Here is a 70,133-nt window from a genome sequence, read left to right on the forward strand (position 1 = left end):
CCCCTCTCCTCGTCCACCCCCCCTCTCCTCCTCCACCCCCCCTCTCCTCCTCCCCCCTCTCCTTTCCACCCCTCTCACCCTTCCCCCCCCCCCGCCCCCACTCACCCTCTGCCCCTCTCTCCCCCCCAGCGGGTGCTGCGTCAGATCCTGGCCACCTACAACCTGCCGAGCTGGGGCCGTGCGGAGATTGCGCTGAGCCTGATGCAGGAGGGCAACCAGCACTACCAGCTCCACGATGTGGTGGAGGCAGTGCGGGAGTCCCAGGACCGCGAGTTCATCAAGCGCTCTCTCTCCCTTAACTGCCTCATCTGCTTCTCGCTTTACCCTCGCAGCAAGGTGGGTCTGGTGCCGCAGCATGGGGAATGGGGACACACCCCGGCGGGGTGGGGGGGGGGACAGAAGGGGAGTGGACACACACCCTGGGGGGATGGGAAAGGGGAGCGGACACACCCCTAGGGGACGGGTAAGGGGAGTGGACACACACCCTGGGGGGACGAGGAAGGGGGCAGACACACCCCGGGGAGGGGGGTGGGGGAACGGGAAAGAGGAGCAGACACAGACACACCCCGGGGGGGGGGGGGGGGCAGGAAAGGGGAGCGGACACACTCTGGGGGACATGGAAGGGAGGCAGACACACCCCGGGAGGAATGGGGCACAGACACACGGAGATAGACACCCCCACACACGCCCCCCCCCCCACACACGCCCCCCCCCACACACGCCCCCCCCCCACACACGCCCCCCCCCACACACGCCCCCCCCACACGCCCCCCCCACACGCCCCCCCCACACGCCCCCCCCACACCCCCCCCCCCACACACCCCCCCCCACACACCCCCCCCACCCCCACCCACACCCCCCCCACACACCCCCCACACACACCCCCCACACACCCCCCCCACACACACCCCACACACACCCCCCACACACCCCCACCCACACCCCCCCACACACCCCCCCCACACACCCCCCCACACACACCCCCACACACACACCCCCCCCACCCCCCCACACACCTCCCCCACACAGCTCCCCCACACACCTCCCCCACACACCTCCCCCACACACACCCCCCCACACCCACACACACCCCCACACACACCGCCACACACCCCCACACCCACACACCCCCACACCCACACACCCCCACACCCACACACACACCCCCCACACACACACACCCCCCACACCCACACACACCCCCCCCACACCCCCCCCACACACCTCCCCCACGCACCCCCCCACGCACCCCCCCACGCACCCCCCCCACGCACCCCCCCACACACCCCCCCCCACACACCCCCCCACACATCCCCCCCCCACACACCCCCCCCACACACCCCCCCACACACCCCCCCACACCTCCCCCCCCCACATCCCCCCCCCCCACACACCCCCCACACACAGCGCCTGAGGTCAGGATCGAAACCGGGTCTCTGGAGCTGTGAGGTAGCAGCTCCATCCGCCGGGCCGCCGGTGCCCTGGCGACGCTGTCGCTGTGATCGGAGGGACCCACTGCCGTTCTCGCTCGCCTCCCAGACGCAGACGCTGACCTCCTGCGAGTGCACCATCTGCCAGGGCTGCTTCAAGGACTACTTCACCTTCACGGTGCGGGAGAAGCACATCAAGGACCTGGTGTGTCCCGGCTGCTCCAAGCCCGACATCGACGATGAAGCCCAGAGGCTCAGTTACTTCTCCACCCTGGACGTGCAGGTGAGGACCTCCCATGTCCCGGTTCCCAGCCCACTGCTCCTCCCTCCCTCCCTCATGGGGGGGTGTCCATTGCTCAACGTGTTTAAAACATGGAATGTTTGGTTTTGCGGGAATGAAGGGATGTGACTGGTGCAAGAGAACGGTACTGAGGTCAGATCTGAGTGGGCATGAGGGGCTTCAGTGGCCTTTTGTTGTGTTCTGTTGACCCTCGAGGGGCTCAACACCGTCCAGGACAGATCCCCCGGCTTGGTGCCCGTACCCGCCCCCTCCACCCACCCGCCCCCGTCCCCAAATCCTCACCCCCTTCACCACCGGTCCACCGTGACCGCGGCGTGCAGCGTCTACCAGACCTGCTGTGGTTACTGGGCCAGGGTGGTCCGACACCACCTCCGGAACCCCCCACCTCTCCCGCCCGTGGAGGACGAGGGGGAAAGGGGGACACCACCACTCACAGATTCCCCCTCTGCCGACCCATCTGGGAAACACCTACCAACATCCTCAAGGGACGGTCAGGCATGGGTGATAAATCCTGAAGTTGCCAGCAAGCAGCGGGGCCATTTGTCGTCTTCCCAGAACGAATTGGCAGCATGTCAAAGTGGCTGCCATCTTCCCCTCACCGAGGTGGCCGCCGCCCTCCCCCCTCACCGAGGTGGCCGCCGCCCTCCCCCCTCACCGAGGTGGCCGCCGCCCTCCCCCCTCGTCGAGGTGGCCGCCGCCCTCCCCCCTCGTCGAGATGGCCGCCGCCCTCCCCCCTCGTCGAGATGGCTGCCGTCTCCCCTCATTGGGGAGGGGGGTGAGGGGTTGGGATATTGGGGTAGGAGTTTCCCAGTATTGCGATTTGCGGCGGGACAGGGTCTGGTCCCAAACACGGGGGCGGGGAGCGTGGGTCTGTATTTGAGGCTGAATCCTTTAGTTTCTCCCTCTCCTCCCCCAGCTGCGAGACTGCCTGGACACGGACGTCTACAACCTCTTCCACAAGAAGCTGACCGAGAGAACGCTGATGACCGACCCCAAGTTCAAGTGGTGCACACACGTGAGACCACCTCCCACCGGCAGGGCGAGGGGAAGGGGCCTGGGGTCTGGGTGACGGGTGTTGGGGGTTGTCCGGGCAACGATCGGGGTCACGGTCACAGAGTAATGCAGCGCGGATACAGGCCCTTCGGCCCAACCAGTCCTTGCCGACCACCGTGCCCACCCAGCTAGTTCCAATTTCCTGCGTTCGGCCCATATCCCTCTAAGCCCTGTCCCTATCCAAGTGCTTCTCAAATGATGCTGTTGTACCTGCCTCACCCACTTCCTCTGGCAGCTCGTTCTACACACTCACCACCCCCCGCGTGAATAAGTTGCCCCTCAGACCCCTTTTAACTCCTTTCCCCTCTCACCATAAACCAAAGCCCCCCTAGTTTGGACTCCCCTACCCTGGGGGAAAGACTTACCGTCCACCTTAACTGCGCCTCTTATCATTTTAAACCTTTCTATAAGGTCGCCCCTCATTCTCCTACGTTCCAAGGAATAAAGACCTAGCCTGGCCAGCCCCTCCCTGTAACTCAGGCCCTCTAGTCCTGGCAACATCCTCATGAATCTTCTCTGTGCTTTGCAGTTTAACCAGCTTTCCTAGAACAGGGTGACCAGAACTGTACACAGTGCTCCAAGTGTGGCCTCACCAACGACTTGTACAACTGCAATGTAATGTCCCAGCTCCTGTACTCAGTGCCCTGACTGATGAAGGCCAGCGCGCTAAATGCCTTTTTCACCGCCCTGTCTACCTGTGATGCCGCTTTCAATGAACTATGCACTTGCACTCCTAGGTCCCTCTGTTCCATTGTACTCCCCGGTGCCCGACCATTCACGGTACAAGTCCTACGCCGGTTTGACTTTCCAAAATGCATCACCTCGCACTTCTCTGGATTGAACTCCATTTGCCGCTCCTGGGCCCACTTCCCCGACTGATCAAGATCCCCCTGTAATCTACGATAACCTTCACTATCAACACCTCCTAATTTTGTGTCATCCGCAAACTTACTGATCAAGCCTTGTGCATTTGCATCCAAATCATTTATAGAAATAACCAATAACAAGTGTCCCAACACCGACCCCTGCGGCACACCACTGGTCACCGGCCTCCACTCCGAGAAATGACCTTCAACCACCTCCCTCTGCTTCCCACCTCCGAGCAAATTTTGAATCCACCTGACTAGCTCTCCCCAGATTCCATGGGACCTCACCTTCCAGACCAGCCTTCCATGCAGGACCTTGTCGACGGCCTTGCTGAAGTCTAAATAGACAACATCCACTGCCCTCCCCTCATCTACCCTTTTGGTTATCTCTTCATAAAACTGCAAGATTTGCCAAGCACGACTCTCCACACACAAAGCCACGTTGACTCCTCCTAATCAGATTCGGTCTGTCCAAATGCTGGTAGATCCTGTCCCTCAGAATTCCCTCCAGTAACTTCCCCACCACTGATGTCAGGCTGACCGGCCTGTAGATCCCTGGCTTGTCCTTCCTGTTTAAAAAAACAGAACAACACTATCCACCTTCCAGTCTTCGGGAACTTCCCCAGTGGCTAACGATGAAGAAAATATCACCGCAATTTCTCCAGCCTCCCACAAAGTCCGAGGAGGCACTCGGTCAGGCCCTGGGGATTTATCTACCTTAACGTGCTGTAAGGCTGCAAATACCTCCTCCCTGGTCATACGAATGTTCTCCGAAACATCTCCACTTGTTTCGCTTATCTCTTGAGCAACCATGATTTTCTCCTTGATAAATACCGAGTAGAAATACTAGTAGAAAATCCCACCCATCTCCTGCGGCTCGAGACATCAGCGGCCCTGCTGATCTTTAAGAGGAACTACTCTCTCCTGAGCCACCCTCTTAATATAGCTATCGAACCTCTTGGGGTTTTCCTTCGCCTTACCTGACAGATCCATCTTATACCTCCTCTTTGCCCTCCAGATTTCCCTCTTGTGTATTAATCAAGGGATTCACTCATCCCCCGACCTCCTTAACCCAATGTGTGCTTCCTTCTTTTTACTGAGCCTCAACATCTCTCATCAGCCTGGGTTCCCCAAACTTGCCAGGTTAACTCTTCACCCTAACAGGAACATGCTGCCCCTGGACCCTCAATGTCACGCTCTTTAAAGCTTCCCATTCGCCACTCGTTCCTTTCCCCCTCAAACAGGCTCCACCCAATCGACCTCTGCTAGATCCGGCCTAATTCCCCCCAAAACTAGCCCTGCTCCAGTTTAGTTCCCTAACCTGTCGACCTGTTCCATAACTTTCTTAAAACTAATAGAATTTTGGTCACTGGACCCAAAGTGCTCGCCGGCAGACTCTTGGTATTGGTGTTGGTTTATTATTGTCACTTGTATCGAGGTACGGGGAAAAACTTGTCTTACAAACCGATCGTACAGATCAATTCATTACACAGTGCAGTTACATTGGGTTAGTACAGAGTGCATTGATGTAGTACAGGTAAAAACAATAACAGTACAGAGTAAAGTGTCACAGCTACAGAGAAAGTGCAGTGCAATAAGGTGCAAGGTCACAACAAGGTAGATCGTGAGGTCAGAGTCCATCTCATCGTATAGGGGAACCATTCAATAGTCTTATCACCGTGGGGTAGAGGCTGCCCTTGAGCCTGGTGGTACGTGCCCTCAGGCTCCTGTATCTTCTACCCGATGGGAGAGGAGAGAAGGGAGAATGTCCCGGGTGGGTGGGGGTCTTTGATTATGCCGGCTGCTTCACCAAGACAACAAGAAGTAAAGACAAAGTCTGCGGAGGGGAGGCTGGTGTCCGTGACGCGCTGGGCTGTGTCCACAACTCTCTGCGGTTTCTCGCGGTCCTGGGCAGAGCAGTTGCCGTTCCAAGCCGTGATACATCCAGATAGGATGCTTTCTATGGTGCATGGGTAAAAGTTGGTGAGAGTCAAGGGGACAAACCGAATTTCTTTAGCCTCCTGAGGAAGTAGAGGCGCTGGTGAGCTTCTGCCACTTGACCTGCCTCTCTCCCCAGGAGAAGGTCCAGTGTTCACACCCTTGATATATTGACTCAGGAAACATTCCCGGACAACTTTCACCCTGTCCAAGCCCTCGACACTCTGGCTGGCCCAGTCAATACCGGGTAAATTAAAATCTCCCACTAATACAACCCTATTACAACTATGAGCAATTTCTCCACACATCAGCTCCTCAAGTTCCTGTTGATCATTTGGGGGTGGTGGGGGGGGGGGGGGGGGGTTGGTCTATAATACAGCCCCACTAAAGTGACCCTCCCCTTCTTGTTTCTAAGTTCTACCCGTACGGCCTCACTGGATGATTTCCCCCAAGAACGTCATCTCCAGGTACTGCTGTTATCTCCTCCCTTGTCAAAAAGGCAACACCGCTCCCCTTTGCTTACCTGTACCCCTGCCACGCCTGCAGCATCTGAACCCCGGAACACTGAGCTGTCGGTCCTCAGAGCCAATCCACGCTTTGACAGCTTTACCTGTTAAAGCTCGTGCATGCAGTTTAACTGGGTCTTCCTTTCCCTCCTTCGCTGTGCCCCTGACTGTCCTGATCACCAAACGTGCTCTGGCTGGCTGCCACTTTATCCCGTGACCTGCTCCTGCTCAGAGTCCCGCCCCACTGCCAATCCAGTTTAAATCCTCCCGTGCAGCACAAAGCAAGTTTCCCTGCAAGGATATTGGTCCCTTCTGTTGTGCAGGTGCAACATGTCCCCCTTCGTACAGGTCGCCTCTGCCCCAGAAGAGATCCCAAGTTGTCCAAGAAACCGGAATCCCTAACTCCTCAGCCACGCATTCATCTGGCCTCTGCTATTTCTGGCGCCGGGAGCAATCCGGAGATCACTACCCTCGAGGTCCTGCTTCTGACCTCTCTCCCCTACACTCATTCTGCAGGTCCTCATACCTGGTTCTATCCACGTCGTCGGTCCAACGTGTACAGCGACCTCTGGCTGTTCGCCCTCCCCCCTCAGAGACCTCCTTGACCCTGGCACCAGGGAGGCAACACACCGTCCTGGTGCCTCTTCTGCGGCTACAGGGTCTCCTGTCTGGCCCCCCTCACTGCCGAGTCTCCCGTCACTGCCCTGTCTGACTGCACCTTTCCCTCAGAGCCGGTCACAGTGCTGGAGAGCTGACTGCTGCCCTGAGCAGCTGGAAGATCATCCTCCCTCCACCCTGCTCCCCCGCTCCCCGACAGGATCCAGAGACGCTGGTCCCCTTTGACTCTCACCAACTTTAACCGATGCACCACAGAAAGCATCCCATTTGGATGCATCACGGCTTGGTACACCAGCTGCTCTGCCCAGGACCGCAAGAAACTGCAGAGAGTTGTGGACGCAGCCCAGCGCATCACGGACACCAGCCTCCCCTCCTTGGACTCTCGCTGCCTTGGTGAAGCAGCCGGCATAATCAAAGACCCCACCCATCCGGGTCATTCTCTCTTCTCTCCTCTTCCATTGGGTAGAAGATACAGGAGCCTGAGGGCACGTACCATCAGGCTCAAGGACAGCTTCTACCCCACTGTGATAAGACTATTGAACGGTTCCCTCATATGATGAGACGGACTCTGACCTCACGATCTACCTTGTTGTGACCTTGCACCTTATTGCACTGCACTTTCTCTGTAGCTGTGACACTTTACTCTGTACTGTTATTGTTTTTACCTGTACTACCTCAATGCACTCTGTACTAACTCAATATAACTGCACTGTGTAATGAATTGACCTGTACTATCGGTCTGCAAGACAAGTTTTTCACTGTACCTCGGTACAAGTGACAATAATATACCAATACCAGTAGTGGGGTGTGTGGGTGACGGTCAGGGTGGGGGGGGGGGGGAGCTTTTTGGGTGAGGGTCGATCTGTCGTCCTCCCTCTGACAGACTGCACTCTCTCCCCACCCCTCTCAGTGCTCCAATGGGTTTATCTACGACGGGAACCAGAGCCGGGTGACTTGCCCTCAGTGTCAGGGCAGCTTCTGTGTGGAGTGCAGGAGGCCGGTGAGTAATGGAGACCCGGCATGGGGGCCGTCTGCTCCGCGCACACTCCGCGCCATCCTCCCCTCCCCCCTCACCCACCTCGCCGTCCTCCCCTCCCCCCTCACCCACCTCGCCGTCCTCCCCTCCCCCCTCACCCACCTCGCCGTCCTCCCCTCCCCTCCCCCCACCTCGCCGTCCTCCCCTCCCCCCCTCGCCGTCCTCCCCTCCCCCCCTCGCCGTCCTCCCCTCCCCCCCTCGCCATCCTCGCCTCCCCCCACCTCGCCGTCCTCGCCTCCCCCCACCTCGCCGTCCTCCCCTCCCCCCCTCCCCGTCCTCCCCTCCCCCCCACCCACCTCGCCGTCCTCCCCTCCCCCCCACCTCGCCGTCCTCGCCTCCCCCCCACCTCGCCGTCCTCGCCTCCCCCCACCTCGCCGTCCTCGCCTCCCCCCACCTCGCCGTCCTCGCCTCCCCCCACCTCGCCGTCCTCGCCTCCCCCCACCTCGCCGTCCTCGCCTCCCCCCACCTCGCCGTCCTCGCCTCCCCCCACCTCGCCGTCCTCGCCTCCCCCCACCTCGCCGTCCTCGCCTCCCCCCACCTCGCCGTCCTCGCCTCCCCCCACCTCGCCGTCCTCGCCTCCCCCCACCTCGCCGTCCTCGCCTCCCCCCACCTCGCCGTCCTCGCCTCCCCCCACCTCGCCGTCCTCGCCTCCCCCCACCTCGCCGTCCTTCCCCCTTCCCCCCTCGCCGTCCTTCCCCCTTCCCTCCCTCGCCGTCCTCCCCTCCCCCCCTCGCCGTCCTCCCCTCCCCCCTCGCCGTCCTCCCTTCCCCCCTCGCCGTCCTTCCCCCTTCCCCCCCTCGCCGCCCTCCCCTCCCCCCTCGCCGCCCTCCCCTCCCCTCCCGCTGTCCTCTCCTCTCGCCGTCCTCTCCCCTCCCGCCGTCCTCTCCCCCTCGACGTCCTGCCCCTCGCCATGCTGGCCCCCCCTCGCCGTCCATCCTCCCCTCCCGCCGTCCTCCCCTCCCGCCGTCCTCTCCCCCTCGGCATGCCGTCCCCCCCCTCCCCCCTCGCCGTCCTCTCCCCCTCGCCGTCCTCTCCCCCTCGCCGTCCTCTCCCCCTCGCCGTCCTCTCCCCCTCGCCGTCCTCTCCCCCTCGCCGTCCTCTCCCCCTCGCCGTCCTCTCCCCCTCGCCGTCCTCTCCCCCTCGCCGTCCTCTCCCCCTCGCCGTCCTCTCCCCCTCGCCATGCCGTCCCCCCTCCCGCCCTTGCCGTCCCCCCTCCCGCCCTTGCCGTCCCCCCCCCCACCCGTCTCTGCCCCCCCCACCCGTCTCTGCCCCCCCCACCCGTCTCTGCCCCCCCCCCCCCCCATTGAGATGGCTGCCGTCTTTTCTCCTTTCCCTCTATATTTATCTCCCTCCTCTGGCTCTCTCCCTCCCTCATTCCCCCCCCTCCCTCATTCCCCCTCTCCCTCTCCCCCTCTCCCTCTCCTTCCCTCCCTCTCTCCCCCTCTCTCTGTCCCCGTTCCCAGTGGGAAGCCCAGCACCAGGGAATCAGCTGCGAGGATTTCCAGAACTGGAAGCGGGAGAATGACCCGGAGTACCAGGCGCAGGGGCTGGCCGCCTACCTGAAGGAGAACGGGATCGGTGAGTGTGGAGCAGTGTCGTGGGGAGAGGGCGGGGTGACACGGGGAGGGGTCAAGGTGCCGCAGGGAGAACTCGGGGTGTCCCAGGGTGTGGGGGACACTCTGCGCTGCGGTGTCCCGGGATGGTGTGCCTGGGACCGTGGTCCAGGGGTTCGGGCTCTCGTCTGCTTATCGCCAAGATGATGAATTAATTTCATTACTTCTCCCTCCCCCCCCACCTGCCTGCCCCCCGCTCTCCCCCCCTCCTCTCTCCCCCTTCCCTCTCTCCCCCTTCCCTCTCTCCCCCTTCCCTCTCTCCCCCCTTCCCTCTCTCCCCCCTTCCCTCTCTCCCCCCTTCCCTCTCTCCCCCTTCCCTCTCTCCCCCGTCCCTCTCTCCCCCCCTCCTCTCTCCCCCGTCCATCTCTCCCCCTTCCCTCTCTCGCCCTTCCCTCTCTCCCCCCTTCCCTCTCTCCCCCCCTCCCTCTCTCCCCCTTCCCTCTCCCCCCCGTCCCTCTCGCCCCCCTACCCTCCCTCCCCTCCCTCCCTCCCCTCCCTCTCTCCCCTTTCCTCTCCCCCCTTCCCTCTCTCCCCCTTCCCTCTCTCCCCCTTCCCTCTCTCCCCCCTTCCCTCTCTCCCCCCTTCCCTCTCTCCCCCTCTTCCCTCTCTCCCCCTCTTCCCTCTCTCCCCCTCTTCCCTCTCTCCCCCTCTTCCCTCTCTCCCCCCACTCCATCTGCGGAAAGACTGTCCGAAGTGCAAATTCCGCTACGCACTGGCTCGAGGCGGCTGCATGCACTTCACCTGCTCCCAGTGTCAGCATGAGTTCTGCAGTGGATGTTACAACACCTTCCTGGGCAAGAAGGTCAGTCACTCGACTCCCTCCCAACCTCGTTATCGCTGGTACACAGGCAGCCCAGGCTCCCTCACACCGTACCTCAGTGACCCCTCTCCCCCAGCGCCCCGTGTCAGTGTCCCCACTGATGTTAACCGAGCTCCCTCACACCGTCCCTCAGTGACCCCTCTCCTCCAGCGCCCCGTGTCACTGACTGTGTCCCCACTGACGGTAACCCAGCTCCCTCACACCGTCCCTCAGTGACCCCTCTCCCCCAGCGCCCCGTGTTACTGACTGTGTCCCCGCTGACGGTAACCCAGCTCCCTCACACCGTCCCTGTGACCCCTCTCCCCCAGTGCCCCGTGTCACTGACTGTGTCCCCACTGACGGTAACCCAGCTCCCTCACACCGTCCCTCAGTGACCCCTCTCCCCCAGTGCCCCGTGTTACTAACTGTGTCCCCTCTGACGGTAACCCAGCTCCCTCACACCGTCCCTCAGTGACCCCTTTCCCCCAGCGCCCTGTTGTTTCTTTTTATTGTGGTTTACGGAATGACGGTGGTCACTATTATTTAGAAAATTGGGAGTGAATGTTTTAAGAATTCAACAGTAATTCTGATCGCCTTAAATCAACGATCAGACTTTGCAATTAAATGATCAACAATAGTCTAAGAAATGAACTAGCAGAGTGTGTAAAGGTGTTACGTTAGATCAGTACTATGAGTAACCAATGGGAGAACAGGCTATTTTGGATCCAGTTTTAATTGACTCCAGGTATTAATTTGCTCCGGTCGGTCGGGAAGTGGCGCAGGGGTTAGAGTGGCTGCCTCAGTGTCCCAGAGACCCGGGTTTGATTCCGATCTCTGACGCTCTGTGTGTGTGTGTGTCTTTGGAGTTTGCACGCTCTCCCTCTGACACATAGCTTTCCCCCGGGTGCTCCGGTTTCCTCCCACACCTGGTGGGGGGTTGCTGAATTATCCACTCTGTTAGCGTTACGCTATTACAGCGCCAGCGACCCGGGTTCAAATCCCGCCGCTGCCTGCAAGGAGTTTGTAAGTACTCTCCCCGCATGTCTGCGCGGGTTTCCTCCGGGTGCTCCGGTTTCCTCCCACATTCCAAAGACGTACGGGTTGGGAAATTGTGGGCGTGCTACGTTGGCGCCGGAAGCGTGACGACACTTGCGGGCTGCCCCCAGAACACTCTACACAAAAGGTGCATTTCACTGTGTGTTTCGATGTACGTGTGACTAATAAAGAGATCTAAGATCTAAATTGTTGGAGGGAGGGTGTGAGAGGGTTACTTGGGAATGGGGGGAGGATAAATTAGTATCAGTGTGATGACCGTCATGGTGAGCTGAGGTCAGGATCGAACCCAGGTCTCTGGAGCTGTGAGGCAGCAGCTCGAAGCAGTGTGCCTCTCTGTTTCCCGTTGCACATAAGATCCCATTGAAAATCCTCCCTGGACTCGGGGGGGGGGGTGGTAGGGACGGTGTTTCCCCCCTGACCGGGGTGTCCAGGAGGGGGTCGACGTCTCAGAATAAGGTGTCAAAGTCAAGTTTTTTTGTCATCTGCACAATTCCGTGAAAAGTTTACTTGAAGCAGCATCACAGGCACACAGCATCAGAGACCACGGTAGTGTAGAGGTTAGCGTAACGCTATTACAGCGCCAGTGACCCGGGTTCAATTCTGGCCGCTGTCTGCAAAGAGTTTGTACGTTGTCCCCGTGTCTGCGTGGGTTTCCTCCGGGTGCAACATTCACAAGTAAAACGTAAATTAAACGTTAATTATGCACAAGTTTTACAAGAGAGAACACAATTAGACCAGATAATTGTGTTTCAGTGCAGAGCAATCAAAGTCATCACAGTGTTGCTGTACTAAGGTAGTGATTAGGGTTGTGCCGGTTGGTCCAAGAACCGAATGGTTGAAGGGAAGTAGCTGTTCCTGAACCCCGGTGGAGGTGGAGCGTCCTAAGAATCTCAGGAGGCTCGTCCTCGTCAGGGGAGTCCAGAACCAGAGGGCCCAGTCAGTTTGAGATGGAAAAGCTGAAGAATTTCTTCTCTCGGACGGTTGTGAGTCTTCGCAACTCTTCGCCACGGAGTCCTGGTGCGTCCTTAAGGCCGGGATAGTCAATCGAGTTGACTGTCGTCTGCACAAGTCATGTGTGCACGGGGGCAGTGAGGAGCTTACTTGCAGCAGCGTCACAGGCACAGAGCGTCAGACACACAACGTTCACAAGAAAAACATAAATTAAACATGATATGCATCCTTACAAGAAAGAATACAGTCAGAACAACAGGAAAAAGTCGATTGTAGTGCAAATGGTCCCAGTGTTGCTGTACTGAGGTAGTGATTAGGGTTGTGCCGGTTGGTTCAAGAACCAAATGGTATTGGTTTATTATTGTCACTTGTACTGAGGTACAGTGAAAAAACTTGTCTTGTAAACTGATTGTACAGGTCAATTCAATCCACAGTGCAGTTACATTGAGTCAGTACAGAGTGCATTGAGGTAGTACAGGTAAAAACAATAACAGTACAGAGTAAAGTGTCACAGCTACAGAGAAAGTGCAGTGCAATAAGGTCACAACAAGGTAGGTCGTGAGGTCAAGAGCCCATCTCATCGTATAAGGGAACCGTCCAATAGTCTTATCACAGTGGGGTAGAAGCTGTCCTCAAGTCTGGTGGTACGTGCCCTCTGGTTGAAGGGAAGTCGCTGTTCCTTAACCTGGTGGTGTGGGGACTTCAGGCTTCTGTACCTCCAGCCTGATGGTAGCTGTGAGAAGGCGGCACGGCCCAGATGGTGGGGATCTTTGACGGTGGGCGTTGCCTTCTTGAGGCAGCTCCTCCTGTGGATACCACCGATGGTGGGGAAGGATGTGCCCGTGATACGTTGGGCTGAATCGACGACTCTGCAGCTTCTTACGTTCCTGCGCACTCCAATTGACGCCAAGAAAGCTCACCAGTGCCTCTACTTCCTCAGGAGGCTAACGAAATTTGCTTTGACCCCTTTGACTCTCACCAACTTCTATTGATGCACCATCTTATCTGGATGCATCATGGCTTGGTACGGCAACTGCTCTGCCCAGGACCACAAGAAACCGCAGAGAGCAGTGGACACAGCCCAGCGCATTACAGACACCAGCCTCCCCTCCTTGGACTCTGTCTTTACCTCTCGCTGCCTTGGTGAAGGAGCCGGCATAATCAAAGACCCCACCCACCCAGGACATTCTCCCTTCTCTCCTCTCCCATTGTGCAGAAGATACAGGAGCCTGAGGGCACGTACCACCAGGCTCAAGGACAGCTTCTATCCCACTGTGATGAGACTATTGAACGGTTCCCTTATACCATGAGATGGACTCTGACCTCACGATCTACCTTGTTGTGACCTTGCACCTTATTGCACTGCACTTTCTCTGTAGCTGTGACACTTTACTCTGTTCTGTTATTGTTTTTACCTGTACTACATCAATGCACTCTGTACTAACCCAATGTAACTGCACTGTGTAATGAATTGATCTGTACGATCGGTTTGTAAGACAAGTTTTTCCCCGTACCTCGATACAAGTGACAATAATAAACCAATACCAATACCAGACCCTGATGCATGTTGGCTGTTGAGGACAGAGATGGGAAGAAATCTCCAGTCACTGAGTTTTGGATGTGAAGGGAACGGGAGGGTTGGGGGGTGGGGGTGAGGATGGGGAGGGAGACGGGGTTAGTGCAGGGGAGTGGGGCTGAGGCCTTGCTAAGTGGGAGAGGCAGGAAATGGGGAGCGGATCCCCCTCGCCGTTCCCTTCCCGCTTCCCAGCCCCCCACCCCGACCCCTCTGGGTGACCCCGTGGTCTTTGCTGCCCCTCAGAAGTGCAACGATCCCTCCTGCCGCTTGAAGGACAGCCTACACGCGCACCACCCACGGGACTGTCTGTCCTACCTCCGGGACTGGCCCGTCCCAAGGCTGCAGGAGTTGTTACAGGTAAACAGGAGGGGGGAGGGGAGGGAGATAGAGGGGAGGGGGCGGAGTGTCGTGTGGGGTGGGGTTGCGGAGAGTTTGGGACACGGGGAGGCAGTTGGAGGGTACCTGGGAGGCTGCCGTCACCGGAGAGTGAGGGCTCACCGAGTCGAGCAGCCCCGTTGTTGGGAGAGGGGGGTGGGGGAATGGAGGGGAAGGCTTGGAGGGGGTGGCGGGAGGTGACTGGGTAGGGGAGGGAGGGAGGGATGGAGGTGAGGAGGGGTGGGGGTGAGATTGGGCGGTGGTGATTGGAAGTGGCAAAGTACCGGAGGTGGGGGGAGGAGATGAGAACGTGGGGGGGGGGGGGGGTGGGGGAGAGGCAAGGGTGGACGACGAGGGGGGGAAGAGTTGGAGAAAGGAGGGGGAGAGGTGGTGGGGGAGGGAGGAGAGGGCAGGCGAGAGCAAGATGGGGAGGGCAAGGGTGGGTGGGGGAGAGAAGGGGGAGGTGGGGAGTGAGAACGATTGGGTGCAGAGGGAGAGGTAACCGGGGCAACATTGGGTGGGGGGGGGTAGCCACGATGGCGTTGGATACCCCAGGGTGTGGACCCCTCCCCCGGGGGTCAGTGATTTACCCTGATGCCTCTCCTTCTCCCCCCTCCTCTGCAGAAATACGGGGTGAACTTCGACACGGAGCCCCCAGTGGGGGCCGAGGCGACTCCCGGAGGTGAGAGTTCGGTCCGAGGACGTGTCGGCACCGTGCGCGGCACCCCCCCCCCCACCCCCAACGCCCTCCTGCCCTCCTCCCGGGAACTCCCCCTCACCGCCCCCCTCCTCCCTCCTCCCGGGAACTCCCCCTCGCCGCCCCCCTCCGCCCTCCTCCTGGGAACTCCCCCTCACCCGCCCCCCCCCCCACCCTCCTCCCGGGAACTCCCCTCACCGCCACCCACCCCCCACCTCCTCCCGGGAACTCCCCCTGCACCGCCCCCCCCCCCACCCTCCTCCCGGGAACTCCCCTCACCGCCCCCCCCGCCCTCCTCCCGGGAACTCCCCCTCACCGCCCCCCCCCCACCCTCCTCCCGGGAACTCCCCCTCACCGCCCCCCCCGCCCTCCTCCCGGGAACTCCCCCTCACCGCCCCCCCCCCCCCCCCCTCCTCCCGGGAACTCCCCCTCACCGCCCCCCCCCCACCCTCCTCCCGGGAACTCCCCCTCACCGCCACCCCCCCCACCCTCCTCCCGGGAACTCCCCCTCACCGCCCGCTGCCCTCCTCCCAGGAACCTGCACCTCGTCACGCCCTCCTCCCTCCATCAGCACCCTCCCCTTCCCCCCCACTCCCTTCCCCCCCCACTCCCTCCCTCCCTCCCCCACTCCCACCAACTCTCCCCCTCCTCCCTTCTCCCCCTCCCCCTCCTCCCCTCTCCCCCTCCCCCTCCTCCCCTCTCCCCCTCCCCCTCCTCCCCATCCCCTCCCCCCGCCTCTACCACCTCCTCTGGCAGCTGGTTCCACACCCCCACCGCCCTCTGTGTGGGAAAAGTTGCCCCTTTTAAACCTTTCCCCCTCTCACCGTAAACCCGCGCCCTCTAGTTTTAGAATCCCCCTACCCTGGGGGGAAACAGACGGTGACCGTCCCGCCTTATCGACGCCCCTTGTGGTTTTATAAACCTCCCTCAGTTCACCCCTCAGCCTCCTCCGCTCCGGGGAAAACAGTCCCAGCCCTGTCCGGCCTCTCCTTATAACTCAAGCCCTCCGGTCCCGGCGACGTCCCCGTGAACCTTTCCCGCACCCTCTCCGGCTGAATCCCACCCTCCCTACAGCCGGGCGACCAGAACTGCGCCCAATACCCCAGGTGGGGGTCTCACCGACGACGTGTACAGCTGTAACGGGACGTCCCACCTCCTGTACTCGGTGCCCCGACCGATGAAGGCCAGCGTGCCCAACGCCTTCTTCACCGCCCCGTCTACCTGTGTCGCTACCTTCAGGGAACTGTGTCCCTGTACCCCTGGGTCTCTCTGTTCTACGACACTCCCCAGGGTCCCCGTCAGTCACCGTGTGAGTCCCATGTGATAGCACACGTGCTGGATTTTGCCCACTCGCTTAACCCATCCTGTGTCCTGTTCACAACGTGCTCCCCGACCCGTCTCCGTCAGCGGTACAGTTATTGCCAGAGTCACCAGTACACACAGAGACACGCAGAGACACACACAGACACGCAGGGACACACACACACACACACACACACACACACACACACACACACACACACACACACACACACACACACACGGCAGCGCTGGAAGGGGAGAGCAAAGAGCTGGCACCTGGTGGTGGGGCCGAATGGCCTATAACCATGCCGTACTGAGCAGGGCCGGGGGCTGGAAGGTGGAACTGGGCTGGGCCTTGCACCAGTGAGATGGGCCGGAAGGCCTTGAGGGTTGTCAGTGAGGCCCCCGTGGTGCCGGAAGTGGAGGTGGGGGGGGTGGGGGGGAGGCGGGTGAGTGTCCTGTTCACTAACTGTCCCCCCCCCCACCAACCACAGGTCGGTGCCGGGTGATGCAGCAACGTGAGGAACAGGGCAAACTGACGGACGAGGCCTGTGGCACCGAGGCCCAGCGGGGGCACGCGGGGCTGTGCGAGTGAGTGCGGGGAGTGGGGGGGCTCCTCACTGGGGGCAGGGGGATCCCTCTCCCCCCTCACCCTCTCCCCCCTCACCCTCTCCCCCCTCACCCTCTCCCCCCTCACCCTCTCCCCTCCCCTCCCCCTCTCCCCCTCCCCCTCACACCCCCTCCCCTCCCCCCTTGTCCCCCCCTCTCCACCCCTCTCCACCCCTCTCCCCCCCTCCCCCTCCCCCCTCTCCCCCTCTCCCCCTCTCCCCCTCTCCCCCTCTCCCACTCTCCCCACCTCTCTCACTCTCCCCACCTCTCCCCACCTCCCACCCTCCCCTACCCCTCCCCACCCACTTTCCCCCTCCCCCCTCTCCCTCCCCCCTCCCTCCCCCCTCCCTCCCCCCTCCCTCCCCCCTCTCCCTCCCCCCTCTCCCTCCCCCCTCTCCCTCCCCCCTCTCCCTCACCCCTCTCCCCTCCCCCCATCCCTCTTCCCCATCCCTCCCTCCCCCCCTCCCTCTTTCCCCATCCCTCCCCTCCCCCCCCTCTCCCCCCCCCCCTCCTTATTCTCGTTACTTCTAAGTCCTGAGTCCAATCGCTCCTTCCTGGGAATTCCCGGGAAGCTGGCTCCGAGGAGTGTGAATCCTGCCGGGGAGGGGGGGGGGGGGGGGGGGGGGGGGGGGGGGGGGGGGGGGGGGGGGGGGGGGGGGGGGGGGGGGGGGGGAGGTGGGGTTGGGGTCGGGCTGACCCTGGTGGCACAGCCGTGGGAGACGCTGCCCCCGCCGCCGTGTGTGCGGAGTCCGCACACTCTCCCTGTGACCCTGCAAGTCCCCCCCATCCTGGGGGGGGGGGGGGAGGGGGCTCCAGTCCCTGAGATGTCCGGCTCGGTGGGTTCATCGGCCGCTGTGGTGCACGGGTTGGGGGAGGATCAGTGACGAGACGGATCGGTTGTGGGAGGGGGGTTGGGGTCGAGGGTGATGGGGACCCTGGGGGGGGGGGGGAGGGAGGAGGGAGGAGGGTGGACGGAGGGACCGACAGCTGCTCCCCTTCCTCGCGTTACATCTGATGCTGTGCTGCCTGCGATCTCATGTCTTCTCTCCATGTTACCTTCCCCCCCACCCCCATAACACCCCCACCAACCCCTTCCCCCCCACCCCCATAACACCCCCACCAACCCCTTCCCCCCCACCCCCATAACACCCCCACCAACCCCTTCCCCCCTACCCCATAACACCCCCACCAACCCCTTCCCCCCTACCCCATAACACCCCCACCAACCCCTTCCCCCCACCCCCATAACACCCCCACCAACCCCTTCCCCCCCACCCCATAACACCCCCACCAACCCCTTCCCCCCCACCCCATAACACCCCCACCAACCCCTTCCCCCCACCCCCATAACACCCCCACCAACCCCTTCCCCCCACCCCCATAACACCCCCACCAACCCCTTCCCCCCATCCCCATAACACCCCCACCAACCCCTTCCCCCAACTACCCCCATAACACCCCCACCAACCCCTTCCCCCCACCCCCATAACACCCCCACCAACCCCTTCCCCCCACCCCCATAACACCCCCACCAACCCCTTCCCCCCACCCCCATAACACCCCCACCAATCTCTACACACCCTGCTTCACACCCCCACCCCCCCAACACCCTCCCTCTCACCCTTCACCCACCACCTCCCATTGTTCCCCCTCCCCCCTCCCTCCCCTCCCCCTCCCTCCCTGTTCCGCCTTTACCTCCCCTCCCCTCCCTCCCCCCTCTGCCCCTCCCTGTTGCCCCTCTGCCCCTCCCCTCCCCCTCTTCCCCATCTACCCCTCCCCTCCCCGTTCCCCCTCTACCCCTACCTCCTCCCGTTCCCCCCACCCCCCACAGGTCCCACTACAAGGAGTACCTGGTGAGCCACATCAACGGCCACTCGCTGGACCCGGCGCAGCTGTACAGCGAGGGGGAGATGGAGCGGTTCCTGGCCCGCTGCGGGAGACCCCAAGCCCCCCGGGGTCCCAACGAGGACGAGGCCCAGTACAGGGGCCGGCTGCTCAAGGTGTGGGGGGGGGGGGGGCTGCCGAGGGAGGGGGAGGGAGGACCAGGCCACAGCTTGGTGTGCGGGGTGGGGGGGGGGTGGAGGGGCGAGGGGTTTGGGACACAAGGAGGGACGAGGGGGGTTGGGGAGGGGCGAGAGGGGGTAAGACGGAGGGGGGGTGGGGCGTGGGGGAGGGGCGGACGGGGGTGGGGCGTGGGGAGGTGTGGACTAGTCCAGTCTCGCTGATCTCTGTTCTGCCCCCACCCCCCCAGGTGATCACCGGCATCCCCCTGGGGGACAAGGTGCCGAGGATCCGCAAGTGACAGCAGTTCCTGCAACGTGGCTTCCGTTCGGGATCAGGATCTGATGGACCAGGACCTGTCCCTGTGCCCTGCACACTCTTCCCCCCCCCCCCCCCCCCCACCTTCCCCCTCGCCTGTCCTGCACGCTCCCCCTCCCCTTCCCCCTCACCTGTCCAGCATGGTCCCCCTCACCCCCTCTCCCCGCCCTTCTCGCCCCCTCCTCCTCCCCCCTCAGCCCCTCCCCCTCAGTCGCCCGGATGTGTCCCCGTCCCATGTGGGACGCCCCCCCCCCCCCGGTCCCAATCCCCCACCCCACTGCCCGGCCCTGACCACCCCCCGCCCCCCCCCCCCCCCCCCCACCCGCATCGACAGTCTAACGGAACGACGGTCCTCCGTTCGAAGGGGTCAGGAAGCCGGGAATTTTCGCAGCAATAAAAACCAAGAATGTTGGAAACACCCAGCAGGCTGGGCAGCGTCTGAGGAGAGGGAAGCCAGTGACGTTTCAGGTCTGAGATCCCCTCCACACAACCCAGAAACAAAAGCAAGGAAGGCAATTTAGTCTCCAGTGGCGGAGGAGGAGGGAGGGAGGGAGGGAGGTGTGGGTAGAACAAGAGGGAGTATCTCCGATGGGGGTAATAGGGGCAGTCCAGAGCAAGTTGCGCTGCTTCCGGTGTCCTGTGCTGGCAGTAGCAGCGGCTGCGGGATGTGCCCAGCAGTGACAGAACGTACCAATGCAGGGAGGAAACCCGAGCCACGTCGCAGGTTGAGGGAAAGAGGGAGTGACTCAGGAGTTGGGAGTCTGGAGGCTTGTGACAGGCCCAGAGGGAAGAGCTGGTGTCGGGCCCCGTAACAGTGCAGGGGGTGGTGGGGTCGGGGTGGGGGTGGGAGGGAGAATTAAAGTGACAGATAACCGGGAGCTCAGGGTCGCTCCTGTGTCCGAAGCGGCCACTGGTGAGCTTCTCGGAGAAGGTATTTCACTGGAGGTGTGTTGTAAGACAAGTTCTTTAAGGTCTCAAAGGGCAAGGACCCTGGACACGGAGTAGAAAAATGGTTTATTCACAGAGACAAACGTGAGGCAGAGTGAACGGGAACAGACACACACTTATATAATGCCTGCCATCCCCTGACTCTGTGCAAGCATCGGCTCGACGCTCCCGGGAATCTACTCAGGACGCTCCTAACCCCTGTGGAAGTGCACACTCTCACCAATGGTCCCTTCGGCGGGGTCTCGATTCCTGCAGCAGTCAAAAGAGAGAGAACCACGCTCACACGGCACTCTTTATAGTGCTGGAGGGCTGGGTGGAGCCAGCCCAGGTAGTTCAAACAGACCAATGTCTCGGGGCTGTAGTGTAAAAGATCATGGCTGTCATCTGACCGTGACAACCCTGACCTCTCTGGCCGGGATGACACCATTGAGCACATGGCCGAAAGCGACACTACTGTCGATCAAGGTCTGGCACCACCCACCCATTAGTGCCCACCTTGACCATTGGGCCTATGTATATACCTGTTGTACCTGGTCATGACATTTTTGAATCACCTAAGCTGGCTCCACCCAGCTCTCGGGCACTATAAAAAGTGCTGCACGTGCTGGTTCGTTCTCTCTCTCCCTCCGAGGATGTTGAGGTGAGCTGTACACTACTTCAGGGAAGATAGTTAAAGATCCCGGGGAGCATTAGAGCCAACGTTTGTCCAGATTCAAGGTGTTCTGTCATTGTACTGTTTATTCCTTGATCAGTTGTAACCAGTTCATTGTGTGTGTGTGTGTGTGTGTGTGTGCGTGCGCGGTCGCGCGTCTCACCTCTGTTGCGACTTCCCCCACGTCTCGCGATCACCTATGTGTGTGCGCGAGTGTGCGTCCATTCTGTCCCTGCTTTTGCCTTTGTAAGTAAATTTTCCCTTATTTTAAAATACAAAGACTTGTGTCTGAAGCCCTCCGCCTTTAAGACCCGAGAGAACCTTTTCAGTGTCCGATACTTAGGTGTGCACTAATGGGTGGGGGGTGGAGCCAAACCTTGATTGATGGTGATGTACCTTTCGACTGGAGTGGGGGGGGGGGGGGGGGGGCAGTGCGCTGTCACGTGAGAGCCACGACCCTCCACGATACAAGGTGGTGCAGAGGAGGGTTTTTAAAAAATTTTATTTACAGCGTGGTAACAGGCCCTTCTGGCCCAACGAGTCCACGCCGCCCATTTTAAACCCAAATTAACCTACCCGTACGTCTTTGGAATGTGGGAGGAAACCGGAGCACCCGGAGGAAACCCACGCGGACACACGGGGAGAACGTACAAACTCCTCACAGACAGCGACGGGAATCGAACCCCGATCGCTGGTGCTGTAATAGCGTTACGCTAACCGCTACGCTACCGTGCCGGGGGTGATCCTGGGTTCAGGGAGATGGCCTGACAGGGAGAGGTTAAACAGCCCGGGACTCGGCTGAAGGTTGGGCCCTTCAGTCGAGCTGCTACCTCGTGGCTCCAGAGACCCGAGTTCGGACCTGACCTCTCAACTTCAAGTCATCACAAGATGAAGGAGCAGAGGTAGACCATTCGGCCCGTCGAGTCTGCTCCGCTACCTCACCGTGAGCTAAACTATTCTCCCATCCAGCCCCAATTCCTGGCCTTTTCCCCATATCCCTTGATTCCCTGACTAATTAGATACCTATCAACCTCCTCCTTAAACACCCCCAGTGATCGGGCCTCCACAGTGGCAACGAGTTCCACAAATCCATGACCCTCTGGCTAAAGAAATTTCTCCGCATCTCTGTTCTAAATGGGTACCCTCTAATTCTAAGACTGTGCCCTCTAGTCCTGGATGCACCCACCGAGGGAAACAGCTTGGCCATATCTACCCTGTCCAGTCCTTTCAGCATACGAAATGTTTCTCCGAGATCCCCTCTCATTCTTCTGCACTCCAGTGAGTACAGTCCAAGAGCCGACAAACGCTCCTCATATGTAAGTCCTTTGTCATTCACCCATATGCTGTAAGGAGGAACGAAATGTCGTTTCCCCCAGACTCTCACAACAGAGGACGTACAGAGAACATACAATAAATGCAGGCAAAATAATAGTGCAAGCACATATAGTGCAAAAAACGGTCTATATAGGATACAAAATTAATGCAAAACTTGAGTTCAACAAAGAAAATCCAGAACTCAGTGTGTTGCACTCATTGTATAAACATGTTCAGTAGCGGCCAAAGTTCTTATACGCTGTTATGCAAACCAGGGCTTTTGGCGTGGCGTTTGTCTCCAGGATATTCAGGAGCCTGACAGCCTGGGGGGAAAAAGCTGTTGTACGGTCTAGTAGTTCTGGCCCGTGTGTGTGTGTGTGGAGTCTGCATGCTCTCTCTGTGACCCTGTGGGTTTCCCCCCAGGGGAGGGGGCTCCGGTTCCCTCCCACGTCCCGAAGACGTGTGGGGTCGGTGGGTTAATCAGCGGCTGTGGATTTTCCCCCACTGTGTGTGGGTGAGGGGGGAGTTGATAGGGTATCTTTATTAGTCACATACATCAAAACACACAGTGAAATGCATCTTTTTGCGTAGAGTGTTCTGGGGGGCAGCCCGCAAGTGTCGCCACGCTCCTGGCGCCAACGTAGCACGCCCACAACTTCCTAACCCGTACGTCTTTGGAATGTGGGAGGAAACCGGAGCACCCGGAGGAAACCCACGCAGACACACGGGGAGAACGTACGAACTCCTTACAGACAGCAGCCGGAATTGAACCCGGGTCGCTGGCGCTGTAATAGCGTCGTAACCGCTGCGATGATGGGACTGTGGGCGGGAAATGGAATTGGTGTAAATGGGTGGTCGGTGGTCAGCACAGACTCCGCGGGCCAAGGGGTCCGTCTCTCCCGTGCTGTGCTGTCCCGTGACGATGGCTCGCTGGAGGTGAGGAGGAGAGGTTATCCAACTGGAGCATCTCATCCAATTGTATCTCGTCCTCGTCAGGAGAGTCCAGAACCAGAGGGCCCGGTCAGTCTGAGAAAAGCTGAAGAACTTCTTCCCTCGGACGGTTGTGAGTCTTTGCAACTCTTCGCCACGGAGTCCTGGTGTGTATTTAAGGCCGGGATAGTCAGTCGAATTTACTGTCATCTGCACAAGTCATGTGTGCACGGGGGCAGTGAGGAACTTGCAGCAGTGTCACAGGTACAGAGCGTCAGATACACAAGAAAACCATAAATTTTACATATTATATGCAATTTTGCAAGAAGAAAGCACAATTGGAACAAGAAACAGTCCCATTTCAGTGCAAGTGGTCATAGTGTTGCTGCACTGAGGTAGCGATTGGGGTCGTGCAGATTGGTTCAAGAACCGAATGGTTTGAAGGGAAGTCGCTGTTCCTGAACCCGGTGGTGTGGGGACTTCAGGCTTCTGTACCCCGATGAGAGCTGCGAGAAGACGGCACGGCCCCGATGGTGGGGATCTTTGATGGTGGACGTTGCCTTCTTGAGGCAGCGTCTCCTGTAGATACCACCGATTGTGGGGAGGGATGTACCCGTGATGTATTGGGCTGAGCCCACCACTGCCTGCAGCATCTTGCGTACCTGTGCATTCGAATTGCCGTCCCAGGCCATGAGGCAACCAGTCAGGACACTTCCAACAGTACTTCTGTGTTGGTATTGGTTTACTATTGTCACTGTACCGAGGTCCAGTGAAAAACTTGTCTTACAAACGGATCGTACAGGTCAATTCATTACACAGTGCAGTTACATTGAGTCAGTACAGAGTGCATTGAGGTAGTGCAGGTAAAAACAATAACAGTACAGAGTAAAGTGTCACAGCTACAGAGAAAGTGCAGTGCAATAACGTGCAAGGTCACAACAAGGTAGATCATGAGGTCAGAGCCCATCTCATCGTATAAGGGAACCGTTCAATAGTCTTATCACAGTGGGGTAGAAGCTGTCCTTGAGCCTGGTGGTACGTGCCCTCAGGGTCCTGTATCTTCTACCCGATGGGAGAGGGGAGAAGAGAGAATGTCCCGGGTGGGTGGGGTCTTTGATTATGCCGGCTGCTACACCAAGGCGGCGAGAGGTAAAGACAAGAGTCCAAGGAGAGGAGGCTGGTGTCTGTGATGCGCTGGGCTGTGTCCACAACTCTCTGCAGCTTCTTGGAGTGTTCAGTGACATTTCCGAACTTCCTTAACCTTCTAAGAAAGTCAGGTCGCTGGCGCGCCTTCCTTGTGACTGCATCGATGTGCTGGGACCAGGGCAGGTCGTCTGATACGTTAACGCCCAGGAATTTGTGTTTCTGAGCATGGAGAGAACCAAGATTTGAAAGGAAAGAGGTCAAGCCCAGTGGAGCTGTGTGTGGGGAAGTGCAGGGTGATGCACTTGGGCAAGGGAAATCAACTGGGGGATTATTACCTGATGGGAGAGGCTGCCAGTGAGTGACGTTGTCGGTGTTCAAGTGCGTGAACCGCAAAGGGTTATCGGGCAGGTCCAGTGAGTCATGAGGATTGCAGTTTTTTTTCTTTGCTCCAAAGAAGACTTTTTCCCAAGGGCAACAATTTAATTAATTTACATAAAATAGCCATTTAATTAATAGCCGTTGCACGGGAAGGCTGAGGAGAGGGTGCAGAAGAGGTTCGCCAGGATGCTGCCTGGATTAGAGACCATGAGCTACAAGGAGAGGTCGGACAAACTTGGGTTGTTCTCTCCGGAGCGGCAGAGGCTGAGGGCAGAGACCTGGTGGAAGGTTATAAAGTTATGAGAGGCCGAGATAGGCAGCTGGTATCTCTTCCCCCAGGTTCAAAATGTACGAGGTGTACAAGACGATACGGGGCACAGATCGAGCGGACAGTCAGAGACTTTTCCCCAGGGCGACAATGGCTAACACGAGGGGGCATCATTTTAAGGTAACTGGAGGAAGGTATAAGGGGGATGTCAGGGGTAAGTTTTTTTTACGCAGAGAGTGGTGGATGCTTGGAACGCACTGCCGGCAGAGGTTGTGGGCGCAGATACATTAGGGACGTTTAAGAGACTCTTAGGTAGGCACATGAATGGGGGATGATGTGGGAGCGAAGGGTTAGATAGATCTTAGAGCAGGATAAAATGTCGGCACAACATTGTGGGCCGAAGGGCCTGTACTGTGCTGTAATGTTCTATGTTCTATGTGGTGGAATTGAATTTAGGAGCCGAGAGGTATTGTTGCTGCTATATAGGACCCTGGTCAGACCCCGCTTGGAGTACTGTGCTCAGTTCTGGTCGCCTCACTACAGGAAGGATGTGGAAGCCATAGACAGGGTGCAGAGGAGATTTACAAGGATGCTGCCTGGATTGGGGAGCATGCCTTATGAAAGCAGGTTGAGGGAACTCGGCCTTTTCTCCTTGGAGCGACGGAGGATGAGGGGGGACCTGATAGAGGTGTATAAGGTGACGAGAGGCATTGATCGTGTGGATAGTCAGAGGCTTTTCCCCAGGGCTGAAATGGTGGCCACAAGAGGACACAGGTTTAAGGTGCTGGGGAGCAGGTACAGAGGAGATGTCAGGGGTAAGTTTTTTACTCAGAGAGTGGTGAGTGTGTGGAATGGGCTGCCGGCAACGGTGGTGGAGGCGGGTACGATAGGGTCTCTTAAGAGACTGTTGGATCGGTACATGGAGCTGAGAAAAATAGAGGGCTGTGGATAAGCCTGGTAATTTCTAAGGTAGGGACATGTTCGGCACAGCTTTGTGGGCCAAAGGGCCTGAATTGTGCTGTAGGTTTTATGTTTCTATGAAGTACTGTCACCGTGGTACAGGGTCACACCAGGAGCCCAGCGCACGGTTTGGTTTCCCTTGTTTAAGGAGGAACGCAGTAATGGTGGCTGGATACTCCTGGGTTGTCCTGACAGGAACAGCTCAAGGAATTAGATCAGAAACCAGAGGTTCTGCGGATGCCGGATATCTGAGCAAGACACACACACACACACACCAAATGCTGGGGGATCTCAGCCGGTCAGGCAGCATCTGCGCAGGGAATCGGACAGTCGACGTTTCGGGTTGAGACCCTTCAGGACCAGTGTTCTCTGGAGTTTGGAAGACCGAGTTAAGATCTAGGAGCAGAATGAGGCCGTTTGGCCCATCGAGTTCAACAGCGGCAGGCTGGTTTTCCCTCCCAACCCCATTCTCCCCGCAACCTTTAACCCCCTTGACCGATCAAGAGCCCATCAATCTCTGCCTTAAAGACTTGGCCTCCACTGCCCTCTGTGGCAACACCCACACACCCCTCACCGTGACACCGACACACCCCTCACCGTGACACCGACACACCCCTCACTGTGACACCGACACACCCCTCACTGTGATACTGACACACCCCTCACCGATACCCCACACCGTGACTGACACACCCCCACACCCCTCACCGTGACACCGACACACCCCTCACCGTGACACCGACACACCCCTCACCGATACCCCACACCGTGACACTGACACACCCCCACACCCCTCACCGTGACACCCACACACCCCTCACCGTGACACCGACACACCCCTCACCGATACCCCACACCGTGACACTGACACACCCCCACACCCCTCACCGTGACACCCACACACCCCTCACCCCTCACCGTGACACCCACACACCCCTCACCGTGACACCGACACACCCCTCACCGTGACACCGACACACCCCTCACCGATACCCCACACCGTGACACTGACACACCCCCACACCCCTCACCGTGACACCCACACACCCCTCACCGTGACACCCACACACCCCTCACCGTGACACCGACACACCCCTCACTGTGATACTGACACACCCCTCACCGATACCCCACACCGTGACTGACACACCCCCACACCCCTCACCGTGACACCGACACACCCCTCACTGTGATACTGACACACCCCTCACCGATACCCCACACCGTGACTGACACACCCCCACACCCCTCACCGTGACACCCACACACCCCTCACCGATACCCCACACCGTGACTGACACACCCCCACACCCCTCACCGTGACACCCACACACCCCTCACCGTGACACCGACACACCCCTCACCGTGACACCGACACACCCCTCACTGTGATACTGACACACCCCTCACCGATACCCCACACCGTGACTGACACACCCCCACACCCCTCACCGTGACACCGACACACCCCTCACCGTGACACCGACACACCCCTCACCGATACCCCACACCGTGACTGACACACCCCCACACCCCTCACCGTGACACCCACACACCCCTCACCGTGACACCGACACACCCCTCACCGTGACACCGACACACCCCTCACTGTGATACTGACACACCCCTCACCGATACCCCACACCGTGACTGACACACCCCCACACCCCTCACCGTGACACCGACACACCCCTCACTGTGATACTGACACACCCCTCACCGATACCCCACACCGTGACTGACACACCCCCACACCCCTCACCGTGACACCCACACACCCCTCACCGATACCCCACACCGTGACTGACACACCCCCACACCCCTCACCGTGACACCGACACACCCCTCACCGTGACACCGACACACCCCTCACCGATACCCCACACCGTGACACTGACACACCCCCACACCCCTCACCGTGACACCCACACACCCCTCACCGTGACACCCACACACCCCTCACCGTGACACTGACACACCCCTCACCGTGACACCGACACACCCCTCACCGATACCCCACACCGTGACACTGACACACCCCCACACCCCTCACCGTGACACCCACACACCCCTCACCGTGACACCCACACACCCCTCACCGTGACACCGACACACCCCTCACTGTGATACTGACACACCCCTCACCGATACCCCACACCGTGACTGACACACCCCCACACCCCTCACCGTGACACCGACACACCCCTCACTGTGATACTGACACACCCCTCACCGATACCCCACACCGTGACTGACACACCCCCACACCCCTCACCGTGACACCCACACACCCCTCACCGATACCCCACACCGTGACTGACACACCCCCACACCCCTCACCGTGACACCCACACACCCCTCACCGTGACACCGACACACCCCTCACCGTGATACTGACACACCCCTCACCGATACCCCACACCGTGACTGACACACCCCCACACCCCTCACCGTGACACCGACACACCCCTCACCGTGACACCGACACACCCCTCACCGATACCCCACACCGTGACTGACACACCCCCACACCCCTCACCGTGACACCCACACACCCCTCACCGTGACACCGACACACCCCTCACCGTGACACCGACACACCCCTCACCGATACCCCACACCGTGACACTGACACACCCCCACACCCCTCACCGTGACACCCACACACCCCTCACCGTGACACCCACACACCCCTCACCGTGACACCGACACACCCCTCACTGTGATACTGACACACCCCTCACCGATACCCCACACCGTGACTGACACACCCCCACACCCCTCACCGTGACACCGACACACCCCTCACTGTGATACTGACACACCCCTCACCGATACCCCACACCGTGACTGACACACCCCCACACCCCTCACCGTGACACCCACACACCCCTCACCGATACCCCACACCGTGACTGACACACCCCCACACCCCTCACCGTGACACCCACACACCCCTCACCGATACCCCACACCGTGACTGACACACCCCCACACCCCTCACCGTGACACCCACACACCCCTCACCGTGACACCGACACACCCCTCACCGTGACACCGACACACCCCTCACTGTGATACTGACACACCCCTCACCGATACCCCACACCGTGACTGACACACCCCCACACCCCTCACCGTGACACCGACACACCCCTCACTGTGATACTGACACACCCCTCACTGATACCCCACACCGTGACTGACACACCCCCACACCCCTCACCGTGACACCGACACACCCCTCACTGTGATACTGACACACCCCTCACTGATACCCCACACCGTGACTGACACACCCCCACACCCCTCACTGACACACCCCTCACCGTGACACCGACACACCCCTCACTGTGATACTGACACACCCCTCACTGATACCCCACACCGTGACACTGACACCCCCACACCCCTCACCGTGACACCGACACACCCCTCACTGACACACCCCTCGCCGTGACACCGACACACCCCACACCCAGAGGTGGCTGAGTTGCAGGGAACTTCCAATAGAAATCTCCGCTCTGAAGCAGCCACTGACCAGATTTCACAGTTTACCCTCTGTCACCCAGCGCCCTGTGTCACTGGCTGCAGCTCCGCAGCCTGAGTTACTGAACGTTGAGCTGGCAGGTTTGAAGCAGGACAGTTGTGTAAACAGTTCTATCTCCCTGACCGATCTCACCCGCGCTCTCTGTCTCTCTGCCAAGGTTTCAAGTCGGGGACAGACAGGCGGGGCGGGACACAGGCTTCCTAATCTTTAATCTCCAACTCCTCCCACCCACGAACCACAGGTGTCGGCGGCGGCAGCCCGGGCGGTTCTCCGGGGGAGAGAGAGAGGGAGGGAGAGGCGGAGGCTGGCATCGAACCCGGGGCTCTGGAGACCTGAGGGAGCCGCTCTAAAACCGAGCCGGCCCCAGCGGCTCCCCCCACCCTGTCTCTGCAGCGGGTCGGGACGCTGTGGGTGGGGATTCACGGGGTTCATGACTGACAGTCCCAAGACAGAAATATCTCTGGGTGACGGCAGTGTTGGACCTTGAGAGTGCGGTAAACAAGTCTATTTATAGTTCTCCTGTTTACGTGGCCACAGGTGTAAACAGAACTAGTGACAGCCCCGGGGACAGGATCAGACACGGGGCGAGGCTCCCCCCGCACCGTCCCGTCACACACTCCCGGGGACGGGGTCGGACACGGGGCGAGGCTCCCCCCGCACCGTCCCGTCACACACTCCCGGGGATAGGGTCGGACACAGGGCGAGGCTCCCCCCATGCTGTCCTGTCACACATTCCTGGGGATGGGGTCGGCCACAGGGAGAGGCTCGCCACTCCTGGGTCCAGTGTGATGAACCCTCGCTGCCTTCCCTTGGTGGCAAATTCATCCTCAGCCGAGGGAGGGAGTGGATAAAATTGCGGTAACAACCGCTAACTCGCCGACAGAATCGCAGAGACTACCTGCTCCTGCATTCAAATCCTCTCAGACTGAAGGTCAACACACCGTTTGGCTTCCTGTTTACTTGCCGAAACCTGTAGCTTGGACTTCAGTGAGTTATGCCCGGTGACCTTATGTCAACCAAACAAAACAGCAGGTCATTGACGTCAGGAAAGGGGGCAATGAACCTGTCTACATCAACGGTGCTGAGGTCGAGAGGGTTGAGAGCTTCAAGTTCCTGGGAGTGAACATCACCAATAACCTGTCCTGGTCAAATCACATAGACGTCAAGGGCAAGAAAGCTCACCAGCACCTCTACTTCCTCAGGAGGCTAAAGAAATTCGGTTTGTCCCCTGTGACTCTCACTAACTTTTAGCGATGCACCATAGAAAGCATCCTATCCGGATGCATCACGGTTTGGTACGGCAACTGCTCTGCCCAGGACCGCAAGAAACCGCAGAGAGTTGTGGACACAGCCCAGCGCGTCACGGACACCAGCCTCCCCTCCACGGTCTCTGTACCTCTCGCTGCTTTGGTGAAGCAGCCGGCATAAAAGACCCCACCCGCCCGGGACATTCTGTCTTCTCGCCTCCTGATCGTCACCACGACCAAAATCTCTCAGCGTTGAACAAGTAATCTCCCGGCCCAGTCACACAGCGCAGAGACAGGCCCTTCGGCCCAACTGGTCCACGCTGACCAAGATTCCCATCTACGCTGGCCCCATTTGCCCACGTTTGGCCCATATCCCTCTGAACCTTTCCGATCCATGTAACTTGTCCAGGAACCTTTGAAATGCTGTTATTGGAGGAAGGTATAAGGGGGATGTCAGGGGTAAGTTTTTTTTACACAGAGAGTGGTGGGTGTGTGGAACGCACTGCCGGCAGAGGTTGTGGGCGCAGATACATTAGGGATATTGAAGAAACTCTTAGATAGACACATGAATGATAGAGAAATGGGGGGGCTATGTGGGAGGGAAGGGTTAGATAGATCTTCGAGCAGGATAAAATGTCGGCACAACATCGTGGGCCAAAGGGCCTGTACTGTGCTGTAGTGCTCGATGGTCTATAATGTACCACTTCCTCTGGCAGCTCATTCCATACACAGACCACCCGCTGGGTGAAAAAGTTGCCCCTCAGGTTCCTGTTAAATCTGTCACCTTGAACTGACGCCCTCTGGTTCTTGATTCGTCAACCCTGGGGGGAAAAGATCTGTGCGCATTCGGCCGGTCGACGCCCATCATGACTTTATGCACCTCTATAAGGTCACCTACCCCTCCAAAGAATGAAGTCTCAACCTCTCTCCCACAACTCGGTCCCTCGAGTCCTGGCAACATCCTGGCAAATCTCCCCTTCCACCCCTTTCCGGCTTCGATGGCACCTTCCCCATCGACGGAAGACGATATTCCAAGTGCGGCCTCACCAGGGGCCACGTGGCCTCCCGACTTCCGTTCTCGGCGCCCCGCCGACGAGGGCCAGCGCTCCGAAAGCCGCCCTGGCCACCCTGCCCACCCGCGACGCCACTCTGGGGGGGGGGGGGGGCGGGGGAAGCCGCATAGCTCGGTCCTCCTCGGCCCCTCCGTCCTGAAACACTCCCTGCTTTGTTGTCACGTCCTTGCGCAGTGGTTTCCGTCTGCCGTGTTCTGCCCCCTTCACCCTCTCTCTCCTCCCCCCCTCATGCCAACCCCCCCCCCCCGCCCCACGGTACACTCAGCAAACTTGGAAGGATGATCACCTTGGCCAATTCCCTGATTATAGACTGTGAAACATAGAAACATAGAAAACCTACAGCACAATTCAGGCCCTTCAGCCCACAAAGCTGTGCTGAACATGCCCTTACCTTAGAAATTACTAGGCTCACCCACAGCCCTCTATTTGTCCCTGCTCCATGTACCGATCCAACAGTCTCTTAAGAGACCCTATCGTACCCGCCTCCACCACCGTTGCCGGCAGCCCGTTCCACACACTCACCACTCTCTGAGTAAAAAACTTACCCCTGACATCTCCTCTGTACCTACTCCCCAGCACCTTAAACCTGTGTCCTCTTGTGGCCACCATTTCAGCCCTGGGGAAAAGCCTCTGACTATCCACACGATCCATGCCTCTCATCACCTTATACACCTCTATCAGGTCCCCCCCTCGTCCTCCGTCGCTCCAAGGAGAAAAGGCCGAGTTCCCTCAACCTGCTTTCATAAGGCATGCCCCCCAATCCAGGCAGTATCCTTGTAAATCTCCTCTGCACCCTCTCTATGGCTTCCATATCCTTCCTGTAGCGAGGCCCAGGCACCCACTGCTGTGGGGACCCTGTTGTGAAACAGATTTGGGGTCTCGAAGCACAAGGACTCTGAACACAGTCTTAGACATAAGTTATTTATTTACAAAGACACGCAGGGAAAAGGTAACGGGGCAACACAAACACACACACACACCCACACACAAAACGAACTGGGTACAGACAAGGAAAAGCAATACAATACCCGCCACCCTTTGGCTCAGTGCAGGCACGGTCTACGCTACCAGGAATACTAACTTAGATCGCTCCTAACCCTGTTGAAGTGCACACCTCACCAACGGTCTCTCCAGCATCGTTCCTCAGAGCAATTAAAGAGAACAAATCGGGCACATGTGGCACTCTTTATAGCGCTGGAGGGCTGGGGGTGGGGTCCAGCCCAGGTAATTTAAAAAGGTCAATGACCCGCAGCCAGGTACAAAGGTGCTTAAAGGGGCCAATGGGCAGGTGTGCGCCGATGGGTGGGGCGGGGCCAGACCTTGATTGGCAGTGGTGTGTCTTTCGACCAGGTAGTGGGCAGTGCTGTCATGTGACAGCCCCGACCCTCCACTATACAGACCCCCACCCTCCATCCTGGGGGGGGGGGGGGTTGCCCATTCCCCGCTCCTTGCTGTCCTGTGACCAGTGCCCTGCGTTTTCCTCAATTCTGTGCATTCCGACCTGCTCGAACGGCTTCTCAAAAGCCTCATGAAAATCCGAAGACGCCACACGACGGCGGCTTCGTCCAGCCGGGCTGATCACCTCCTCGGCGCGCTTCCGTATGGGATTTTCCTATCTTCGACCGGCGCCGACTCTGCGCAGTCCCGTGACACGCCCTTCCCAATGGATTCCAACATCCGCCGTGGTTTCTCCTCCAGGAGGAGGGGAAAGTCAAACTCGAGGTGATTGTCACCTGCGCAAGACCACGTCTGCACGGGGGCAGTGAAAAGCTTACTTGTGGCAGCGCCACAGGCACAGACCATCGTAGGAATGGGTAGAGGGAGGGAAGGAGGGGAGGAAGCCATGGGGTTATAGAGCACAAAGCAGGCCCTTCGGCCCAACTCGTCCCTGCTGTCCAAGGTGCCTACCTGAGCCTGTCGCATTTGCCTGCATTTGGCCCGTATCCCTCTACACTTTCCCTGCCCATGTACCTGTCCAAACGTCTTTCAAGCATTGGAGCTATCCCCGCCTCTGCCACCTCGTCCCACAGACGCACCGCCCCCTGTGTGGGAAAATTGCCCCTCGGGACCCCTTTAAAATAAGATCTTTATTGGTCACACATACATCGAGACACACAGTGAAATGCATCTTTTTGCGTAGAGTGTTCTGGGGGCAGCCCACAAGTGTCGCCACACTTCCGGCGCCAACATAGCATGCCCACAACTTCCCAACCCGTACGTCTTTGGAATGTGGGAGGAAACCGGAGCACCCGGAGGAAACCCATGCAGACACACGGGGAGAACGTACAAACTCCTAGCAGGCAGCGGCGGGAATTGAACCCAGGTCGCTGGCGCTGTAATGGCGTTACGCTAACTGCTACACTCACCTTAAACCCGTGCCCTCTGGTTTTAGACTCCCCGACCCCCGGGGGAGACAGATGGTGACCGTCTGCCTTATCTACGCCCCTTGAGGTTTTGTAAACCTCCATCAGCTCATCCCTCAGCCTCCAGGGAGGGAGAGAGGGAAGGGGGGGGAGAGAGAGAGACGGGAGGACGGGCTCCATGTGACTTCTTGCCCTCCCTGGTTCAAGAGGTCAAGGCCCCCTGGGAGCCCGGGGCAAGTTGGCAAACTGGACCCGAACTCGGCTCGGCAGTAGGGGATGGAGGGTGATGGGAGAGGTTTTTGGGAGTAGATGCCAGCGGTGTGGGTGGGTGCTGGGACCCTTGCTGTCGGGGTGACGCACTGGGATGTGGGTGCGATCAGTAACCTGGGGGGGACGGCACGGAGATCGGTGGAGCAGTGGGCAGCGTGGACTTCGGCTGCGGGGAGATAGCGAGGTGTCAGTGAAATTGCAGGTGGAGCTTAATCCAGGCAAATGGGAGGTGAGGCCTGTTCGGACCTTGGTGTACAGGGGTAGGACATACACCATGACTGTCAGGTCCCAGGGAGTACTGAGGAACAGAGGGACCTTGGTGTACAGGGGTGGGACATACACCATGAAGGTGGGGTCCCAGGGAGTACTGAGGAACAGAGGGACCTTGGTGTACAGGGGTAGGACATACACCATGACTGTCAGGTCCCAGGGAGTACTGAGGGACAGAGGGACCTTGGTGTACAGGGGTAGGACACACACCGTGAATGTAGGGTCCCAGGGAGTACTCAGGAACAGAAGGACCTTGGTGTACAGGGGTAGGACACACACCGTGAACGTAGGGTCCTTGGGAGACTTACGTTGCAGTTGTACAAGTCGTTAGTGAGGCTGCACTTGGAGCACTGTGTACAGTGTTGGTCACCCTGTTATAGGAAAGTCGTGGTTAAGCTGGAAAGAGTACGGAGAGGATGTTGCCAGGACTAGAGGGCCTGAGTTACAGGGAGAGGTTGGCCAGGCTAGGTCTCCATCCCCTCGAACGTGGGAGAATGAGGGGCAACCTTATAGAAATGTTCAAAGTTACGAGAAGCGTAGATAAGGCGGACACTAACCGTCTTTTCCCCTCGGTAGGGGAGTCCAAAACTAGGGGGCAGAGGTTTAGGGTGAGAGAGGAAAGATTTAAAAGGCACCTCAGGGACAACTTTTTTCACGCAGAGGTGGTGAGTATCTGGAACGAGCTGCCAGAGGAAGTGGTTGAGTCAGTGGTTGAGGGCGGCAGGTTTGTCCCCTTTGACACTCACCAACTTTTATCGAAAGCTTCCTATCTGGATGCATCACGGCTTGGTACGGCAACTGTTCTGCCCAGGACCGCAAGAAACTGCAGAGAGTTGTGGACAAAGCCCAGTGCATCACGGACACCAGCCTCCCCTCCTTGGACTCTGTCTTTACCTCTCGCTGCCTTGGTGAAGCAGCCAGCATAATCAAAGACCCCACCCACCCGGGACATTCTCTCTTTCCTCCTCTTCCAACAGGTAGAAGATACAGGAGCCTGAGGGCACGTCCCACCAGGCTCAAGGACAGCTACTACCCCACTGTGATAAGACTATTGAACGGTTCCCTTATACGATGACATGGACTCTGACCTCACGATCTACCTTGTTGTGACCTTGCACCTTATTGCACTGCACTTTCTCTGTAGCTGTGACACTTCACTCTGTACTGTTATTGTTTTTACCTGTACTACCTCAATGCACTCTGTACTAACTCAATGTAACTGCACTGTGTAATGAATTGACCTGTACGATTGGTAAGCAAGACATGTTTTTAACTGGACCTTGGTACAATAATAAACCAATACCAATACAACAGCATCATTGAAGAAGCACTTGGACAGGTACATGGAGGGGCAGGGCTTGGAGGAATATTGGCCGAACGCAGGAAATTGGGACGAGCTGGGTGTGCACCGTGGTCGGCATGGACTGGTTGGGCCAAAGGGCCTGTATCCATGCTGTATTGCTCTATGACTCAATTGAGGGACCTTGGTGTATGGGGGTGGGACATACACCGTGAATGTAGGGTCCCAGGGAGTACTGAGGAACAGAGGGACCTTGGTGTACAGGGGTGGGACATACACCATGACTGTAGTGTCCTAGGGAGTACTGAGGGACCTTGGTGCACAGGGTTTGGACATGCACCATGAATGTAGGCTCCCAGGGAGTACTGAGGAACAGAGGGACCTTGGTGTACGGGGGTAGGACATACACCATGAATGTAGGGCCCCAGGGAGTACCGAGGAACAGAGGGACCTTGCGTATGTCCATAGATCTTTGAAGGTGGTGTCACAGATTGACAAGTGGTTTAGAAGGTGGACAGGGTACGGGCCTTCAATCGTCGGGGCACTGATCACAGAAGGAGGGAGGTGATGCTCCAACTCTCTCCAACCTTGGTCAGACCTCAGCCACTGTGGCCAGTTCTGGTCACCACACTGCAGCAGGGATGCGACGGGACCAGAGAGGAGACTCACCAGGACATTGCCTGGGACGGAGTGTCCCAGGGATGAGGAGAGAGGCTGGGTCTTTCTCCTCAGAGAGGCCGAGGTTGATAAAACGATGAGGGGAACAGATGGACCTGACAGCGGGACACCTTTCCCCATAAGCAGAGGTGGATAAAACGAGAGGATGTAGGTTTAGGGTCAGGGGGAGGAGGTTTAGAGGGGATCTGAGGGGGACCTTCTCCCCCAACAGAGGGGCGAGTACCTGGGATACACTGTGGGAGACAACGGTGGAGGCGGGGTCACCCACGGCATTTCCGAAGCATTGAGAAAGGCACTTGTGTTGTCCAGGTACAGACAGAGCTCGGCCAAGGGCTGGGAGGTGGGATTCATGCACACCGGGCGATGTGGATGTGGTGGGTACAGTGTACCTACTGTGTGGCTCTATTACTCCCTCTGAGCTGCCTGACTCTGTGTGTGTGTGTGTGTGTGTGTGTGTGTGTGTGTGTGTGTGTGGGAGAGAGTGTGAGTGAGTGTGAGAGAGGGAGTGTGTGTGTTGTGAGTGTGTGTGTGTATGGGTGTGTGAGTGTGTGTGGGTGTGAGTGGGTGTATGGGTGTGTGTATATGGGTGGGTGTGAGTGTGTCTGGGTGTGTCTGGGTGGATGTGAGTGTATGGGTGTCAGTGGGTGTCTGTGTGTCTGGGCGTCAGTGGGTGTCAGTGGGTGGGTGTCACTGGGTGTCAGTGGGTGTCACTGGGTATCAGTGGGTGTCACTGGGTGGGTGTCAGTGGGTGGGTGTCAGTGGGTGTCACTGGGTGGGTGTCAGTGGGTGGGTGTCAGTGGGTGGGTGTCAGTGGGTGTCGCTGGGTGGGTGTCAGTGGGTGGGTGTCAGTGGGTGGGTGTCAGTGGGTGTCGCTGGGTGGGTGTCAGTGGGTGGGTGTCAATGGGTGTCGCTGGGTGGGTGTCAGTGGGTGGGTGTCAGTGGGTGGGTGTCACTGGGTGTCAGTGGGTGTCAGTAGGTGGGTGTCGCTGGGTGGGTGTCAGTGGGTGGGTGTCAATGGGTGTCGCTGGGTGGGTGTCAGTGGGTGGGTGTCAGTGGGTGGGTGTCACTGGGTGTCAGTGGGTGTCAGTGGGTGGGTGTCAGGGGGTGTCAGGGGGTGTCACTGGGTGTCACTGGGTCCGGCCGGGGCTCCGCTGCTCCCTCTGGCGGCGGCGGCGCCGGGTGACGGAGTTAGGGGATAGTCACGTGATTTCCCCGAAAGCCTGTGACCGGAGCCGAGTCTATAAACAGGAGCGGGGGCGGCGGCGGCGGCACTCGGAGCGGAGCCGGACCCGGAGCGGAGCCGGACCCGGAGCGGAGCCGGACCCGGAGCGGAGCCGGAGCAGGAGCAGGACCCGGAGCGGAGCCGGAGCCGGACCCGGAGCAGGAGCAGGACCCGGAGCCGGAGCCGGAGCCGGACCCGGAGCGGAGCCGGACCCGGAGCGGAGCCGGACCCGGAGCGGAGCCGGAGCGGAGCAGGACCCGGACCCGGAGCAGGAGCAGGACCCGGAGCCGGAGCCGGAGCCGGACCCAGAGTAGGATCCGGAGCCGGAGCGGCAGGAGCGGGACCCGGAGCAGGACCCGGAGCCGGAGCGGGGTCCGGGCACCAGCGCACAGGTACCGGGGCAGCGGGGGGGCAACTGATCGGGAGACCTGTCCGGCTGCGGGGGGGGGGGGGGTCGGCGGGACGGGCTGTCGGGGCGACAGTGGGGTTCACCCCCCCCCCCGCCCCACGTCTGCTGGGGATCGCGGCCCGTCCTGTACCCGGGGGAGTGGACCCTGCCCCTGCCCCCTGCCCAGCTCGCCCGCCGATCACCCCCTCCCTCCTTCCTCCCTATCACCCCCCTCCGTCCCTCTCTCCCTCCCTCCGTCCTTCCCACTCTCTCCCTCCCACCTCTCAGTCCCCTCCCCACTCCCTCCCCACTCCCTCCCCACTCCCTCCCCTCTCTCTCCCCTCTCTCTCACCACCCTCTCTCTCCTCTCCCCTCCCCTCCCCTCTCTCCCCTCCCCTCTCTCCCCTCCCCTCTCCCCTCCCCCTCTCTCCCCCCCCCTCACTCCCCTCCCCACTCTCCCCTCTCCCTCCCCTCTCCCTCCCCTCTCGCTCCCCTCTCGCTCCCCTCCCCTCTCTCCCCTCTCCCTCCCCTCCCCTCTCTCCCCTCTCCCTCCCCTCCGCCTCTCCCTCCCCTCTCTCTCTCCTCTCCCCCTCTCCCCCTCTTCCCCTCTTCCCCTCTTCCCCTCTTCCCCTCTCCCCCTCTTCCTCCCCTCCCTCCCTTCCCTCCCCTCTCCCTCCACTCCCTCCTCTCCCCCCTCCCCTCTCCCCAGTGGTTATTGAAGCTTTAATTCTTCTGCCTCAGTTATTGTCACTTCCGCACCACTTCTGTTCACAGGACGGTACATCGCCCCTCACTGGGGTCCGTGCTGTGTTCACCCCCCTCACTGGGGTCAGTGCTGTGTTCACCCCCCTCACTGGGGTCAATGCTGTGTTCACCCCCCTCACTGGGGTCACTGCTGTGTGTGTTCACCACCTCCCCCCCCCCCCCCCCCCCCACTGTCACTCTGGCAGCCTCAGGCAAACGAGGAACTGCACCGCGCCCCGCTGTCTGCCGTACTGATCTCAACCTGACGACACTTCCTCCTCCCTCCCCTCGTCGTCTTCCTCGTCCCCCTCACCCAGACCAACCCTCGGCTCCCCCCAAACCCTGCCTCCCTCATTTCCCTTCACCTCACTCTCCAAGACGACTGACCCTGGTCCCAGGTTCACTGACCTCTCACCCCCTGGGTTGGGTCAGTAGATGGTCTGATCTGGTTTCTGGGAGGGTTGGCGTCGGGGGTGGGGGGGTTGGGGTTGGTGGTCACACTTGGGTTCACAGGGGTCATCATCAGGGCAGTCAGGAAGGCCACACGGGGTGGTCGAAGTCACGGTGGGGTCAAGCGAGGTCGCGCTTTGGTCAGATGGGGTCGATGAGGTCGAGCTGGGATGAGGGAAAGGTCATTTCCTGGGCTCAGGGAGGTCGTGCCTGGGGTCGTTGAGGTCGCACTGGGGTCGTTGAGGTCACTTTGGGTGCGGCGGGGTTGCTGTGGGGTCACTTTGGGTTTGGTGGGGTCGGTGAGGTCACTTTGGGTGCGGCCGGGTCGCTGTGGAGTCGGTGAGGTCAAAGCCGTGTTGTCGTGGGGTCGAGGAGGTGCTGAGTGGGTCGGGAGATGGCAGGGGTGGAGTGCAGGGGCAGGGGGGTGTTTGGGCATGGCGACCCTTGACCCCCCCCTGCTCGCTGTTGCCCTAGGTCACGCCATGTCAGGCCGCCCGAGGTCGACCCGGAAGTTAAAACAATGGATGATAGAGCAGGTGGACGGCGGGCAGTGCCCCGGCCTGGTCTGGGAGGACCGCAAGCTCGGAATGTTCCGGATCCCCTGGAAGCACGCGGGCAAGCAGGACTACAGGCACGATGAGGACGCCGCCATCTTCAAGGTGACCCCCCACCCACCCCCCCCCCCACCCCCCGCCCTGTGTCCGACCCCGTCCCCGGGAGCGTGTGACGGGACGGTGCGGAGGGAGCCTCGCCCTGCGTCCGACCCTGTCCCCGGGAGTAACAGGGGACCCTGTCCGTGGTTAACGGGACGTCTCTCTCTTTCGCTCTGGGACAGGCGTGGGCCAAGTTTAAGGGGAAATACAAGGAGGGGGACAAGGTCGACCCCGCCAGCTGGAAGACGCGGATGAGGTGCGCGCTGAACAAGAGCAGTGAGTTCGAGGAAGTCCCGCAGAGGTCCCAGCTGGACATCTCCGAACCCTACAAAGTCTACCGGATCATCGAGGGCAACGGGGAGAAAAGTGAGTGTGGGGGCGGGGGTCAGGGGCAGATGGGGTCAGGATGTGAAGGGAGGCCAGGGTCAGGGGCCGTGGGGGAGGGGAGGCCGGGGTCAGATGGGGGGAGGTCGGTGGGGGGTAAGGGGAGGCTAGGCTCGGGGGTTGGGGGGGGAGGGGAGGCTGGGGTCAGGGTTGAGGAGGATGGGGTCAAGAGGGGAGGCTGTCGTTATTGGGTCAGGGGTATCGGTATTTCGGGAGTATCGGTGGGTCGAGAGGTTATTAACCGGTGGTCTCGGGGGTTGGGTGGTCTCTGGGGAGGGGGAGGGAACCTGGGACGGGGGGGGGGTGGTGGATGTCTCGGATCACAGAGGTGGGGTGTGTCTTGGGATGGGGGATGGTCTTGGGGATTGGGGGTGGTCTCGGCGGTGGGGAGGGGGTCTCGGAGGGACGGGTCTCTGGGGATGGTGGTCTTGGGGGTGGGGGAGCGGTTTTGGGGGTGGGGTCTCTCTGGGGGTGGGGTGGACAGGATGGGGGGTCTCTCTGGGGTTGGGGGTGGTCTCTTGGGGATGGGGGGGGTGGTCTCTGGGTTGGGGGAGGGTGTTGGGGAGGGGTCTTGGGGTTGGGGTTCCCGTGGCTGGTGGTGGTCTCGGGCGGGTGTCGCTGGGGTGGGGGGGTCTCTGGGGGCCGGAGACCGGGCTCTCACTGCCGTCCCTCCCACAGGAAAGGCGTCGCCGACGCTGAGCCTGGATTCGGTGAAGGTGAAGCAGGAGAAAGAACCGAGGGAGGACCGGTCAGGATCCACCTCCCCCGTCCTGCCCGGCAGTGGGCCCAAGGTGAGGGAGTGCGGGGGTGGAGGGAGGTGGGGGAGCGTCCCAGCAGGGGAGCAGCTCCCCGCTCACCGGTACCTGCAGGGGAGCGGCTCCCCGTTCCCCGGTCCCCCAGCAGGGGAGCGGCTCCCCGGTCCCCCAGCAGGGGAGCGGCTCCCCATTCCCCAATCACAGCAGGGGAGAGAATCCCGATCCCCAGCAAGGGAGCGGCTCCCCGGACCCGATCCCCAGCAGGGGAGAGAATCCTGATCCCAGCAGGGGAGCGGCTCCCCGTTCGCCAGTCCCCAGCAGGGGAGCGGCTCCCTGATCCCCGCAGGAAGAGTGACTCCCTGTCCCTTGCTCCCCAGGCAGAGGAGAACGACAGTGGCTGCGATCCCAGCTCTGGATCTGAGATGTCGGCGCAGGAGGATGGCTCCAACGAGAGCACATTACTTGGATGCAGCCTGAATCCCACCTTGGAAGGTAGGCTCCACTGGCACAGCGCTCTGGCCCACTGATGGGTTGCGGGGGGAGGGGAGGATCCCACCAGAGTGGGCCCCTGGCCATCGGGGACACTGTCCCGGGCCGACTCCCGGCCGTACCCACGGGGTAACCAGTCTCCTGGGCCTCACCCACGGGGTAACCGGGCTCCTGGGCCGTCCCCGGGTGTGAAGGGCGTTACCTCCTGCAGTGGCATCCCTCGGGTCCCGGCCCTGCCCGTGGCTGCGGTCTCTGGAGCGGGACGGTGGGGGACACACTGACGGGGAGCCGGGCCCTGACTCTGTCTCTCTCCTCCCACCAGCAGATTCGACCAACTACCTGATCAGCAACGTCGCTCCCATGTCGCCAAACATCGTGGAGACAGGTGGGTGTCCGGGGCCGGGACGTCCCGCAGGGTGGGTTGGGGGTGCTGGTGGGCGGGTGGGGACGTGGGGGTGAAGTTCAGTGTTACTCAGGCCACAGCCGGACCCGGTGATGGCCAGGACGTGGGTCTGACAACGATGTAGCTACATGGCGGTCTCAGTGTGCTGAGGGATGTCTTCGTCTAGACCCCGGGGATAGACCAGGCCCAACCAGGCCCCGGGGGTAGATCAGGCCCAACCAGGCCCCAGGGGCCTGCTGATACCCCCAGTGACCCCAGGGAAGGTCTCCCCCAAATCCTCTTCTTCACAAGCTGGGGGTGGGGGTAGAGAGAGAGAGGGAGGGAGGGGGGAAGGAGTTAGAGGGAGGAGTGAGAGGGAGAGATGGGGAGAGAGAGAGGGGCGCAGACAGAGAGGGGAACAGGTAGAGAGAGTGAAAGGGGGGAAGAGGTGGGGGTTAGAGAGGTGAGAGATGGGGAGGGGACCCGTCCTGTACTCTTCCGGGGTTTGGGGAGGACGAGAGGGGATCTCACTAAACCGCCCCATCTCTCCCTCACCCCCCCCTCACCCCCCCACCCCTTCACCGTCCCCTTGCCCGTCCGCAGAGCCCAACGCCATGTTCGTGTCCTTCCGGTACGGCAGCGTGGAGGTGAGCAGCGCGGTGACCCGGCACGGCTGCAAGATCTCGTCGGTGGTCCCCCGGCCAGGGGGCGAGTCGTCCTTCGGCTCCCAGGCCCTGGAGAAGCTGTGCTTCCCGCCCGCCTCCTGCGTCGGGGACCCCGTGAAGCGGCGCGCCACCGAGGAGCTGCTCTCCTTCCTGGAGCGCGGGCTGATGCTGGACAGCAACGCCCACGGGATCTTCGCACAGCGGCTGTGCCAGGGCCGCGTCTTCTGGACCGGCCCCGGGGCCTCCCAGCCGGGACGTCCCAACAAACTGGAGCGGGACAGGGTGGAGAAGCTGTTCGACCGCAACGTCTTTGAGGAGGGTGAGTAACTTGCCCACCCGCCCCCCCCCCCCAGGGGGGACCGGGGGGTGGTGGGGGGGCACCAGCGGGTTTCTCGGTTTGGGCTTGGTGGTTGTGGGTGGGTAGGTCAAGGGTCAGGGGGTCGGGGGTCAAGGTTTGTGTTCCAGGGGGTCGAGGATTGTGGTTGTGGGGGGGGGGTCAAAGACGGGTCGGGGGTCGCTGCTGAGGGTCAGAGGGAGTGGGTCAGGGATCAAAGATCGCGGCGGCGGAGTCAAGGGTTGCTTCTGAGGGTCAGAGGGAGTGGGTCAGGGGTGGTGGGGACGGACAGATCAAGCAGGGGCGGTCGGGGGGAGGTCAAGGGTCGCAGTCGGGAGGTCAGTTAGAGGGTCGGGGCTGGTGGTCCGTCTCCTAACGCGGCCTGTGACCCCTGCAGAGTTGGAGCGGTACCGGCAGGGTCTGGGGGTGCTGCCCCAGCACCAGGTGACCCTGTGCTTCGGCGAGGAGCTGAGCGACAGCGAGACCACCGACAAGAAGCTCATCACCGTGCAGGTAAGGGATCCGCCCGCCGGACCCTCCCCTCCGCTCCGGGATCCACTCTGGGATCCGCCTCGCACTGGGATCCGCCCCGCCCCGCTCCGCTCCGGGATCTCCTGCTCCATTCCAGGATCCGCTCCGCTCCACTCCGGAACCCCCTCCGCTCCGGGATCCATCCCGCTCCGCTCCGGGATCCCCTGCTCCATTCCAGGATCCGCTCCGCTCCGGAACCCCCTCCGCTCCGGGACCCGGCCCCGCTGCGCTCCGGGACCTACTCCACTCCAGGATCCGGCCCCACTCTGCTCCGGGGATCCTCCGCTCCATTCCAGGATCCGCTCCGCTCCGGGATCTACTCCACTCCGGGATCTGACCCCGCTCCGCTCCGGGATCTGCTCCACTCTGGGATCCACTCCGTTCCGGGATCCGCCCCGATCCCTTGACCCGGCCCCGCTCCGCCGCGGGATCCATATCCGCCCGACGCCGGGACCCATAACGCCCCTCGCTCCGTCCCCAGCAAACCCGCCCCCCCCCCCCCGCTACGCCCTCCCAGCGAGGACGAGATACATCTGCACCCCCCCCCCCCACCCCCCCAGAAGATCTGCAGCCCATCTCCCGGGGAGGGGTGGGGGGTGCAGAGAGACAACTGCATCCCGCACCCCCCCCCCCAGCAAACAGCTGGGAGCCCCGGCAACATCTGCACCGCTGCCCGATCAGCCCCTGGACGAACCTTCCCCGACACCCAACCTTTGGATTCCAGCCTCATGGACCCCACCCCCCCGAACCCCTGGGACCCCTCCCTCCGCTGTCCCGGGACCGCCGGCTCCGTCACGGCTGACCTCCGCTCTCTCTCCCCCCCACCCAGGTGCACCAGGTGGCCGCCAAGCGGCTGCTGGACCGGGAGCTGGAGATCCAGAACGCCTCCTTCCTCCTGCTGGAGCCTCTGACCGGAGCCAGCTTTAGCCATGCCCTGCAGCAGGCCGCCGACGGCCTCTTTGGCATCTCGTAGGGGTGGGGGGGGGGGGGCGCCCGTGCAGCTCCTGTGCCTGGACCCTGGGGGTGTGGGTGGGTGGGGGAAGGCGAGAGAGCGCCAACGTGGGTCCCTCTCAGCTGGGGCTTGGGCCTCATGGCCCCATTGGCCTCCTCCCCCCCCCCGCCCCCCCCCCCCCAACCAGACCTTGTTACAACCCACCCCCCGACCCCAGGTCTGGCCCTCGTCACCTCTGACCCCACTACCCCCCTCCCACCCAAAACCTGGGCCATTCCCCTCCCCTCCAGGCTCCAGAGGGGGAAGTGGGGGCAGAAGTTGGGACCAAGTGAGTGCCTTCTCCCCCTTTTTAAAAATAAAAGCCCCCCCCCGGGGTCTCCGTGCTGCCGGCCGGCACGTGGAGGAGAGGACGAGCTGGGCGGCTCTCGGGGGGAGAGAAGTTCAGGAGGTTGCCCCCCCCCGCACACATACACGCATGCTGAGCCTGACCTCTCGCGCCTGCCCCACCCCTCCCGGGACAGGAGGGCTCGACTGGCCGAGTCCACCCCGTTTCGTCCACCACCCCCCCCCCCCCCCCCCCCCCCCAACAGCCAACGACCTGTGAGATTTGGGTCCAAACCCTCTCCTAGGGGGTCGGGAACTCCCGGCGACCGGATCACATCCCCGGGGGTCGATCCGCGCCATTCTCCTGAGGTTACCCCCTGACCTCCCTGCCCCCTCCCCCACTCGCCTCATGTTTGTGTGTGTGTGTGTGTGTGTTGTGTGTGTGTGTGGGGTTGGAGGGGGGTCATTTGGGGGACCGGGGCGGTTGTATAATAATGTGAAGCCTGTAATCTCTCTGTAATCCCGTCTGCTGCTTTGTAATAAATATTAAAGGACCATTGGATCTTTCTCTGCCTTTTCCTGGCACAGTGTCCGGGTCCCCACCCCACCCCTCATCTCCCTCACCCTCCGGGTCAGTGACCCCCCCCCCCCCCACCCCCCAACCTTGTGGGGAGGGTTTTGGATTCCTGAGCTCTCCTGCCAAGCCCCTATGCACGGACGTACACGTGCATCTGTACACGTGCGTGTAAGCACATGGGCGTGTAGACACGTGCTCCTATCCACATCGAAACATACTTGCGTGAGCGTGCACGCATTCAATCCCACACGTGTGCACGCACACACGTGGGATGTACGTGTAGACAGAAGGGCACGCATGCTTGTGATAGAAACGTACAGCAGGGACGCCTTAATCGAGGCATGTGGCCTGGGTGTTCAGAGATTTATCAGTCACGTCTACATCGAGACACGCAGTGAAATGCATCTTTTGCGTAGAGTGTTCTGGGGGCAGCCTGCAAGTGTCGCCGCGCTTCCGGCGCCAACATAGCATGCCCACAACTTCCTAACCCGTACGTCTGGAATGTGGGAGGAAACCGGAGCACCCGGAGGAAACCCACGCAGACACGGGGAGAGAGAACGTACAAAACTCCTTCCAGACAGTGGCCGGAATTGAACCCGGGTCGCTGGCGCAGTAACAGCGTCGCGCTAACCGCTACACTGTCGTGGTAGATGATTTTGGGGGGTGGGGGAAGACGGAGAGATGGAGGGGGGGTAGGAGGGAGATGGGGGGAGGGGGGGGTGGGAGAGAGAGATGGGGAGGGGGAGTAGGAGGGGGTAGGAGGGAGATGGAAGAGGGAGTGAGAGGGAGTGAGAGGGAGGGGGGAGTAGGAGGGGGAGGGAGTAGGAGTGAGAGATGGAGGGGGGAGTGAGAGGGAGGGGGAGGGAGAGATGGAGGGGGGGAGGGAGAAGGTAGGAGGGGGAGTAGGAGGGAGAGATGGAGGGGGAGGGAGAGGGAGGGGGTAGGAGGGGGAGGGGGTGGGAGGGAGGGGGGAGTGGGCGGGTAGGAGGGAGAGATGGAGGGGGAGTGAGGGAGGGGGGTAGGAGGGAGGGAGGGGGGAGTGGGGGGTTGGAGGGGGAGTGAGAGGGAGGGGGGTAGGAGGGAGGGAGGGGGGAGTGGGGGGGTAGGAGGGAGCGATGGGGGGAGTGAGAGGGAGGGGGAGGGGGGAGTAGGAGGGTAGGAGAGATGGTGGGAGGGGGAGATGGAGGGAGAGATTGGGGAGGGAGGAGATGGGGGTCAGGGAGACGGGAGGGAGAGCTGGGGGGGAGAGGGAGAGCTGGGGGGGAGAGGGAGAGATGGAGGGGGTGGTGGGTCGAGATGGGGGTCAGGGAGACGGGAGGGAGGGATTCCAACTCCTCGCAGGGCTCAGTCACTGGTACAAAACACGTGGCCGATAGGTTTCCGGGTATTAACCAACGGAGGGAGACGGGGCTTATTGTGCAGGGAAGGTAAAATCGACCAGAACAGCAAACAGAATGAAGAGGAAACTTTCTGCTTCAGGACCAACGCTTTTGGTGATGGGAAAGAAGCCTGTTTAGTAAAAAAACCAAAGTACTTCTCCTGCAGAAACCTAATTGATGAGCAAGGGATGCAATATGTCTTTTCTCTGAGGTCGCTGTGTCATCAAGTTAATACATTCCCTTCCAACGAGCCAACACCTCTCGTGTTTCCTGGTTAAACGTTGCGCCGGTGAGGGGTTTGAGGGGCTGTTCCGGGGGGCACAGACCCTCAGTGTCCAGCGGTGGCAGGACCACCCCCCCCCCAACCAGACTGTGATCATTCCCCACCCGAGTTCGGAATCGCTGGGCCGAGTTTCAGTGCATTCCTCAGCGGGCATTCCTGCGCCTTGGATCACGACGGCAGCATTTGCCTGCGGGCCTCGTCTTCTGCTGCAAGACCATTTATTACCAAGTTGCTTTTGATGTTTATTGGTGTTGGTTTACTATTGTCACTTGTACCGAGGGACAGTGGAAAAACTTGTTTTGCAGACCGATCATACAGATTAATTCATTACACAGTGCAGTTACATTGAGTTAGTACAGAGTGCATTGAGGTAGTACAGGTAAAAACAATAACAGTACAGAGTAAAGTGTCCCAGCTACAGAGAAAGTGCAGTGCAATAAGGTGCAAGGTCACAACAAGGTAGATCGTGAGGTCAGAGTCATTGTATAAGGGTTATCACAGTGGGGTAGAAGCTGTCCTTGAGCCTGGTGGTACGTATCTTCTACCCGATGGAGGAGGAGAGAAGAGAGAATGACCCGGGTGGGTGGGGTCTTTGATTATGCCGACTGCTTCACCAAGGCAGCGAGAGGTAAAGGCAGAGTCCAAGGAGGGGAGGCTGGTGTCCGTGACGCACTGGGCTGTGTCCACAACTCTCTGTGGTTTCTTGCGGTCCTGGGCAGACCAGTTGTTGTACCAAGCCATGATGCATCTGGATAGGATGCTTTCTGTGGTGCATCGATAAAAGTTGGTGAGAGTCAAATGGGACAAACCGAACTTCTTTCTCTCTAGGTGTGGCCCGTAGATAAACAGAGCCCTGTGTTATGCAGTTGCTCAGGGTGAGCCTTATCAGGGACACTTCCTTTGCCGACACACGGCCCACGAGGAGGCAGGCGATTATCTCATCTGAACCGCAGCCATCTCGAGGGCAGGGTGCTGTGTGACCAAGGCCCTGACTGTGTCTGTGTGTCTGTGTGAAGGATCTGACCTGGCGATGGCCCCTCTCAACGCCGAACGACTGAGGTCTTGGTCCTTGTTTGTGAGCTCCAGCGACTGAGGCGTTTGGCTGAATGGCGGCGGCGCCACGTTTTCAGAGAACGTTTGCGAGTCGGAGGAGAAACGAGGGGCCCCTTTTTAAAAAAAACCTTCAGCGAGGGAGGGGAGATGCCCTGTCCCTCCCTGGCAGCTCAAGGGACCGCCTGTAAACCAACTGTGAGTGGAAAGTGTTGAACATCTCAGGGACCGTCTCTAAAGAACTTCCATCTTCTGCACTGTCAAGGACTGGTCTCTCCCTTGGAGTGTGAACAGTTTAGCTGCTGAGCCAGCATCTCCAAAGGATGACTCCGTCTCCATAGAATCATACAGCATGGAAACTCATTCGTGTTGACCAAGCTGTTTACCTGAGCCAGTCCCATTTACCTGCAAAGCTTCCTCCAAAGCTTTCCGTTCCGTGTATTGGTATTGGTTTATTATTGTCATTTGTGCCGAGGTGCAGTGAAAAACCTGTCTTGCATACTGATCGTACAGGTCAATTCATTACACAGTGCAGTTACATTGGGTTAGTACAGAGCGCATTGAGGTAGTACAGGTAAAAACAATAACAGTACAGAGTAAAGTGTCACAGCTACAGAGAAAGTGCAGTGCAATAAGGTGCAAGGTCACAACAAGGTAGATCGTGAGGTCAGAGTCCATCTCATTGTACAAGGGAACTGTTCAATAGTCTTATCACCGTGGGGTAGAAGCTGTCCTTGAGCCTGGCGGTAAGTGCCCTCAGGCTCCTGTATCTTCTACCCGATGGGAGAAGAGAGAATGACCTGGGTGGGTGGGGTCTTTGACTCACCTTGTTACCTGTTATTGTTTTACCCTGTACTGCCTCGATGCACTGTGTAATGAATTGACCTGTACGAATGGTATGCAAGACAAGTTTTTCACTGCACCTCGGTACAAGACTATTGAATGGTTCCCTTATACGATGAGATGGACTCTGACCTCATGATCTACCTTGTTGTGACCTTGCACCTTATTGCACTGCACTTTCTCTGTAGCTGTGACATTTTACTCTGTACTGTTATTGTTTTTACCTGCACTACATCAATGCACTCTGTACTAACCCAATGTAACTGCACTGTGTAATGAATTGACGTATGAACGGTATGCAAGACACGTTTTTCACTGGACCTCAGTACAAGACTATTGAACGGTTCCCTTATACGATGAGATGGACTCTGACCTCACGATCGACCTCGTTGTGACACAGCGGCATAACTTGTTTCCATCTCATGAACACTGACCCACTTGGTCTCAACCTATCGAAGATATTCCCCTCGCTCCACCTACATCTCCCCACCCCACCCCACCCCACCCACCCCCCCCACCTTTTCTGCCATTGGAAATTAACTTGTTGTTCTTCCCCAAGTTCAAGGTCAAGTTTAAGAGCCGTGAGGTAATGATGCAGCTCTACAAAACTCTGGTTAGACCACACTTAGAGTACTGTGTCCAGTTCTGGTCGCCTCATTATAGGAAGGATGTGGAGGCGTTGGAAAGGGTGCAGAGGAGATTTACCAGGATGCTGCCTGGTTTAGAGAGGATGCATTATGAGGAGAGACTAAGGGAGCTCGGGCTTTACTCTTTGGAGAGGAGGAGGATGAGAGGAGACATGATAGAGGTGTACAAAATATTAAGAGGAATGGATAGAGTGGACAGCCAGCGCCTCTTTCCCAGGGCACCAATGCTCAATACAAGAGGGCACGGCTTTAAAGTAATGGGTGGGAAGATGAAATGAGATATCAGAAGGAGGTTTTTTACCCAGAGAGTGGTTGGGGCATGGAATGCGCTGCCTGGGACGGTGGTGGAGGCAGGTCCATTGGTCAAATTCAAGAGATTGCTAGATAAGCATATGGAGGAATTTAAAATAGAGGGATATGTGGGAGGAAGGGGTTAGATAGTCTTGGGTGAGGTTTAAAGGTCGGCACAACATTGTGGGCCGAAGGGCCTGTGTTGTGCTGTACTGTTCTATTATTCCATGATTCTATGATTCTGTTTCCAAGTTCTCCCTTTCCCACTTCTCGCACTGGGAAACTCTGCTTCTCTCTCCACAGATGCTGAGCGGCATGCCGAGTTTTTGGTCCGTACAAAGCGAGGCCGTGTTTGGAAAGAGCGGTGGCCGGGATGGTGAAACCTTCCCTGTCCCATCCCCCAGCCCCGTGACACACCCGGGGCAAGGAGGCAGGCTTTGAGCAGGGAGCTAGAGAGAGAGAAAGAGAGAGACAGAGAGAGAGAGACAGAGAGAGAGAGAGAGGAGAGAGAGAGAGAGATGGGAAGGGGGAAATCTCCCCGAGTTCAGATCCCTGAAGGTGTGGTTACATTTGGGATTGGCGCTGGACATGGGAGGCCGGAACAGACTGGAGAGATGGGATAAATGGGGCTGCTCTACGTTGAGTCGGCATGGATGGGAGGGGCCGAACGGCCTCTCCCTTTTGTGCTGTGGTCTCCACGACTCTTCGCTCTTGAGCTTCCCGTCCCCCGCCCCAGGAGATCCAGGGCTGTAACTCCCATCCGACTCCGGGACACGTCCCCCTCGATCCTGTTCTCCCGCTCTGTAGCAGATCCCCTGGTTGGTCCGGGCCCGGGGGTGTCCCAGGTCGTCAGTCGGACTTCCTCCGCCGACTCCGCGCTGCGGGGCTTCTCCACAGGTCCCCGAGTGGGATTCTGGCTCTTTAAGTAGGACAGCTCCCTCTCTCTCCCTCGGGATGTCCCACCCCATGGATGTAGGATTCTCCGGGACTGTCAACCCAACAGGAATGAGACTGGGTCCCAACAACACCTGGGTGAGACTTCTGCAGCCGTGTCCCGGGAATGCTGAGAAGGGAATTTTGGGAGTCAGGACAGGGGTCATTATAACCAGCCTTGGAATTAGAGTCAGCCCAATTGGTCCAAGATTCCCATCTAAGCTAGTCCCATTTGCCCGCGTTTGGCTCATATCCCTCTGAACCTTTCCTATCCATGGGACCTGTCCAAATGCCTCTTAAATGTTGTTATCGTACCCACCTCAACCACTTCCCCTGGCAGCTCGTTCCATGTACGGACCACCCTCTGGGTGAAGAAGTGGCCCCTCAAGTCCCTTTTAAATCTCTCCCCTCTCACCTTAAACCTGTGCCCTCGCTGTCGATTCCCCAACCCTGGGGGATAAAAGACTACACCTTCGCCCCCGTCGATGCCCCTCATGATTTTATAGACGGCTATAGGGTCACTGCTCAGCCTCTTACGCTCCAAGGAATAAAGTCCTATCCAGACGTAACCTGTTTATGTCTGTGTTTCTGTCCCTCTATGTTTGTGTGTCTCCCTCCCGAATAATGTGTGTGTCTCCCTTTCTATCTGTATGTCTCTCTCTCTCCCCCTTTCTGTGTGTCTCTCCCTGTCTACCTGTGTGTGTGTATGTCTCTCTCTCCCCCTGTCTATCTACGTGTGTGTGTGTCTCTCTCTCTAGCACAAGAGGGCACGACTTCAGGATTGAAGGGCGCCCATTCAGAGCAGAGATGTGGAGAAATTTCTTCAGCCAGAGAAGTGGTGAGTCCGTGGGATTTGTTGCCACGGGTGGCTGTGGGGGCAAAGTCATTGGATGTATTTTAAGGCAGAGATTGATAGGTGTCTAAGTAGCCAGGGCATCAAAGGTTACGGTGAGGAGGCGGGGGAGTGGGGCGAAATGGGAGGATGGATCAGCTCGTGATAGAATGGGGGAGCAGACTCGATGGGCCGAATGGCTGACTGTCTTATGGTCTTTATGTGTGCATCTCTCTCTCACCCTTTCTACGTGTGTCTCTCCCTCTGTGTGCGTGTCTCTCTCTTGCCCTTTCTATGTGTCTCTCCCTGTCTACCTGTGTGTGTCTCTCGCCCCTACATGTGTGTCTCTCTCTCTCTCTCACCCTTTCAATGTGTGTCCTCCCTCCCTGTATGTTACCTCACCCGGGAGGTCAGATGGACCATTACCACACCCTTAATAACCATCTGATTAAAATATTTAACATTGTTACAGACCTGCTTGGTGGTTTCACTGTGACGTGACTGCACTCACAAGCCTCTCCCCACCTAGGCTGGTGTGCACAGTTGATGGGCGGCCCGGTGACTCAGTGGTGAGATCTGCCACCCCACGGCCCCAGCGACCGACCGGGGTTCGATCCCGGTCTCCGCCACTCTGTGTGTGTGGCGCGCGCGGAGTTTACATGTTCTCCGTGACCCCCCCCTCCCCCACCGTGGGTTTCCCCTGGGTGCTCTGGTGTCCCCCGGGCGCTCCCGGTTTCCTCCTGCATCCCAGAGACGTGCGGGTGGGCGGGTTAATCAACCACCGTGAGAAACGTGGACATTAAGGAGAGGAGGTAATAAAGTGAGGAATGCACAGGGGGTGGGACACCCAACGTCTCCACGGGACGGCATACAAACAGCAGCAGGAAGCCAGCAATTTGTTTATTTAAATATGAACACATCCAAATGCCAGGAACGCTAATTATGTGAAACACTGGAACGTCGTTAACACAGACAGCAACGTTTGCCACAACAGAGAAGTGGTGGGACTTGGTGCTGACACTGCAGGCTCAGCGATTGTCGGCCCCTGGACTGCACTCACTGGAGTACAGAACGAGAGGGGACCTCATAGAAACATTTCGAAGTTTGCAAGGACTGGACAGAGTAGATGCGGCCAAGCTGTTTCCCTTGGTGGGTGAATCCAGGACTAGAAGGCACAGTCTTAGAATTAGAGGGTACCCGTTTAGAACAGGGATGCGGAGAAATTTCTTTACCCAGAGGGTCGTGGATTTGTGGAATTCGTTGCCACGTACAGCTGTGGAGGCCTGATCATTGGGGGTGTTTAAGGAGGAGGTTGATAGGTATCCAATTAGTCAGGGTATCAAGGGATATGGGGAAAAGGCCGGGAATTAGGGCTGGATGGGAGAATAGTTTAGCTCACGGTGAGGTAGCGGAGCAGACTCGACGGGCCGAATGGCCTACTTCTGCTCGTCTTGTGATCTTGTGGTTCAGTACAGATGCGCTCCCCCGCAAGTGTGCCGGACGCCTTGCCTGTGTCGGTGGGCGATCGGGGCGCGGGCACCAGCGACGTGCACACTTGTGGTTCCATGTATCGCAGGCTGCTCATCGACAAGATCACTCGCGGGCACGTCACGCACGCACACGCCGCGCTCCCTCCCTCCAAAGTCGAGTACACGCTGAGAAAGCCTCGTGCGAATCACATGGGCGTGCACACTGACGTGTGTGCTTGGGAGTCACAGGTGCACGCTGATGCACGATCACTTGTGAGCACTCGAGCCGTGCATGCCACCCCAAAACAGGCTTCAGGGTGAGAGGGGAAAGGTTTAGGGGGAACTCCTTCACTCAGAGAGTGGTGGGAGTGTGGAACGGGCTGGGCTGCCGTCTGACGTAAATGCGGGCTCACTCTTAAGTCTGAAGAATAAATTGGATAGATACATGGATGGGAGAGGTCTGGAGGGTTATGGACTGGGTGCAGGTCAATGGGACCAGCGGAATGAAGTTTCGGCACAGACTAGAAGGGCCGAATGGCCTGTTTTCTGTGCTGTTGTGTTCTATGGTTCCTGTACACACGCACACAGTGCCTGCACACATACAGTCACAGATCAGTGTGCATACGTGGACACAGCAACCTGTGCACCGTTAATTAATACCTAGTTAATTAACAGTTCATTAAACAGATAACTTAATTACAGTTGGATAAACCGCTCACGAGGAGCAGGATTCGCAGGCCGGTGGAGGGCGATCCTGTCCACTCTCCCTTGCCCCCTCGCCTCTCTCGCTCCCTGCGGGCTCCTCCCCTCTCAGTCGGAGCTCAGACCGGCCTGGGCCGAGGCGGGTAAGCTAAGGCCAAGGAGAGGCAAATAACCTGCCTAAAAAGCCCCGCCTGAAAGGTAACAGGAGGGGATCAGACCGCTCGGCCCGTCCAACCTGTTCCCTTCCGTCCCGTCCCACTGCCACTCCGTCCTGTCCCGGTGAATCAACCCCCACCCCCCTCCCCACTTCACTGCCCGTCCCGTCGCTTTCACAGCTTCCCACTGCAAGGAGACCAGACCCTCACGGTCCTCAGTGAGGGGGGGCTGGGGGAAAAACACCCACCGTGTCTTTCGTCCCAACACTTTACATCTCTGCGCCCCCCCTCCCCCCCGGGATAAAGTGGAGAGAACTCAGGAAGGGATTGTAAACGAGGTCTTGCTTCAACGATGCAGGGTCCCGGTGAGACCTCCCCCGGTAGACAGGTCTGGTCTCCTTACCCGAGGAAGTGGAGCCGTGCGATAGGGGGAAGTGCAGCGAAGGTTCACCACGTCAGTTATTGGGAGGGAGGGATTGTCCCGTGAGGAAGAGCTGAGGCAGAACTGGTCCCGTACACTCCGGGCTTCAGGAGAATGAGAGGATCTCATTGAAAACCCTCCCTGGGAGTGGGGGGGGACGGCGTTTCCCCCTGACTGGGGTATCCCGGACCGGTGTGGGGGGGGGGGGTGGTGGTGAGTGGTCACAGAATAAGGGGTGGGCCGTTCAGGATGGTGGTGGGGAGAAATTCCTCACACACACGCCCTCCAGGAGTTTTGGATATTAAAGGAATTGAAGGACGAGGGTGCAATCGGGAAGGTCAACAGGGATGAAACTGTGGAATTTAGAAGGATGGGGGTGGTGGGGGGGGGGGTGGGGGGGGAGATCTCATTGAAACCCACCGAATATTGAAAGGCCTGGATAGAGCGGACGTGGAGAGGATGTTTCCAGTAGCGGGAGAGTCTAGGACCAGAGGGCACAACCTCATAGTAGAAGGACGCCCCTTCAGATGTGAGATGAGGAGGAATTTCTTTAGCCAGTGAGTCTGTGGAATTCATTGGCACAAATGGCGGCGGAGCCCAAGTCATCGGGTGGACTTAAAGCGGAGGACGGCCATGCGATGAGTGACCCCGGGCCCCTACGTCGCCGCCGGCACGTCACAGGTCCTCGCTGTACCGCGGACCAGGACGGATGGCGATCCTCCCGTAGGGACGGGTCTGGGCCAGGTGGAGAACCTGCCTCGAGGCGAGCACTGCAGGAGAGGACAGAGAGTGTGAGGTGGTGGGGGTGGTGAAGGGGAAGGGTGCGGGAGGGGAGATAGTGGGGTGAGGGGGAGAGGTGGGGAGAGAGGGGGAGGGAAAGGGAGAGGGAGAGGGTGGTTGGGGGAGATGATGGAGGGGGAAAGGTTGAGTGTAGGGGAGGGTGGGGGGTGTGCGGGAGGGACGGTGAGTGTAGGGGAGGGTGAGGGGTGTGCGGGAGGGAAGGGGGAGGGGAGGATGGGGGTGAGTGGGAGGGACGGAGTGAGTGTAGGGGAGGGTGAGGGGTGTGCGGTAGGGACGGGGTGAGGGGAGGGGAGGGTGGGGGTGAGCGCGAGGGAGGGGGTGAGGGGAGGGTGGGGGTGACCGGGAGTGTGAGAGTGTAGGGGAGGGTGGGGGGTACGCGGGAGGGATGGGGTGAGGGGAGGGGAGGGGAGGGTGGGGTGTGCGGGAGGGACGGTGAGTGTAGGGGAGGGTGGGGGGTGTGCGGGAGGGATGCAGTGAGGGGAGGGGACGGGGGGTGTGTGGGAGGGATGGGAGGTGTGCAGGAGGAACAGGGTGAGTGTAGGGGAGGGTGGGGCGTGTGGGAGGGACAGGGTGAGGGGAGGATTGGGGTGTGCGGGAGGGATGGGGTGAGGGGAAAGGAAGGTGGGGGTGTGCAGGAGGGAGGGGGTGAGGGGAGGATGGGGGGTGTGCGGGAGGGACAGGGTGAGTGGGGTGAGGGGAGGGGAGGGGGTGGGGAGTGTGCAGGAGGGACGGGGTGAGTATAGGGGAGTGTGGGGTGTGTGGGAGGGAGGGGTTGAGGGGAGGGGAGGGGAAGGTGGGGGTGTGTGGGAGGGAGGGGGTGAGGGGAGGGGAGGGTGGGGTGTGCGGCAGGGAGGGGGTGAGTGTCGGGAGGGTGGGGGGCCTGCGGGAGGGACAGGGGAAGACAGTGAGCGTATGGGAGGGGAGGGGGAGAGGGGGTGTGTGGTAGGGACATATGGAAGGCAGAGGGTGAGGGTAGGGGGAGTGGAGGGGAGGACGGTGAGGGTAGGGGGTGAGGGGAGGGTGTGGGTAGATGGAGTGAGAGGGTGAGGCTGGAGGAGGGAAGGGGAGGGAGGGGGTGGGGGAGGGAGGGGGAGGGAGGGGAGTGGTGAGGGTGGGGAGGGAGGAGGGAGGGAGGGGAGGGGGTGAGGATAGGGAAGGGAGGGGAGGGAAGGGGAGAAGGCGAAGGTGGCAGACATGGGGGATATAGTAGGGGTGGAGGAGAGTGCGAGATGGTGTGGGGAGGGGAGGGGAGGGACGGACGAGGGGAGGGGGAGACGGACGAGGGGAGGGGAGGGATGGACGAGGCGAAGGGGAGACAGTTTGGGGAGTGGAGGGATGGACGAGGGGAGGGGGAGGCGGTGTGGGGAGGGGAGGGATGGACGAGGGGAGGGTGAGGCGGTGTGGGGAGGGAGGCGGTGTGGGGAGGGGAGGGACGGACGAGGGGAGGGGGAGGCGGTGTGGGGAGGGGAGGGACGGACGAGGGGAGGGTGAGGTGGTGTGGGGAGGGAGGCGGTGTGGGGAGGGGAGGGGAGGGACGGACAAGGGGAGGGTGAGGCGGTGTGGGGAGGGGAGGGGAGGGGAGGGACGGACGAGGGGAGGGGGAGACAGTGTGGGGAGGGGAAGGGAGGGACGGACGAGGGGAGGGGGAGACGGTGTGGGGAGGGGAAGGGAGGGACGGACGAGGGGAGGGGGAGACGGTGTGGTGAGGGGAAGGGAGGGACGGACGAGGGGAGGGGGAGACGGTGTGGTGAGGGGAAGGGAGGGACGGACGAGGGGAGGGGGAGACGGTGTGGGGAGGGGAAGGGAGGGACGGACGAGGGGAGGGGGAGACGGTGTGGTGAGGGGAAGGGAGGGACGGACGAGGGGAGGGGGAGACGGTGTGGTGAGGGGAAGGGAGGGACGGACGAAGGGAGGCGGAGATAGTGTGGGGAGGGGAGGGGAGGGGAGGGACGGACAAGGCGAGGGGAGGGACGGGGGAGGGGAGGGGAGGGACGGGGGAGGGGAGGGGAGGGACGGAGCGGGGAGGGGAAGGTTACTGCACTGTGCCACGATGACTGGGCTGGGCTCTGGACCTACCCAGGCAGATGTAGAAGATGCGGCAGATGTCGATGCGGGAGATGGCGGGGGGGAGAATCGTGTGGAGATCCGTCTCCTCGCGGTCGACCAACCCCTGCGAGACCAGCCTGTGGGAAGGGAGACGCAGTGAGCGAGAGACAGAGGTGAAGGGAGTGAAAGAGAGAGGGGGAGGGAGGGAGGGAGGGAGAGAGAGAGGGGAGGGAAGGGAAGGGTAGATAGAGAGTGAGGGAGAGAACATGGGAGGGAGGGAGCGAGGGGGGGAGGGAGAGGGGGGGAGGGAGAGGGGGGGAGGGAGAGGGGGGGAGGGAGAGGGGGGGAGGGAGAGGGGGGGAGGGAGAGGGGGAGGGAGAGGGGGAGGGAGAGGGGGAGGGAGGGGGGGGAGGGAGAGGGGGGGAGGGAGAGGAGAGGGAGGGAGAGGGGGGGAGGGAGAGGAGAGGGAGGGGAGAGGGAGGGGAGAGGGAGGGGAGAGGGAGGGGAGAGGGAGGGGAGAGGGAGGGGAGAGGGAGGGGAGAGGGAGGGGAGAGGGAGGGGAGAGGGAGGGGAGAGGGAGGGGAGAGGGAGGGGAGGGGAGGGGAGGGGAGGGTAGATAGAGAGCGAGGGAGGGAGGAAAAGAGAGAGAAGGAGAAAGGGGGAAGCTTCAGGGACGGGTTCGACCCCCGTGTACGGAGGTTGCACAACCTCCCTGTGACCTGGTGGGTGGGCGAGTGGCAGAATCTGGGGTGGGGCGGGGGGTGGGGCGGGGGGTGGGGCTGGTGGAGTTGACGGGAATGTGGAGGAAATGGAACGGGATCAGTGCAAGTGGTTGGTCGGCAGTCGGCACGGACTCTGTGGGCCGAAGGGCCTGTCTCCGTGCTGGGTGTCTATGAGGAGCCACTGAACTTCGGGAGGGGGAGGTGGGCTGGTGTGGGTTGGGGCTGGGGGGTGCTGGGGTTGGAATCAGACCTATCAAATTTACGGAGGGTGAGGTGAATGGGGAGGTGTTGGTGGGTGGGGAGGGGGAGAGAGGGGAGAACGTCAGGATTCTGGGCTTCCCGACGACGTCCATCAGGAATGAATGATCCTGACCCTCTCCGGGAATTTTCCCGACCTCTCCCTCGGCCAGTGGTGGTGGGTGGGAGTGGGGTTGGGGTTTGTTGGGGAGATCGGGGTGGGATTGACCGTGACCCCCTGTGGAAAACTCCGCCCCGCCCTCTCCACCAGGAGGGAGGGGAGAGCGGGAATGGGCGAACCAGGCCATTCGGCCCCACGGGTCCGTGCTGGCGGCTTGTGCTCGACTGCACCTCCCTCCTGTCCCGGGACATCTCCATCTTCAGCCTTGCCCTCAGAGCCCTACCACCCCCCCCCCACTCCAGTGGGCTGGACTTTTGGGAGGGGTGGGGTGTGGAAGAGGACCAAGTTGAGGTGGGAAACAAATGCTGGAAACACCCAGTAGGTCGGGCAGCATCTGTGGAGACGCGAGGTCTGTAGACTGAGCCCTGCTACCCCTCCCCACAACCCTCCTCCTCCTCCCCCCCACCCCTGATACCCACTCCATCACCACTTCGTGAGTGACAGCGGCCTCTTCGGGAGGGGGGACGCGGCCCGGCGACACCTCCAGCATCTCGCTGACTTCCATCACCGTCGGGAGCTTCTCCTCCGGTTCTGCCGTGGGAGGTCTGGGAGACGGGGAGAGTGCATTGAGAGGGTGGAACTGTTCGACCAACCTAGCCCCGGGGCCTGGCCGGACCAGAGGTCCCTGCTCCCGCTCGCGTCCACCTGACCGTACGTGCTGCCCACCAGACCGCACACCCTCCCAGTCTGACCGGTCCCACTGGACGGCACTGACAGGGGAACATACTTCCTGTCCCTCTCTCCCTCCCTCCCTCACTCCTTCCCTTCCTCACGCTCTCTCTCTCCCTGACTCCCCCCCTCAGTTCCGATAACCACTTCTCTTCCCTTGTCCAACCTGGCCCCCCCCCTCCCGCCGTCACCCCATCTCTTTCCCCCTCCCCGTCTGCCCAGCACCCACCGGTTCCCCTCCCCACCACCCTCCCCTTTATTCCCGCAGTCCGCCTTCCTCTCTCAGCTTCAGCCCTTCGCACCTATCACCTCCCACACCATTCCCACTCTCCACCCCACTTCCCCCCACGTCCCTCCCCTCCCCTGGATCCGCCCACCTTGCTCCACCTCTTCCCCCCTCCCCCCCCGAACCCCCCCTCCCACCACGCCGGCTACCTCCCCTACAGTCCTGATGAAAGGTCTTGGCTCGAAACGACAGCTGTCCGTCTCCCTCTACAGATAGAAACGTAGAAAACCTACAGCACAAATAAGGCCCTTCGGCCCACAAAGCTGTGCCAAACATGTCCCTACCTTAGAAATTACTAGGCTTACCCATGTACCTATCCAACAGCCTCTTAAAAGACCCTATCGTACCCGCCTCCACCACCGTTGCCGGCAGCCCATTCCACACACTCACCACTCTCTGAGTAAAAAAAACTTACCCCTGACATCTCTTCTGTACCTGCTCCCCAGCACCTTAAACCTGTGTCCTCTTGTGGCCACCATTTCAGCCCTGGGGTAAAGCCTCTGACTATCCACACGATCAATGCCTCTCATCACCTTATACACCTCTATCAGGTCCCCCCCTCGTCCTCCGTCCCTCCAAGGAGAAAAGGCCGAGTTCCCTCAACCTGCTTTCGTAAGGAATGCTCCCCAATCCAGGCAGCATCCTTGTAAATCTCCTCTGCACCCTCTCTATGGCTTCCACATCCTTCCTGTAGTGAGGCAACCAGAACTGAGCACAGTACTCCAAGTGGGGTCTGACCAGGGACCTATACAGCTGCAACAATACCTCTCGGCTCCTAAATTCAATTCCCCGATTGATGAAGGACAATACACCGTATGCCTTCACCACAGAGTCAACCTGTTTAATTCTTATTTCTCTTATGAATGTTGTGTCTCTGATGCTATGTGCCTGTGTTGCTGCTGCAAGTAAGTTTTTCACTGCACCTGTACCCGACAATAAACTCGACTTTGGTATTGAAGTCGCCACCAGGCTTGGGCACTGGGCAGGACTGCTCTGGGTGCTTCCCTACAGGGATGGGGTGCTGGTCACAAACAAGCAGGTGACCTCCATGCTGTGGTTAACTGTTGGCTTTGCTGTAGAAATGCTGTTACACGGTCCCACACTGCCACCTGGAGGAGGGGAGTTGATCTATTGAGGGGAGTTGACCCGTTGATCTCTTCTGGGGATAAGGGGGGAAAATCACTGGGTCTCCGCTGAGGTTCCGAGTCTCCCAAATGAGGAGAGCAGTCAGTCGGCGGCGTGCGTCCATACCCACGTCGCAACTCTCCGCATTCGCAAGAAGATACGGACAGGAGCGCTCCTCAAACCTGCCCCACCGTTCAATATGATGATGGCTGATCTACCCCAGCCCTCCACTACTCCTCTGTGTCAGACCGCCCAGAGCCCTCATTACTCAAAAGTTCACTCCCTCCACCACAAATACTTCTGACAATCCGGCTTCCACCACCCTCAGGGGGAGGGAATTTCAGAGCGTCATCACGGCTCGGTCTGGCAACTGCTCTGCCCAAGACCGCAAGAGACTTCAGAGAGCTGTGGGCACAGTTCAGTCCATCATCGAAACCAGCCTCCCCTCCACGGACTCTGTCTACACTTCCCACTGCCTTGGGAAAACAGCCAACATAATCCAAGACCCCTCCCACCCTGGCCATTCTCCCTTCCCCCCCCTCCCCTGCCCCATCGAGGAGAAGATACAAAAGCTTGAGAACGTGTACCACCAGACTCAAGGACAGCTTCTATCCCGCCGATATAAGTCTCCTGAATAGACCTCTTGCTCAATAAAGATCTCACAATCTACCTCATTGTGGCCCTCGCACTGTATTAGTCTGCCTGCCTGCACTGCGCTTTCTCTGTAACTGTAACACTATATTCTGGGTTCTGGTATTTGCTTTCCCCTTTGTATCACCTCCACGTACTTCTGTTTTGGAATTATCTATACCATAGCATGCAAAGCAAAGTTTTTTTTTCCACTGTAGACACAAGAGAGACTGCAGATGCTGGAAATCTGGAGCAACACACACACAGAATGCTGGAGGAACTCAGCAGGTCACTGTACCTCGGTACATGTGACAATAATAAACCAATTACCGATTACCTCTGAATAAAGAAATTACCAATTATCTCCATGGAAAGACCACCCCCTTACCTTCTATCTCTGTCCTTTCATTCAACTCTCCCACTTGCGAGAACATCGCGCTCCCTTAGGATATTATGTGTCTCAGTAAAGTCACCCCTCATTCTTCTAAACTCCAAATACAGACCCAAATTGTTTAACCTCTCATGATAAGTCAACCTGTCGAGACATCTACATTAGACTACTGTTTATTGACGACAGCTCTGCCTTCAATACTATAATTCCAAGCAAATTCATCACCAGACTCCGAGACCTGGGACTCAACACCTCCCTCTGCAACTGGATCCTTGACTTTCTGACCAACAGACCGCAATCAGTGAGGATAGGCAGCAATACCTCCGGCACGATTATTCTCAACACTGATGCCCCACAAGGCTGCGTCCTCAGCCCTCTACTCTACTCCATATATACTCATGAGTGCAGGGCCAGATTCTGCTCTAACTCCATCTACAAGTTTGCAGATGATAACACTGTAGTAGGCCGTATCTCAAATAACGATGAGTTGGGGTACAGGAAGGAGATAGAGAGCTTCGTAACATGGTGTCATGGCAATGTCAGCCTTTCCCTCAATGTCAGCAAAACAAAAGAGCTGGTCATTGACATCAGGAAAGGGGGCGGTGTATATGCAATGGTGCTGATGTCAAGAGGGTTGAGAGCTTCAAGTTCCTGGGAGTGAACATCACCAACAGCCTGTCCTGGTCCAACCACGTAGACGCCACGCCAAGAAAGATCACCAGTGCCTCTGCTTCCTCAGGAGGCTAAAGAAATTTGGCACGTCCCCTTGACCCTCACCAATTTTTATCGATGCACCATAGAAAGCATCCTACCCGGATGCATCACGGCTTGGTATGGCAACTGCTCTGCCCAGGACCATAAGAAACTGCAGAGAGTTGTGGGCACAGCCCAGCGCATCACAGACACCAGCCTCCCCTCCATGGATTCTTGTCTACTTCTCGCTGCCTTGGTGAAGCAATCGGCATAATCAAAGACCCCACCCACCCGGGTCATTCTCTATTCTCTCCTCTTCCATCAGGTAGAAGATGACTGGAGCCTGAGGGCACGTACCACCAGGCTCAAGGACAGCTTCTATTCCACGGTGATAAGACTATTGAACGGTTCCCTTATACAATGAGATGGACTCTGACCTCACGATCTACCTTGTTTGACTTTGCACCATTGTCTAACTGCAGTACACTTCCTCGGTAGCTGTGACACTTTACTCTGTACTGTTACTGTTTTTACCTGTACTACCTCAATGCACTCTGTACTACCTCAATGCACTGTGTAATGAATTGACCTGTACAAATAGTATGCAAGACAAGTTTTTTCACTGTACCTTGGTACAAGTGACAATAATAAACCAACACCAATACCTCTCATCCCAGGGATTAGCCAGGTGAATGGACGGCCTCCAGTGTTACTATATCCTTTGTATAGCAACCAAACCTGTGCACTGTACTCCAGGTGTGACCTCACTAATGCCCTCATGGATAAGGAGGGGTTCAGAGGGCTACGAACCAAATGCGGGCAGATGGGATGAGCTCGCTGGGCAACGCAGTCAGCATGGACGAGCTGGGCCGAAGGGCCTGTGTCCGTGCTGTACAACTCAATGATTCTGAACGGTTTGGAGTTTAAAAGTAGGGTCTGCTCTCGCTCTCTTTCTCTCTCCTCAACCCCACACAACCCATCTCCTCCATAGCTTCCCACCACCCCCACCACCACCCCCCACCCCAGTTCAAGTCTTCACTGCAAGTAGAAGCACATCCACCCTGCAGTGGGGAAACTCCCAGATCAGGTCACGGGGCTTGTTCAGCCCTTCCCGCACAGTTAGTCCCTCAGTTATAGAGTCATACAGCACGGAACTGGGCTCGTCGGCCCAACTGGTCCATCCCGGCCAAGACTCCCGTCTAAGCTGGCCCCATTTGCCCGCGTTTGGCCCATATCCCTCTGAACCTTTCTGATCCAGGTACCCATCCGAGAACCTTTTAAATGTTGTTAATGTACCTGCCTCAACCACTTCCTCTGGCAGCTCGTTTCGTATACTGACCACCCTCTGGGTGAAAAAGTTGCCCCTCAGGTTCCTATGAAATCTCTCCCCTCTCACGTTAAACCTGTGCCCTCTAGTTCTTGATTCGCTAACCCTGGGAAAAGGACTGTGTGCATTCACCCTATCGATGCCCCTCATGATTTTATACACCTCTATAAGGTCACCCCTCATTCTCAGACACTCCGAGAAATAAACTCCCAGCCTGCTCAACCTCTCTCCATAACTCAGTCCCTCGAGTCCAGGCAACAGCCTCCTAAATCTCCTCTGCACTCTTCCCAGCTGAAAGGCATCACTTTTACAGCAGGGCAACTGAAACTGAACACAATATTCCATATGCAGCCTCACCAACATCCTGTGCAACTGCAAGACAGTTTTTGAAAGATTTTATCTTTTCCCTTCTCTAACTCCCCCATGTCCCTTTCTCCACAGGGATTTGCTTATCTCTCAGTCTGGGTTCCCACAACGTCAAACTTACCGGATTTCCTCTGGTGTCCTGATGAGGGGCAGAGGTGTTTCAGGCTCCAACTCCTCCAGTGGTGCTGAGGGAAAGTGGAGTGAGACAGGATCAGCTATGGTACGATGTTTGATAAACAGTGAAGCTCCCCCCTCACCGTCCTGTCACACACTCCCGGGGACAGGGTCAGACACAGGGTGAGGCACCCCCCGCACCGTCCCGTCACACACTCCTGGGGACAGGGTCAGACACAGGGCGATGCTCCCCCCGCACCGTCCCGTCACACACTCCCAGGGACAGGGTCAGACACAGGGTGAGGCACCCCCCGCACCGTCCCGTCACACACTCCTGGGGACAGGGTCAGACACAGGGCGATGCTCCCCCCACACTGTCCCGTCACACACTCCCAGGGACAGGGTCAGACACAGGGTGAGGCACCCCCCGCACCGTCCCGTCACACACTCCTGGGGACAGGGTCAGACACAGGGTGAGGCACCCCCCGCACCGTCCCGTCACACACTCCTGGGGACAGGGTCAGACACAGGGCGATGCTCCCCCCACACTGTCCCGTCACACACTCCCAGGGACAGGGTCAGACACAGGGTGAGGCACCCCCCGCACCGTCCCGTCACACACTCCTGGGGACAGGGTCAGACACAGGTTGAGGCTCCCTCTACACGGTACCAGGGTGAGGGGTCCTGGTTTCAGATCGGTGTGTATGAGGGGTGTTCCGGGACAGGTGGGGAATGGCCTGAGCTCTCCAGTGTCAGACAGCAGGAAGGAACCTGGGTCTGGGTGTGCAGATTTCCTGGTTAGTATAAATCTGAGCCCCACACAGCAGCGCGAGCCTGGGATGCCCGTCTCTGCTGTGGTGTCTGCTCCCGGCTGGAGTTGGCCTGATGGCTCGGTGTAATCGTGAGTGGGAGCGTCGGGTCTCAGAGGGAAATAGGACAAACCATGCAGGGCAGCTGCTCCCACGGACTTCTCTACACGTAAATGTAGGAGTTAGTGCCTCCCTAACGGTGAAATTGAAGAGTTTCCTAGTACAATAAGATGGATTCTTAACCTTCCAATCTACCTCGTTATGGCCTTGCACCTTATCGTCTGCCTGCAATGCACTTCCTCTGTAGCTGTGACACTTGACTCTGCATTCTGTATTGTTTCACCCTGTACTACCTCAATGCACTGTGTAATGAATTGATCTGTACGGACGGTTTGCAAGACAAGTTTTTCACGGTACCTCGGTACAAGTGACAATAATAAACCAATTTACCAATAGCCTTACGACGTGGAAGGAAGGTAATTCGGCCCATCGAATCTTTGCCGGCTCACAGGCCAAGCCCATTCCCCCTGGAGCCTGCATTCCCATCACCTCCCCCCACCCCCGCCCCCAGATTCTACCCCTCACCCCCACACCAGGGAGGACAATTCACAGCGGCTGATTCACCCACCGACCCGCACGTCTTTGGGACGTGGGAGGGAACCCACATGGTCACGGAGAGAAGGTGCAAACTCCACAAGCTCCAGACAGTGCAGGAACTTGGGATTGAACCCGGGCGTGTGAGTCAGTGGCTCTAAACACTGGCACTGTGCTTATTTACATTGCAGTACAGTGGCTAAGTTGATTAGCATCTGGAATCCAATGTTCAACTCAGGTAGGAAATTAAAACCATGAGCGCCAGGTCCGATTATATTTTTAATGCCTGACCCAACTTGAATCCGACGCACACAAAGGCAGGTCTGGTCTAGCTCAGGTCACGCTCCAATTCGGGGACAAGAGTTCAAACTCTGGTTAGACCACACTTGGAGTACTGTGTCCAGTTCTGGTCACCTCATTATAGGAAGGATGTGGAAGCATTGAAAAAGTTGCAGAGGAGATTTACCAGGATGCTGCCTGGTTTAGGCAGTATGCATTATGAGGAGAGACTAAGGGAGCTAGGGCTTTACTCTTTGGAGAGAACGAGGATGAGAGGAGACATGATAGAGGTGTACAAAATATTAACAGGAATAGATAGAGTGGACAGCCAGCACCTCTTTCCCAGGGCACCAATGCTCAATACAAGAGGGCATGGCTTTAAAGTAATGGGTGGGAAGTTCAAGGGAGATATCAGAGGGAGGTTTTTCACCCAGAGAGTGGTTGGGGCTTGGAATGCGCTGCCTGGGGCGGTGGTGGAGGCAGATACATTGGTCAAATTCAAGAGATTACTAGATAAGAATATGGAGGAATTTAAAATAGAGGGATATGTGGGAGGAAGGGGTTAGATAGTCTTAGGCGAGGTTTAAAAGTCAGCACAACATTGTGGGCCGAAGGGCCTGTATTGTGCTGCACTGTTCTATGTTCTAAATCCCACCACAGCAGCTGGGCAGGGGAATTCCGTAAATTTGGAATCAAAAATGAAAGACTAATCCCAGGAGACTGCAGATGCTGGAATCTGGAGCAACAGACTAAGATGCTGGAGGAACTCAGCAGGTTGGGCAGCGTTTGTGGAGGAAAATGGGACAGTCGATGTTTCAGGTGGAGACCCTTCATCTGGACTCAGGCACGGTGGAACTAGCAGGCTTGCCAAAGTTGACCAGCTTCAGGGAAGGAGATCTGTGGTCCTTACTCAGTCATCGAACAGTACAGCACAATACAGGCCCTTTAGCCCACAATGTTGTTCCAACCTTTAAGCCTCACCTAAGACTATCTAACCCCTTCCTCCCACATATCCCTCTATTTTAAATTCCTCCATATGCTTATCTAGCAATCTCTTGAATTTGACCAATGGACCTGCCTCCACCACCGCCCCAGGCAGCGCATTCCATGCACCAACCACTCTCTGGGTAAAAACCCTCCCTCTGATATCTCATTTCATCTTCCCACCCATTACTTTAAAGCCATGCCCTCTTGTATTGAGCATTGGTGCCCTGGGAAAGAGGCGCTGGCTGTCCACTCTATCTATTCCTCTTAATATTTTGTACACCTCTATCATGTCTCCTCTCATCCTCCTCCTCTCCAAAGAGTAAAGCCCGAGCTCCCTTAGACTCTCTTCATAATGCATCCTCTCTAAACCAGGAAGCATCCTGGTAAATCTCCTCTGCACCCTTTCCAACGCTTCCACATCCTTCCTATAATGAGGCGACCAGAACTGGACACAGTACTCCAAGTGTGGTCTAACCAGAGTTTTGTAGAGCTGCATCATTACCTCGCGGCTCTTAAACTCGGTCCCACGACTTACGAAAGCCAACAGCCCATAAGCTTTCTTAACTACCCTATCCACCTGGGAGGCAACTCAGTCAGGACTGAAACAGGTCCTCGTCACCACAGGGTTCTGTACGTGAGAGCCGTCTGTAACCCGAGCAGCTTGCAAGTCGGAATTGCAACCATGGACTGAGTTCCCGACTGGCAGAAGATGGCAGCCGGCAAATCCACCCCACCCAGGCTCCCAGACGCTTGTCAGTATTCACAGTCTGTACACAGGTGGGGTGTTTGTAACCTGCGGAGGACCTGTACAGTGAGTCCTCCTTTTACAGAAGGGTTAATTTGCAAAGAGACATTTTGTAAATTGAAAAAGGTTGGGGGGGTGGGGGGGCGGCAAAATTAAGTTGTGTCACAAAAAAAGTGTTGTGGACACATCCCAGCGCATCACGGACACTAGCTGCCCCTCCTTGGACTCTTGTCTTTACCTCTCACTGCCTTGGTGAAACAGCCGGCATAATCAAAGACCCCACCCACCCGGGACATTCTCTCTTCTCTCCTCTCCCATCAGGCAGAAGATACAGGAGCCTGAGGGCACGTACCACCAGGTTCAAGGACAGCTACTACCCCACTGTGATAAGACTATTGAACGGTTCCCTTATACCATGAGATGAGCTCTGACCTCACGATCTACCTTGCTGTGACCTTGCACCTTACTGCACTGCACTGCACTTTCTCTGTAGCTGTGACACTTTACTCTGTACTGTTATTGTTTTTACCTGTACTACCTCAATGCACTCTGTACTAACTCAATGTAACTGCACTGTGTAATGAATTGACCTGTACGATCGGTATGCAAGACACGTTTTTCACTGTACCTCGGTACAAGTGACAATAATAAACCAATACCAAAATACATAGCTGGATGTCTCTGTATCATTACTGGTGGAGAGTGGCCCACAATTCAGTGAAGCAAAAAGTAGATTTGTAAATCGAGGACAAGTTCGCTCAGGATTCAATGGCATCCTGGCAAAAGTCTGTTAACATAATGTTTCGTATGGAGCTGTCTCATAGCTCGAGAGGGCCGGTTCAATCCTGACCTGTGTGTGTGGAGTTTGCATGCTCTCCCTGTGACATTTCACCCTGGGTTTCCCCAGTTTCCCTCCCACGTCCCAAAGATGAGCGGCTCAGTGGGTTAATCGGCCGCTGTGAATTGCACCCCCCACCCCTCAGTGGGGGGCATTGCTGTGTGGGGAGAATAGGTTATAGAGAAATAAGTGGGGGAATGGGATCGGTGGGAGCTGGCATGGACACGATGGGCTGATATGACTATTTCTGACAGAAGGAGGCCTAAGAGTCATATAGCAGAGAAAAAGGCCCTTCAGCCCATTGTGTACATACTGACCATCATGTCGCCATCTACACTAATCCCATTCACCAGCACTTGCTCCGTTGCCTTGACAATTCAAGAGATTGTATCGATACTTATTAAATTCCGTGAGACTATTCACCTCCACCATCTCCTCAGGCAGTACATTCTAGGTTGCAACCACCCTCTGTGTTAAAAGCACCTTCCTCAGATCCCTTTACATCACAGAAACCAGCCTCCCCTCCATGGACTCTTTACCTCTCGCTGCCTCAGTGAAGCAGCCGGCATAATCAAAGACCCCACCCACCCGGGTCATTCTCTCTTCTCCCCCCTCCCATCAGGCAGAAGATACAGGAGTCTGCCATCAGGCTCAAGGACAGCTTCTGATAAGACTATTGAATGGCATCGATCTTATACCATGAGATGGACTCTTGACCTCACAATCTACCTTGTTATGACCTTGCACCTTATTGTCCACCTGCAATGCACTTCCCTGTAGCTGACACTTTACTCTGCATTCTGTATTGTTTTACCCTGTATTACCTCGATGCACTGTGTAATGAATTGACCTGTACGAACAGTATACAAGACAAGTTTTTCACTGTACCTCGGTACAAGTGACAATAATAAACCAATACCAATTCCCCCCTCACTTTCAACATGCCCTCTGGTCCTACACCCCTCTTCCATGGGGGAAACGTTTCTCACGACCTACTTTATCCCTGCCCCTCATAATTCTGTATACCTCTGTCAGGTCTTCCACACCACCCCCCACCCCCCCCCCCCAGCCTCCTTCGCTCCAAGGGAAATAAACCCAGCCTCCCCAGAGAACTGAAACACTCCACTGGTGAATCTCCTCTGCACCCTCCCCAGGGCAACTACATCCTTCCTGCAGTGTGGTGAGCAGAACTACACACAGTGCTCCTGATGGGGCCCATCCAGTGTTTTATAAAGCTGCGATACGACTCTTTTATTCCATCTGGCTAAGGAAGGCCAGCGTCCCCTGCGCCTTTGTCTCTGACTTTTCTATCTGTCCTGCCAACTTCAGGGATCTTCGGGCTTGTACACAAAGGTTTTCTTGCTCCTCATTACTCCCTAGGACCTGACCCTTCACGGTAACATGACGCACCTTTGTCTGAGCTCCCCAAGATGAATTACCTAACCCTTACCAAGATTAATTTCCATTGCCCTGCCCCATTTACCAGCTGATAAGATACCTTTATTAGTCACATGTACATCGAAGCACACTGAAATGCATCTTTTGCATAGAGTGTTCTGGGGGGCAGCCCACAAGTGTCGCCACGCTTCCGGCACCAACATAGCACGCCCACAACTTCCTAACCCATACGTCTTTGGAATGTGGGAGGAAACCGGAGCACCCGGAGGAAACCCACGCAGACATGGGGAGAATGTACAAACTCCTTACAGACAGCGGCCGGATTTGAATCCGGGTCACTGGTGCTGTAAAGCGTTAAGCTAACCGCTACACTACCATGCCTCCTCCTGTAGCCTCAGACTTGCCCCCTCAGTATCAACACCCCCACCAATTTCCATGTCTTACCAATCATGCCTCTGATTTTATATCGAAGTTATTAAGGTCCCGGGAGTGATCCCAGTGGAACACCACCAATGGGAGGTCTCCCCATCACTAAAAGCAACCATCACCCTCTGCCTCCTCTTGCCAAGCCAATTTTGGATCCAATTTGCCAGTTTGCCTTGAATCCCATTGCACTTGAAACTCCTGGACGAGCCTCCCACACAGGAC

General features: G+C 58.5%; 3 protein-coding genes across 6 annotated transcripts in view; 2 read left to right on the forward strand and 1 right to left on the reverse strand.

The window, feature by feature from the left end:
• Nucleotides 1-129: 129 nt before the first annotated feature.
• Nucleotides 130-20,938, forward strand: LOC127567117 (E3 ubiquitin-protein ligase RNF31; the record flags this gene model as incomplete). The annotated part of the gene is made up of 11 exons (XM_052009806.1): nucleotides 130-336; nucleotides 1,540-1,713; nucleotides 2,648-2,746; nucleotides 7,623-7,712; nucleotides 9,212-9,326; nucleotides 10,045-10,163; nucleotides 13,987-14,100; nucleotides 14,743-14,800; nucleotides 16,612-16,708; nucleotides 18,558-18,726; nucleotides 18,978-20,938. Coding segments are annotated over 11 exons (1,293 nt in total), but the record flags the coding sequence as incomplete, so codon positions are not given.
• A 16,687-nt stretch (nucleotides 20,939-37,625) lies between these two features.
• LOC127567116 (interferon regulatory factor 8-like) lies at nucleotides 37,626-45,175 on the forward strand. 4 transcript variants are annotated; one of them, XM_052009802.1, is made up of 10 exons: nucleotides 37,633-37,791; nucleotides 37,896-38,006; nucleotides 39,671-39,855; nucleotides 40,032-40,215; nucleotides 40,912-41,024; nucleotides 41,366-41,480; nucleotides 41,800-41,862; nucleotides 42,463-42,843; nucleotides 43,256-43,371; nucleotides 44,219-45,175. In XM_052009802.1, the coding sequence occupies exons 3-10, from the start codon at nucleotides 39,679-39,681 to the stop codon at nucleotides 44,360-44,362; spliced, it is 1,293 nt and encodes a 430-aa protein (XP_051865762.1). In that variant the 5' UTR covers nucleotides 37,633-37,791; nucleotides 37,896-38,006; nucleotides 39,671-39,678; the 3' UTR covers nucleotides 44,363-45,175. The 4 variants fall into 4 exon arrangements, with proteins under 4 accessions (XP_051865764.1, XP_051865762.1, XP_051865765.1 ...); XM_052009805.1 differs by having other exon boundaries at nucleotides 37,675-37,740; nucleotides 37,840-38,006; XM_052009803.1 differs by having other exon boundaries at nucleotides 37,732-37,750.
• Nucleotides 45,176-54,922: 9,747 nt separating this feature from the next.
• The window catches only part of LOC127567115 (meiotic recombination protein REC8 homolog), a 44,171-nt gene continuing 28,960 nt past the window's right edge, over nucleotides 54,923-70,133 (reverse strand). Inside the window, exons 12-15 of the mRNA XM_052009801.1 lie at nucleotides 63,843-63,906; nucleotides 58,654-58,779; nucleotides 57,125-57,231; nucleotides 54,923-55,017 (exon numbers count right to left, since the gene is read on the reverse strand). Coding sequence (XP_051865761.1) covers nucleotides 54,923-55,017; nucleotides 57,125-57,231; nucleotides 58,654-58,779; nucleotides 63,843-63,906 — 392 coding nt within the window. The remainder of the gene's footprint in view (nucleotides 55,018-57,124; nucleotides 57,232-58,653; nucleotides 58,780-63,842; nucleotides 63,907-70,133) is intronic.

This window comes from Pristis pectinata, unplaced genomic scaffold (genome assembly GCF_009764475.1).
Source record: "Pristis pectinata isolate sPriPec2 unplaced genomic scaffold, sPriPec2.1.pri scaffold_120_arrow_ctg1, whole genome shotgun sequence".
Classification (NCBI taxonomy): Eukaryota; Metazoa; Chordata; class Chondrichthyes; order Rhinopristiformes; family Pristidae; genus Pristis; species Pristis pectinata.

Excerpts from the sequence above, each read along its gene's own strand:
- LOC127567116 (XM_052009802.1), top strand. The coding sequence starts at position 39,679 with ATGTCAGGCCGCCCGAGGTCGACCCGGAAGTTAAAACAATGGATGATA. Across the intron at positions 41,863-42,462 it reads GCCAAACATCGTGGAGACAG|AGCCCAACGCCATGTTCGTG; the intron begins GTGGGTGTCCGG and ends GCCCGTCCGCAG. Across the intron at positions 42,844-43,255 it reads CCGCAACGTCTTTGAGGAGG|AGTTGGAGCGGTACCGGCAG; the intron begins GTGAGTAACTTG and ends TGACCCCTGCAG.